Raw genomic sequence first — 72,089 nt, forward strand, 5'->3', positions numbered from 1 at the left:
GGCATTTGTGAATCTCAGGCATGTTCGTTAATTACCCACTCATTGCCAAGGCTCCACAGGGGACCAGTAAATGAACCTGTCACGCAGATTTGACTACTGATCTGCCCGCAAGTTTGCAGGGAAATTAAACAAGGAGAGATGGAGTCAGAGCCTATACCTGTGCTTCTCAATCCCCAGGTTTTAGAAATGGGTGGTTGCTATGGTGACCGTGTAATCCAAATGAACTAGTGCTCGGTGTCATTCGCACTCTGCATAACCTGCTTCTGGTTCAGATGGTGCCGCTGATCAGCATTCTGCTCTGAGAGGGAGAGGTGTAATCACTCTCACATCGGCAAAGCTCCCATTAACTTCAGAGAGAACTTCCCACGAGCAGCTCTCATTATGTGTGAGGTACAGGCTGGGCTAGTGTCAGGACCAACCTGGACCCAAACCTAGAGAAGGATCACCCAAACAGCACCCTCAATTGGCCCCCATATCCAATGGGTTGCAGGGAGCTCACCACTCCTCAGTCACTCTTCCGGAAGAACCCCTGAACTCAGAGGATCCACTACCCCACTTCCCCCAGTTCCTTCCTTGAGACCCTGTCTCCATTGCTTCTGGGACCCCAGGAACAGATGCAACACTGAACGAGGGCTAAGCTCCAGCACCAGAGGCAAAGTGATCACCTGGTTAATCAAGAAACCCCCCCCCCATTATATGTGGGGTTCTCTGCATTATATGTGGAGGGGGAACCCGACTCAGAACAGAGCTGGGCTCCAGGGTCCCATATAAGCTTTTCATTCAGGGCCTGATGTCCATTGCTACAACTGCTCCATACAGAGCTCCTCTTTGAAGCAGCTAGCTTACAGCTCCATAGCTGTGAGCCCCAAACCTCCCCTAGCTTTTGCTCCTCCTGGTTCCAGGCCCTTCCCACTTCTCAGCTTATGTCCCAGACTGGACTCCGATTCTGGGTCCTTAGTCACCCTTGTGTTCCAAAAACGGGCCCCCTTTTGGACCTGGTCACAGACTGCTACAGTTCTAGTGCTACACATCTGACCTTCCAGCATGATTTGCCAAAGACCACCTGGGCCAGCCCTACTCCTCGTCTCCTTTTAGGTTTCACAGTAAAATGTTGCCAGTTGTCTAGAGCAGCCCTCCTGTTGGTTTTGGACATTAACTCTCATCATCATGAACCGCATCGGCCATTGAGATAATCTGGAGAGGTCTGCCTGCATTGGCCACCAGTTTTTCTGGTGTCTACCCAGGAATGGGCCTTCTCCACTGCTGCCCCGAAGCTTTGGAATGCATTCCCTGCTGAAATAAGAGCTTCCCCATCTTTGACAATTTTTAAAAAATCTCTAAAGATGCATCTGTTCACCCAGGCCTTTAATTAAATACTGTTTTAATAGTTTTAACATTGTTTTAAAACATTTTAAAATTTTAAATTGTTGTAATGTTTTAACTTTTGTGTTGTCAATTATTTTAACTAATGTTTTTAATTTTTTCCTGTTGTCATTTATTTTGTTTTGTTGTAAACCACTCAGAGACATATGTTTTGGGCAGTATAACAATATGTTATTTTTAAAAAATGAAAGTAAAAGTAAAAATAAATCACCCCCAGCTACAAGGGCCAGGAGTCAGATATGATGGGAATTGTAGTTCAACATCTGCAGGAAGGCCCTGAGCCAGATATAGCAAAATTCTCCCCACCTTTAGAGGTCCGTGAGCTATTCTTGCTTAGCAAATCCAAGGATAAGAATAGCTGAGAAGAGTTTTTTTTAAGGTAGAAAAGACCCAGCAAGGTTGCACAGTTCCCTTCATAAAGCCAGGGAATGTTAAATTCCTCAGTTCTGCTTGTACCTTTGAAAACCATGCTCTTCATCATCACAGGTGTAAAAAGTGCACTTAACCAACACCTCGGGGGGAAATCGCCTTTTTCTCTTTAATGAGCTCTTTGAAAATGGGCTGATATTTTTGCTCGCTGTTGCCTTCCTGTCCCCAAAGCAGTAGGGCAAAGAACGGTACTTCATCATTAATGGCCTGAAAGACAAGCAGTAAATCAGTCAGGTGCAGAAATGGGACCAGCAGGTCCCTGTAGGTATTTGTTTAATGGCATACGACATATCAGCAAGCGTTAACGAACTTCATGGGAAATTTACAACCCCGGGAGGCCAAAAAGCAAGAGGAGAATCCTTAAGGATGGTCAGTTATTTTGTGTGCGTGCAGAGAAATGGGTTGCCCTCTGCACATCTGATTAACTCCCAGGCCATTCTGGGAGACAGAAAATAATGAATGCCCTGGCTCTTTAAAGAGAAGGGAACACATTTTAAAGTGACATAAAGATAAGCAGTAGTGACTGTGCAGACAGACAGAAGGGGCAGTGTTTATGCAACGAATATTGCATTTCACTGAGTGAGACAGCTCAGTCAATGGATGAGCTCAGTGTTTTCTGCTGAGTCACCACAAAAGAGCTGGAAGAATGGCAAGCCGTCACTTCAGCACTTGATTGTGGGAATATGCTGCTCGTAGTGATGCCGCCAACGTTTGCAACTACCTCGCTAGAGATACAAACTTGTCCCTCTGGGAATGTTGGGATGAATTTCAAGCCACCGGAGTTCTTCTCTGGCTCTGTCTTTGATCGGAGCCTCTCCCCATGAGCCCCCTTCCCTGACAGTGACATTGGGTGTGTGGTTCTTGCTGCAGCTCTGTAGTCCTATTCATACATTATATGTGCATACATTATGGAGAGGAGAGCTGGTCTTGTGGTAGCAAGCATGACTTGTCCCCTTAGCTAAGCAGGGTCCACCCTGGTTGCATATGAATGGGAGACTAGAAGTGTGAGCACTGTCAGATATTCCCCGCAGGGGATGGAGCCACTCTGGGAAAAGCAGAAAGTTCCAAGATCCCTCCCCGGCAGCATCTCCAAGATAGGACTGAGAGAGATTCCTGCCTGCAACCTTGGAGAAGCCGCCGCCAGTCTGTGAAGACAATACTGAGCTAGATGGACCAAGGGTCTGACTCAGTATATGGCAGCTTCCTATGTTCCTATGATCATTGAACTGTACCCACATACTTTTATTCACATGTCATGAGTATACCCATCCTGTTATTAATACTGTTATTAAACTGCCTAGAGATGTAAGTTTTGGGTGGTATTAAAATATGTTAATAAATACAAATAAATAAATGCACACATGGCTGATCCAATCTCACACTTGTAGAGTACTCCAGTAAACACCATTGATCTGTTGTCTCATTAATCAGCTGTCTAGAAAACATTTTTCCAGAGTTTCTATGCAAAGCTCTGTGATCTGTCATTGTACTGAAGGCAGGACAGATATGGGAGGGCCATTCTGAGTGCCTACTGGCTGGCCATGTCACAACACATTTCCACACACTGAGTTTCTCAATATTTAAAAGTTAAGTACTGAGATAATCTTGGAAGGCCCCACTCTTGGTTTCCCGGCTGTCTGAGACAGGGGTGGAGAGCTGGTCCTGTGGTAGCAAGCATGGATTGCCCCCTTTGCTAAGCAGAATTTGCCTTGGTTTGCCTTTGGATGGGTGACAGCATGCGGGCACTGTCTGCTGTAAGGTATTTGCCTTCGGGGACAGGGACGGAGTTCAGTGGTAGAGCATCTGCTTCCATGCAGAAAGTCCTACATTCATTCTCTGGCATCTCTAGGTAAAGCTGGGGAAGTCTCCTGCCTGGAACCTTGAAGAGCTGCTGCCAGTCAGTGTAGATAATACTGAGCTAGATGGACCAATGGCCTGACTCAGTATAAGGCAGCTTCCTATGTTCCTAAGGAGGCTGGTGTCTGATTACAGGTCATTCTCAGTCGGGCACCTTACAACTAGACATGACCTTGGAGGGGTGGGGGGAATGAGAGAAAGGGCTGCTATTTTCAGTGGCAGTTGTGTGACTCTTGTAACAGCTACCTATAGGTTTAATCTTGTGTTTTGTGAAGTTTTTAGTTCAAACATTCTAGGCAGCCTTATACTATTGTTTCCTGCGTGTATCAGATTTTGAGAGAATCTGTTTTAATTACCCTAGTACTCCAAAGAGGACTGGATACAAATCTAAATAAATGTAATTTCCCCTTTGGGTTCTGGTTTTGTACAGTGGCTGGCACTGCGAGTCATAAAAGCACATTAAATTCTGAAAGAATTTTTCCTCGAGTCAACATAATGAAAGAGCCAAGTTGGTCTCCCATCAGCCCCACCTCTTGCTCTTTTAAGATCTCCACCTTTCATCTTTTCACCTCTCGGATCTTTCTTCCACATATTTATCAGTGGAAGCAATTCATCTCTATCGCTCTCAGATCTTAACCTCTGCTCTTGGATTTAGCCCGTGGGGATGGATTCTGGGGCACAAAATACTGTGGAACATTGCAGGTTTTGTGTACTACTAGGCAAAAAAAAGGGAGAGAAAACAGTCCAGTAATTTGCTGAAGCATGTGCAGAAATATGATTAGCCGGTTCCTTTGGAAAATTACCGCTAATATAGATTTGCTGACTCGCACAGGCATAATGCAAAAATAGAGCCATCAAAGTTTAATGCATCCTTAGCGCCTTACACCCCTGACAGCACTCAGTGATGGCATTCTATAATCTCGTTGTTAATGATTTATCATCGTCGGTATGACACCATTGTGGTATAACTAAGTGCAACTCAATTATGCTTTCCACTAAGGTGATTTCCCCCCCTAGTTAATGCTGAGTTTTCTGTTGCTATCCTTTGGGAGCCTCTCTCCATAACGACACTAAGTTAACCACGCATGCTTATGCTCTGACCTATCAGAGACTTGGATAGTTGCATAGTATGGAGGTATTTGCTTTGCATGGCCCTTCACCTGGGTTCCTGACCTAAGAGTGAAACCTTATCTATTAGTGCCTGAAAAATAAGGGAGGGTAGCTGGTGGTGTGGTAGCAAGAATGAATTGTCCCCTTTGCTAAGCAGGGTCCACTCTGGTTTGCATTTGAATGTGTGAGCTACATGTGTGAGCACTACAAGATAGTCCCCTTAGGGTATGGAGTTGCTCTGGGAAGAGCATCTGCATGCTTACAGGCAGAAGGTTCTAGGTTCCCTCTCTGGAATCTCCAGATCAGGCTGGGAGATACTCCTGCCTGTAACTTTGGAGAAGCCTCTGCCAGTCCATGTAGACAATACTCAGCTAGATGGACCAAGGGTCTGACTCAGTATAAGGCAGCTTCCTATGTTCCTAAGAAGAGTACGGTATTGTAAAGAAGCTCCAGTTCTTTGGTTCTGGCTAGGAATGCATTGGCCTTAAGGCATTGTCTCCAACAGATGGTTCTTCTATATCTCTTCCATATTCATCTTCAGATGCTGTAACTCAGATGGTCCAACTATAACCAACCACTAGAAGTTAGAATAACGTTTCCTCGCGGCATTGTGTTCAACTTTGGAGGACTTCAAGCCTTGGTTAGGTATAATAAGCTGGCATCAGAAGTGGCTGGGGCTGGAACTGGGAAGCCAGAGATGCCCCAGAGGGTGAGCATCTTCCCAGGTAATGGAATGATTCTGGCTGCCCAGGTTGGCCACTGACCCACCTCAACATGAAGGGCTGTAATTATTTCCTGTTCAGAACAGAACTTTGCCTGGGAAATTGTAGGCATCCTGGCCCTTGGCTTCTTCACTACAACTGATCAAGGTGAAGCAGGAGCGAGGGGACAAATGTCTCTGGGCCTCTGCGGGAGGGGAGCCTGCCAGCTGGATGACAACTTGTACTCTGCTTCCCCCCGATTCCGAGGAGGAGGAGGGGCAACATTTATTTATTTTTAATCCCAGAGGCCACTCTAACCTTGCATCCCTGCCCCAATCTCCATCGTCAACTTTGACTCCTGGCTTGCCCCCTAATTTCCTACTTAGAATCTGTCAATAGCTCTTATCTGATGGTGCATTTAATAGAAAAATGAAAATAAAAAACTTAATTGCCAAAGCTGGAAGAACTCACTGAGAACCCTAAACATATACAGGGGTGTGTGTGTGTATGTGTGTGTGTGTGTGTGTGTGATGTACAGGTAGGTAGGTAGGTGTGTGTGTACACACACACTTACTAATATACACATTTTGTTTATTTCATAAATATAGCTCCAACCTTTCCATTTCCTAGAAACAATTACACACACATCTGGCATGTGTGCATGCGTGTGCATATACATATGTATAAATGTATATATTGTCCTTTATGTTCAAGAATATAACTTTTCAAGAAGTGTTTATAAAAGAATAATTAGAGTGGTGAAACAAAACAAAAGAATACAGAAGACGATAATACTTTGCATATCTTAATTCATTGTGATGCAGAACAGAACAACATGCATATCTATGTTGGACAGAAATAACAGAGTTGCATATCTGAATTGTCAAGTGACTATTCTGGATGGTCTCCAAATTGGAGTAGTCTATTATTCCTCATTAAATCAAATCTGCTGGCTTTTTAAAAAAAATATATACAAAATGCAAGCTGCATTATGAAGTCGAACTGAAATTTCATAAAAGGCAAAGAAAAAAACCCTTGGCTTCTCATATGAAAAATTTCATTTTACAAGATAACAGCATTTAATATTTTTTTAAAAAAATAGGTACATCAATCCTATGTTTTAAATTTCTGCTGGCTCCTAATTATGTGATTATGATATCGCTTTATTTATCAATGGTTTTTGTTTTTGTTTTTTAACTATATCAATGCTTGATGTTGTTAAGTTTCAGCTGTGTTTTACATTTGGGAAGCTGTGTTTTCAATTACATGCAAGGTACAAATATATTAAAAAACCAAAGTAAACAAAAGCAGTGCTTCCACAACAACGCAGCTACTTCCTATGCAAATGCAGCAATGACTAAATTAGCAAACTCCCATGGTCAGGCTCAGAAAGCCAGATTCTTCCCCCTCCCCTGTATTTGGACAGTAACTCAATCTATTTTGAGCCCAATCATATCATGTCACATTCCTGATGTCATCATCAAAAGCACAGATTCTTCCCCTAACCCCTTTTTGGGTCTTTAACCCCCCTCTATCCCAGTCACCTGGCTTATTGCTCTTTTGGCCAGAGAATAGAGGTCTCATTCTCTCTCTATCCCCAGGCAGTAGCTGGGAGGGAGAAACACCTTTTCCTCCCCTCCCAACCCTGCTGCTGGAGTAGAACATTAGCTATGTGGGAGAGTAACAGGGAGAGGAAAGGGATTTGGAAGGCAGATGGTGCATGTGTGGGAGGGAAGAGGGAGCATTTCACTCCTCTTTCTCCAGATCTGATTAAAATCCAAACCCGAGATGAACAATTGGAGCTGTAATGCTCACCTCTAATTTGAGGTGAGCATTACAAGCTACCAAAATTCATTTCTGAGTCACAATATATGAAAATACATAGGAATGTAGGAAGCTGCTTTGTATGGAGTTAACCACTGATTAATCAAGTTCAGTATGGTCAGCACTGATTAGAAGTGGCTCTCCGATGTTTCAGGCAGGAGTCTTCCCAGCCCTACCTGGAGACACTGCCAGGGATTGAACCTGGGGCATTCTTCATGAAAGTAGATGCTTGACCACTGAGCTTTGACCCCATCCCTTAAAGGGAATATCTTACAGCAGACAATGCTTACATGTAGTCACCCATTCAAATGCAAGCCAAGGCAAATTCTGCTTAGCAAAGGGGGTGATTCATGCTTGCTACCTCAAGACCAGTTCTCTACCTGGTCACAGCATGAATTGAGATGCAGAAGCTGAATGGAAGACATCATCCATTCAGCCTCCACTCACATGGCTCCTACGTCTAGACTTGCATGATTCTATGCTTGCCACCAATTGTGTTGCTCTGGCCGTATGCTACATTCATATCCTACATGTAAACTTTTTTAAAAGGAAGAAATCTGTTGCAAATATTTGAAGGAAAATGTGATTAGGCCTTCGCTATAATGCCTGTGCCTGTTCTGGGTGAACATAAAAGTTGCATGAAGGCTTTTAACCTTCCAATAGTTAGTAACATCAAACCCAGTGCAGCAGTTCATTAAGGGGGCTTCTGTGAACAGGAGGAGAATTGACTGCATGCATGGTAGGAAAATTGAGGGGGGAGAATTATTTTGCTCTCCTCCTCAATCAGCCGCTTTCATTGAATAAGAACAATCAGCATTCTCTTTCCACTATACTATCATCACAGCGCAGAGCGGTTTGTCTTCTTCCATATTCATTAGCAGAGGGAAAGGTGAATTTTGAGGAACATGCCATTAATTAGTGCCAGTGTTAAAAGCTTCTCGCTTTGAAGTTGGTGAGTGATGTACTTCTAACAGGGCACGCGGTGAGAATTGTAAACACAGGACACCAGCTTGGACTGACTCAACCGTACATTCCTTGCACACAGCTTCATGCAGAAGGAGAAAGAGAGCACCATTCAGCCAACTCAGGTAACTCAAGACTGGAGAAAGAGAGAGTTGGGATGAACCTCATGGGCCATCTCATCCCTTGCTGCAGAGAGAGAAAGGGAAATAGATGCTTTCAGGCAGCAAACACTGCCTGAAAAGCACAAGGGAGAGCTCTCTCAGGGCTCTTCTGGAGCCTGAGCCACATCCATCCTGTGGGCTTTGGCAGCCCTTTCCATTGGTGGCCCAGGTTCTTTGAACCCATTCGCACAATGGTGGCTCCACCTCAGACAGGAGTCTCTCTCAGCCTTATCTCGGAGATACCAGGGAGGGAAATAGGAACCTTCTGCATGCTAGCATACAGTTGCTCTTCCCAGAGTGGCCACAATATCTTACAGTACTCACGTGTAGTTTTCCATTCAAATGCAAACCAGGGTGGACCATGGCCTGCTTAGCAAATTGAAGCAACAATTTATGCTTGCTACCACAAGACCAGCTCTCCCCTTCTAGGCCCAGCATGTATGTGAATAAATGAGTATGGTCTCCAGAGTGCATAGGAAATCTAACATTAGATCCCGGATAGGGGAAACAGCACCTAAGTGGCATTTGTCACTCATAATTCAGAGACATATTTCACATGGTCATGCTTGGCCATAAATACAAGACAAGCATCTAGAAATGGAAGGAGCAGAATCCAAGGGACCTAAGAAGTTAAACGACACTCATCAAGCCTAGCTTCCAAATTAAGGTAGAATGCTTCATCTGTGCTAATTACAACCATGTGAACCTCCCTTTTGTCTTTTGACTGCATGAGTCCCCTCAGGAGAAGATGCTCCCAATGATGGACAGCAATTTTGGACAATCATGTAGGCCAACAAAGGTTAACATCATCTGACAATTTCACATTTGCAGCTTCCATTTAACTTCTCTGTATATAAATTTTGGACCGACAGCCTCCACTTGCCTCCACTAGGAGCCAAAGGCCAGCGTCATTCTTTCCAGCCGGGAATTTGCTCGCTAGCTCTCTTCTTGGAGCCTAGCACTTCACTGATCTACAGTGCAATACACCCAAGCATTTGGAAGTATAATAAATTGAATGGGTGGGCAGGGGAGATGAAATTTGTCTCGCTCATGAGATCAGACAGCCAGAATTTATTGCTAGTGCTGCCTCACTCAGAGAAGAAGTGCTTCATCTTGGCTGTAGATTCACTGGCACTGCAAGCAGCCTCCAGTTCCCCACCATCAGAGAGATGGGGTTACATTCAAGGGGTCTTCACATTAAGATCCCCAGTTCCTTTAATGGATGCTGCAAACCTCCCTGGACGTCAACACACCTTGATGGATGCTGCTCACTTGACACCAGCCTGTTTCTAGCTTTCCCCATCAATCACAGGAGCAGCAGCACTTCCCAAACATGCCCAAGCTGCAATCGCAAAGGCTTCTGATCTTAGCTCAGTGCTGCTGTCATGTACAAGAGATGCATGGAGATTTGTTTTCTTCTGCTCGCAAGTGCAACTGTGAGCAAGAGTAACCACTGCACCTTCATTAACATTTGATAGGTCCACATGAAGATGCTATTTTGGGGGAGGGTTAGAGCTGGCCAGTAGATTATCAATATCTGCAACCTGAGAGAGATACCACCAAAGTCATATTTTGCCAGTATTTTTTTCTAGCATGCTTTCTCTGCAAGAGGCCTCCAGCTGCCCATTGATAATTATGCGCTGCCTGTTACTGTCCCAGTGGAGTTTTCAGAATGCCTATTCTGAAGACTCATCCCTAAGAAGGGTGAGTCATAGAAACAGCAGCTAGGCAAGGGGGCACCAATATCTTCCTGCAGCAGGGTGCCTGCTACTTAATTGCTATTGCAATCCTTTCCCGCCTTCATTTCCTAGCCTGGGGGTAGTAGCAATGTGGCTAGCTTGGCCGAGTCAGATCAGGAGACCTGCTGGCCATTACTGTTTATTAACTGGATGAACCGTTGCTGCTGGCAGTTCCATTCCTGCCCACTAAGAAGCATCCTGCTGTTTGTGTTTTTACACAACCTGGCTGTGTAAACTGAAAGCAGATGCTCCATCCTTTTATGTACATTGTTTGTGGACTTCCATTGCCTAGGACAAGGCTTGTACTATGGAGAACTCTGTGTAGCTTTACTCCATAATTGCTGGTACCATCAGTCTGTGGGTTTCCACCTACCCAACTTTAACTGAACACAAAGTTCTAAAAGCTGCCTGCAGGCATTCAATTGGTTGGTTCATTGTGTGCCAGGTCCTAACCTCTCACCAAGGTATTCTGCAGTCCTCTAGTCTCTGAGTAGACTTGTAAAAGAATATCCTCATGTAATATTTAGAATAGGAGAGAATATTTCAGAGAATTATTCTACCAATTCTATTAAATTCATTGGAAAATATTCTTTTACTAGTCTAACTCCTAGGGTTCCCATCAAAAGTGTTATATCCATGTTCCTTATAGGCCAAGAGACAAAGCTACATCAGGTTATCCTCTCTTCTGGATCAAGCCAGTTCCTGTCACGTACGGCAACTTGTTCGATAGCAGCCTGAAAACAGAGGATAAGCCAAAGCTCCATCGTAGAGCTGCATGCAAAGCAGATGAAAGCCCCAGGTTCACTCCAAGGCATCTCCAGGTAGGGTTGGGATAGATGTCTGCTTGAAGCCTTGGAGAGCTACTACAAGTCAGTGTAGACAACATTGAGCTGGATGGACAAAGGATCTGCCTGTAACCTTGAGAGAAACCACAGCCAGCTTGTGTAGGCAATACTGAGCTAAATGGACCAATGGTCTGACCCTGTATAAGGCAGCTTCCTATGACTCAGCCCTACATTCCCAACTGCTTCTAGGAAGGCTAGAGAAAAGCCCTCCACAGTAACTGTGGAAGGAACTGGATATTCTGAACCTTGAGATCCTATAACTACCATGGCTAATATCCATTATATCCTCCATGAATTTTCTGACCTCAAAAAAAGTCTGTGACCCAAGTCTCATCTCTACCATGAACTCACTAAGACACACTAGAAGTTACTTTATTCTTCAACCCTGTCTCCCAGAATACACAGCACTTAACCCAGGTTTATAGCACGGTTCTGAATTCAAACCCTTTTGCATGTTCTAAAAGTGCACCAGAGGTACTGAGTGTTGTCTATACACAAGTGATGCACATGGTGACAAATTTTGCTCTTTCATGCTTTAGGGCAGAGTGCACTAGGAAGACCCTGTAAAAGTTTGCTGTCACCCATAGGATGGGACATTACCTCTGGAGCAATGAAAGCTTTAGAATATGGAATACCAAGGCCAAGAAGAGACCTTTGGCAGCTGCTAACATGGTGAGCCAACCAGAATGTTTTAAAAGTGTGTGCCAACTCTAGTCAAGAAAGTGGCAAGCCAATTTTGCCATTTCTCACAAGGATAAGCATCTGCTCTAGATGAGCAACATTATCTAGAGGGTTTCTGCACATTGCTAGATTTGGCTCCATACAAAAGTTGCTCCTTTTCTTTCAAATTCCCGTAGAATAAACTATTCTATTTTCAGGAGTACAAAAGGATGATTTACAACCTTTGTAGGATATTAAAACTTCCTATTCTCTTAGCTTCTTAATGCAGGCAATGCCTGCCTGCCCCCCCCCCAACAAGAATGTCAAAGTTCCTTAAGCTTATCTGTATTGAACCATTGCTTTGATTTGGCTTCAGAAATTCAGGCTATACACCCACTGCAACTTTCCTCAATAATCCCCAGGCAAGGCCAAAGCTCTGAAGTATGAATTGTTTTTCCCCTTAATTTAACAGAGAGTAAAGCAGATCAATACCATGGTAGGTTGCAGTAATAGTTTAAAAAGTTATTTATTGACAGATACAAATGCCAGGCAGTCATTTTATCCATTCAGGTTCACAATATAGATTTGAACCATTCCGTGGTTTTCATTCAGCACCACTCAGCTACTTAGAGAGAATCAGTTGTATTCTATGTTGCACTAAGTTCCAAGTACAAGGTGCTAAGTTCCGAGTACAAGGCGGCCAGTGGGCTTAGCACCAGGAAGTTCCCACCAAGAAAGCCTTTGAAGCACAAGTACTAAGTCAGAAGGAGATTACCAATAGATTAACAGTTAATGAGTTGGAGTCCAGAGGGGTAATACAAGACACAGCAACATCCATTTGAGTTAGATTGTTGAACACCCAATTTGTTTTCTTGGATAGAACTCTATTGGCAATGGAACAGCTTAGCAGCAGATACTTTTGGCAAATACTTAATACTCGTTAAATATTTCAGCAAATCCTCAAAGCGGCAAATACTTTCGGAGCACCATCATGCAGCAAGTGCCATGAACTGGTAGCAGCTACACTTTGTATATCCCCATCAGATTCCATGGGAAATCCCAGCTTGCAGTCCATTAGGACAATGGGATGCTTCATCCAGACTGAAGGTAAACACATTCCCAGTTAATCCCGATCAGTCATATAGAGTAACGAAGGTAGCCCCAAGTTCAAGTGAGCTATGGGAGCTTCATGTGCTCTGCCTACTTACAACCAGGAGGCAGGTTTGATGGTCAGGAGGGACTAGTGTCTGCTGAGATGTACATATCATGGTGAAGCTTAATGCTTCGGTGGTGGTGGTGGTGGTGGTGGTGGCGGCGGCGGTGTCACATGTGTTTTTTTCCTCAGGGGTTGTTGCCAGCGGTTTAAGACCACAGCTTGATTCTGGTGCTGCAGAGGCCTTGCACCCAGAAACGGGAGATGGCTTTTCTCCTGGCTGGTCTAACTGGGCATCCACATCAATTCGAGAGTCCACTTCCTCCACTTCAGAATTCTGTACAGCAGGGACCTGAGAGCCTGGAGCATTTCCTTTGTTTGCCCCTAGATTGCTCACCCCATTTTCTCCAGCAGGCTCTTCCATCTCTCTGCCTGCTCCATCTAGGTTCTGGTCCTTCAGGTTCTCCTCAGCAGTTGGTAGCCCTTTCTTTCCAAACATGCCTCCCATCGTGGTGTTCTGTGGGCTGGAGAATAGGGTTGTCATGTAAGCAGTCAAGACTTCAAGCATTAAGGAACAAGAACCAAGCTAGTGACAAGACATTAGCACAGTCCAGCACCACCCAGGTTCACAGAGCATCATATTAGGTCATATCCCCACCACCACCGGTATCCTCCCCAGAGCAAACCGTGGACTGCTGGAGTCCCAGCCTTTGGATGCTCATGACCCATATCACTGGCAAGTGCTTGCATGCAACACTTCTTGCTAAATTCTGTATTCCTGGCCTGAGATGCTGACAGATCACACCGCCTTTTGGAGAAGCTAGCTAAACTGGGAAGAAAGAGCAGAGGGTAACAGGATGGGGGGTGAACAGAATCCTCAGAGAAGGCCATGCCCACATGTTCTACTTTGTTTTGTCAAGGAGCAGTAGAGAAGGTTCCTCACTGAAGCAGGATTAAGAAGGAATTCCTTCTTTTTTATTAGCTCACAGGGTGAACTTTGCCAAGGAGGCACAGGCTGCCATTTGCAAATATTTATGCCCCACCTTTCCAGTGAACTACTACTTGGGGCAGCTCACAACATTTATAAAATAGATACCATGTAAAATGCAACTAATTAACCAAAGCTAAACAAGTTAAAAATCCAAGCTAAAACTATGATCACCTCAATACTTTATTACAGTCACAGACTAGTACAGAATAGCTACATACAGAATTCCAACAAAACCACAATCAGAATTACAGTTTAGGTTCCAAATTAAAGGTTTTTTTAAAAGCTCTGACTGAGTATTCTAAAAACTAAAGAACCTACCAGATATAAGCAACAGGTGAAACATTAGAGAGTCTCTTAAAAGTTGTGATTTGAGTTTAAACACACTGAGGGAGGGAGCATGGTGAAAGACAGCCTCAACTCTTAGAAAGTTTTACCTTCGCAAAACAGGCGATCAGTTTGCAGTATTTTGACAAAAATCTCCAGTTCTGTAGTAGATTGGAGAAAAGGACAGAGAATGTATCATGGGTCTGCAGAAACATTGCACCCTGGCATTAACCTGTTGAAGCATGCCACTCCCAAGGTCTCCAGGACCATGTAAGTTCTCAGAAGGGAACCGGCAGGTTATGCTATACAGCTACTACTAAGTAGGAAACAATATTTCCAACACTATGCAGAGGATGGAGGGGAACAGCTGGTCTTGTGGTAGCAAGCATTTGTTATCTCCTTTGCTAAGCAGGGAGAGTCTTGATTTTTAATTTATATCCCACTTTTTCTTCTGCAGAGCCCCCAGAGGGGTGTACATGGTTATGTTTATCCTCACAACAACCTTGTGAAGTAGGTGAGGCTGAGAGATAAGTAGTGGGCACAGAGTCACCCAGTGAATTCCATGGCTGAATGGGGATTAGGACCCAGGTCCCCAGTTCTAGTAGGACACTCTAACCAATACACCACACTGCATTTGGATGGATAACTACATGTGAGCACAACCCACTGTAAGATATTTCCCCTAGGAGATGGGGGGATAGTTTCATGGTAGAGCATCTGTTTGCATGCAGTACGTCCCAGGATCACTACTATCCCTGGCATCTCCAGGTAGGACTGGGAGAAAGACTCCTGCCTGAAGGCTTGGAGGACCACTGCCAGTCCATGTAGACCGGGCCTACTTTCGCACCCCCCAGCTGTTTTTGGACTACAACTCCCATAATCCCCAGCCACAGTGGTCAATAGCTAGGGATTATGGGTATTGTAGGTCAACATCTACAGGAGGACTGAAATTGAGCAGTCCTGATTTCTAGACAATACTGAGCTAAATGACCCATGTTTTGACTCAGTATAGAGGCAGCTTCCTATGTTCTAGAGGAGTAAGGAACTTACACTTCATACCACTAGACAGATTGAGAGTTGCATGCTGTGGTCACATATAGGCCATTGCCTAGGAAGATAAATTACCAACCCAAAATATAAGGCTACTCTTCTTGCCTGCACAAGTAAAGGTTTTTACCATAACAGTATTTAAACTCCAGCCTTGTTTACCAAGGGTTGAGATACCCAAAGGAAAACAGAAGACTGAACAACAAACTACCATCCAATACTGTCACCTATTGAAAAAGATACATCAAATCCTATGCATGCTATTGAGGAGAAAGCCCCACTGAATTCAATAGGGCTTCCTCCCCAATAAGCATGCATAGGCTCAAAATCAACTCACCAGTTGAGTTCTCTCCTAGGCAAGCTCTTCTGCAGTAGCTAGAACCCACTCCAGGCTTTCCTTAAATACAGCTGGGAGGCCACCCTCTCAATCTTCCCCAAATGTGACACATTAGTTTCACCTGAGGAGTGTTCTTTCCCCATTACAGGCTCAGCCATTCAGGTAGTGAGTGGCAGTGGCTCATTGGGCCCCAGTTGGTTGACACCACTCTCTGATTTATGCAGCTGCTTTGTGATGAATTACTTAGTGAGGTTAATTGGGTTTGAAGCTTTATGGCATATTGGAATAATTCTGAGAATTATTCAATATCCTGGAAGGTCCTGAAGAAACTTAGCACTGCAGAAGGCTGTGTAGCCATGTGCTCACTTCAAAGTTCGGTTGCATGGTGTGTGATCCTGCAATGTCGGCTTTGCTACCTCCTGGCCTTGAAAAAGGTTTCTTGTTTCCTTAAAAGCTGGATTGAAGGAGGAAGAGGAGGCCAATCAATGGCTACTCACCTTGATAGCTACTAGTCTTGATATCTGCAGGCTCAAAGGCAGGATGCCTCTGAATAGCAGCTGCAGGGGAGCAACAGCAGGAGAGGGTGTGTGTCCATCTCTTGCCTTTGAGCTTCCCAGAGGCATCAGGGAGGAGAGCTGGTCTTGTGGTAGCAAGCATGAATTGTCCCCTTTGCTAAGCAGGGTCTGCTTTGGTTTGGATCTGAATGGGAGATTACACGTGAGCACTGTAAGGTATTCCCTTTAGGGGATGGGGCTAATCCAGGAAGAGCATCTGCATGCGTGCATGCAGAAAGTTCCAAGTTCCCTCCCTGGCATCTCCAGATAGGGCTGAGAGAGACTCCTGTCTGAAAACTTGGAGAAGCCACTGTCAGTCAGTGTAGACCAGGGCTGCTAAAATTTGGCCCTCCTGCAGATCTGGGCCTACTACTCCCACAGTCCCTGGCTATTGGCCACTGTGGCTGGGGATTATGGGAGTTGTAGTCCAAAAACAGCTGGCAGGGGCTAAGTTGAGCAGGCCTGGTGTGTAGACCAGGTTTTCTCAACGTTTGGCCCCCAGATATTGTTGGATTTAAACTCCCATAATCCCCAGCCCCAGTGGCCTTTGACTGGGGATTATGGGAGTTGAAGTCCAATAACATCTGGGGACCTAACATTGAGAATCCCTGGTGTAGACAATACTGAGCTAGATGGATCAATGTCTGACTTGGTGTAAGGTAGCTGGGACCAGGGCAGTGGGGGGGCATTGTGAGAAACAGGATGCGGTACTAGATGGGACTTGGGCCTGATCCAGCAGGGCTTTTCTTATGAGACACTGTGCCAGTCAGAGGTCCTGGCATCTACGTGTGACACCCTTGGGCAGTTGCCAGGGCCCCATCAGGGTCCACTGCTCACATCTGCCCCAGCAGCTCCTGGGGATGATTGGGCCAGACCAACGTTTTTGCTGGCCAGCAGAATTTCTCTCCTTCATATGACCCCAGATGACATTTTATGTCGGGGCACTGCGGGAAAATTCTCAGCTCCACCCTACTAGCACCTGAGAGGAGAAGAAAAGACCCTCTGTTGTTGCTGTGTCAGTAACCTCCCCATGAGCTTTAGGTGGTGTGTCAAGGGACCCCTGAACCTAGAGGTAGCCCTACCAGCTCCTGGAGATGTGCCTGAAAGGAAGAAGTCCCCCGACAGTTCCCTGTAACAACTCTTGAAAATGGTTGAATTATGGATGTGGTTGACCAGACGAGGGTTCAAATTACATGGATGGTCCGGTGGTAGCAAGCAGGCCTTGTCCCCTTAACTAAGCAGGGTCCACTATGCAAAACAAAAAAGGAATATGTTCCAGTGCTCACACTTCTAGTCTCCCATATGCATCCCCCCACACCGTGTTTGTTTTGCACTCTCCAAAAGCACTATACAGTCAGTCCTCCGGCTCCCAAATCAATGACATCTCATCCAAATCCCTGTGTCCCATAGATCTGAACAGGATGCTGTTCTTATCAAATACCCTGACTGCCTGTGAGGAGGTTGTATTGTACTGGCCTCTGGACTCGTGTCTTGAGACCATAGCGGGCCTTGAGATGTAGGCAGTACAGAAATACCTACTACTCTCCAGGAACCAGTGTTCCCTCTAACAGGGAATCCCAGATATGGTTGACTACAACTCCCCTGCTAACTAAGCAGAGAGGTACCTTTTAAAAGTGGCGATTCTTTCTTTAGCAGGGGGAGAGTAACTGGCCCTCTCCATCCCCAGCACAGCATCCCTCCAGTAGCTGTTGCTGGTCTCTCTCTTATGTTTCTTTTCTAGATGGTGAGCCCTTTGGTGACAGGGAGCCATTTGGTTTATTTATATCTATGTCAACCACTTGGGGAACTTGTTGTTGAAAAGCAGTATATAAATATTCACCGTCGTCATTTCTAGCTGCAATGGCTTTTGGCTGGGGGTTATGGGAGCTGTAGTCAACAACATCCCAGTTACAGGGAACACTGCCTGGGACCCCTTAAACTTGAAACAATAGACATAGATCCCTGCCTGCTTTAGCCACTGCTGAACAGTAAGGAATTTATTTATTTATTTATACATATTTTTATACCGCCCAAAACTTGTGTCTCTAAATGTTTAATTTTGCTCAGAAGCTACTTTCTGTAATGATTGGGCCAGCTCAGGTTCTGGGCCAACCTCTGCCTTCATCCATCACCACCTATCATGCGAGTCGGCAGAATTGGTGAGCAATATTCAGGATTACCTACTCTGATGCCAACTGTTTATTTGTTCACACCAACAAGCCATTGGGCCAACCACTTCCCCCAGGGCCAAGATGCAGATGTTGGCAAGACAAGACTGTCCATCCGCTGCAACAGTAGACCGTAGACCAGATTCATTACTACGGAGCTGCTGACCTGAACTATGAACTATGGCCATTGCCGCAGGGCAGTGCTGAATACAGGTAGAACATTGGAAGCTGCCCTATACTGAGTCAGACCATAGGTCCATCTAGCGAAGTACTGTCTACACAAACTGGCAGCAGCTTCTCCAGGGTTGCAGGCAGTTATCGCTCTCAGCCCTATTGTGGAGATGCTGCTGAGTTCAGTAGGACTTCCCTCCCCCTGAAGGGGTGGGAAGGTTTTTAAGTTACAGTGAGGGTCTTGCAAGAATGTTCAAGTCTATAAGGGTGAAAGAGGAACCTTTTGGATCAGACCCAATGGGGTCCATGTAGTCCAACATCGCAACTCCCTCAGTAGCCACAGGATCAGTGTCAGGGGCTCCCAAATGTGGGTCCTCAGATGTTGGTGGACAACAAATCCTATCATCCCTGGACACAAAGGCCTTTCTGGAGGGAATCTGCAGAATCTTTAGCACAAATGCAAACAGCAGTGGCACTGGCATAGGCCAGTTATAAAGAGACCTAGATGCTACTGCCCCCATAGAGAACCTGCCTACCCTCATCATCTCCCTCCAGAGACAGGCTGGAGCACCAGCACAGGGTAATCTCATCAGTCCATGCTGGTCAGCCTAGGTCGAGCAAGGCTGCTGCCACACAGAACACAGAAAGAGCTTCTCCCGCAATCTCTAAACTTAATCTTTTCATTCCCAGTTTCTTTTGGAATGGCAGTGACCCAGCATTTTGTAGTTTTTGGAAACCATGCTCACATTTGTATTCTGTACCAAACCCATTTACAAATGTCCAGAGAGAAGATGTCTAAAATGCGTTTATTGAGAAATTTTTTTAAAGCTCCATTTCAAGTCAGTTCAGGCCGGTTACAAATACCAGATACTCAGCTGGATCTTGAACAAGACTGAATTCTCCTAGTGGTTATCAACATAAAAAAGTCATTTCATCCTACAGAGCAAGAACAGAAGTCTTCAAGGACACATCAGCGGTGAGCCAGAGGGAAGTTTCTTCCACAAAAGACAGGCAGAAGATCAATTAATGTTGTGCTTTTTGATGGGTTGTGCATTTAAAATTCTCATTGGCCCAATTCACTCTTGGATCTGCCCTGCCCCACAGTTAGGGTTGTGAGTACTCATGCCCTTCCACTTTCCCTGTATGCCATTGTTTCAAGTTTTCCATACTTTAAAGTAGTGAATGGAGGGGCAATTCAGATGACCCCCACTACAGACAGGTAGTGGTATCCCAGGAAGGAGGCAGAAAGGGCTCACATCCATTATTGTGTGGGATGAACTAGTCCAAGCGTGTCCTCCAAGCTGTCCGTGTATTAAGAATAAAATAGTCCAATTCAGCTTACAAAGAGGACAGCTAAATGTAGGGCTTGTTCTCAAAAGCTGGGTAGGAACATCCAGTCGGGATGTAAGCTGCATGCACACTTCTAAGAACTAGTCATGTGTCAGTAAGATTGAAGTAGGAGGGAGGTGAAGTGATCATGTGTTAGCTGCAATCTGGGTAGGACGGGGACAGCCAACAATTGTTTACCCAGAGTTGTATCAAGGGTGGAGGAAGAACATGATCTGCCCCTTCCTGCCCCAGATTACAGCTAGCACACAGTCACTTTCTGCACCTCGTATCTCAATTTGTGCCAGCACATGACTGGTTCTTGTGAAGAAACACAGGGCTCGAAGCTTGGCTGAACACCCCTCGTTGGGTCATGAGAACGGGATCTTCGTTTAGTACAGAAAGTTATAGTAATTCAGTTTAAAGCACCTGGTTTACCATTCCAGTTTAGTTCCCCTGGCTACCCTGATAAAAGTTAGACCATACTGAACAAACATCTTGTTAGGCTCTACAGATTGCAGAAGGCGGTAGTGTGTGCGGGGAGAATCTGTATACAAGTCAACTTCATCATCTTGATGTGCAACACAACAGATCCATATGCTGGATTTTAGGGCTCTGAAGAGAAGAGCACTTTGAGGTGGCTGCAGCTTTTCCTGAACCAGAGAGAAACAAAGTTAAGATTAGAAACAGAGTTCATGTCCATGTACTTCACCCCTCAGACCCTTGTGTCCGCTCCTGGAGTCCACCCTTTGCACCCAGCATGAAGGCAGGCATGGGTGAGCTTTGGCTGAAGGAAGAAGTCCATGCTCTACAAGGCAGAAATTGCAGTCAGACCTTCATGATGCAATCAGAAATGCAGTCAGCTGGAAGCTTCATGTAAAGTGACAGACATGGCATAAAAGGAGACATGTCAGGCTTTAAGCTGCAGCCATGGATGCCAAGAAAACCCACATTCCTTAGAAACAACAGGAAGTCAAAAAGAGAACCATGATGCCATTAAATGTGAACAGAGATGGAGTTATCAAAACTAGAATGTCACCAACAGAATTACTAGATTAGTACTGCCGTTCCTTCTGCAAGATGCTTTCAAGGAGACATTCCTTAAGTCCTTTTTCCATGGCCTGGTCTGCTACACTTTAGGAGGTTAGGAGTCTTCTTCAGCCTGGTATGTCCCTTGTGTCAGGAAGAACAATGGCAGTGGGGAGAGAAACAATCCTCAAGAGAAAACAAGTTGCACACAAAATCTGGAAGCCCTCATCAATTTACTCAACAAGGTACAGTGCTGAGTGAGAAGCTGGCAGTATAGAGTGGCAGAAGAGAGTTATTCCAATGAGACTTTGCACCCAAGAGGTCAGGGAAGGCTGCCAGATGTGTTTGGATTTAATCTTTTTTGCTGCTGTGAACTTCCTGCTTTGGGTGGGGTGCCTTTTAAACTCATTGTACCACAGTCTGGATCTCAGTCTTACATATATTTTACCTAGCAGTCTCACCACCACCAACCTCTGAGCTATCATTGTCCATCAGTTTTAAGGGAACTATCTTGTGTCATTTGTGCTAGATCATGGAAATGCTTTTGAAAGCAGGTTGGAGTTATTCGCATGAAGTCTATGCATCTTCCCTCTCTGCAGAAGGCTGGATATAGGCAGTATCTTTTGTGGTTTGGAGGTTCCCCTGGGCTTCCATTCTAGGATCATCCACATTTTCCCTTAGTTCAGACACTGGAGATTCCTCAGCGATCTGTGCCACCCAGTATGCCTTGATGGTTTCTTTGGGGGGTCTGGTTTTTTGACTTCCCTGCTCTGTGGAGCCTCAGCATTTTCTAAACCTTCTACAGCATTAAGTATTACATTCTTGGTCACTCTTTCCTCATACACAGCAGTGGTGTGCTTTTCCAGTTCTGTGGTGGTTTGCTCTTCCAGATTCCAGGTTGTCCGCTTTGCCATTTTGGTCTCTTCAGCTACATCTCCACTAGCACATTCTGCTGCCTGTAGAACAGACTGTTCACCTGGCTTTAAGAGCAACGTTTCTCCTTCCTGTAGGGACCTCTTTTTAGGCAGAGCCTTCATATCTTCTGCAGGAGATGACCATTCCAGATCTGGTGGCCCCTGTTCATCACTCCCTGCCTCAAGCATCTCTTGTGTCTCACCAGTTCTTTGTTCCATCCTAGCAGTAGAGAGGGTATCATCAAGTTCAGCTTCAGTGACTTGAGCAGGCAATGCCTCTGGAATCAGTAGGCTAGTCTGATCATCTGTGAACTGCCTGGTCACTTCTCCCACCAATATTACAGAATTGCTTTCACTAATCCACACTGAAGCATCTGATGACCTTCGCTCCCAAAGAGAACATTTGGATTCCATTACTTCTGTGTACTTCTCATGAGAAATGCAAAGATTTTTCTGCTTGGCATGTACTGACCACTTGCTGTGTCTGTGGCCCATGCTAAGAACTCTCCTACAGCAATGTCTGGAACACCCTTCCACTCTTCTAGTTGGTTTTACAGAGATGGCAGCAGCAGGATCTTTAGACAAGATAAGAGACCAGAAAAGTTAGTCTTCTAACAACTAATGCATCCCCTACAAGAGATGTCTTGTTGACTATGCAGCCACTATGGTAGATGTTATGTAGGCCAGACATGTGGCTGAGGCAATCTTTGGAAAGATTCTCCAACTGCCAACACACCAGCTATCTAGAATCTTAGAAACATTATCTTGGCTTACATGTAGAGAATACTGTGTTCTTCTCTGCAATTGACACTGGTGTGATGCAGCAGTAAGATCTCAAGCCTGAGCAGAAGTTCTATAATACATCTTATCTAGACGTGGAGGATCCAATATAAAGGGGAATTCCCAGATGAGAAAAGGGCTTACCAATGTTTGCTGCTACTTTTATAAGTCACCTTTCTTCCACCATGGAAGAAAATGCAGCATACCTGCGACTCTGCAGGCTCCAATTCAGGCACTGACCAGGTCCAGACCTATATAACTTCAGCAAGGCTATGTCTATGTCTGCCAACTTAAGCCAGGTGCTGCAACTATGCCTTTAGGAGCAGCATGGTAACAGACAGTCACCACTATTATCACTCTGCAAAGATCTTCACCTGCTAGTTTCTGCACACCAGATTGCATTAGAGGTTCGACAACAACGCTAGCTCGTTTTCTGCTTGCTAACAGATTGCCTTCAGTTTGTCATCTTCTCAAGAATAATCTCTCCCTACCATTAGTTCTTGTACACCTGGGACTGGGAAGTCAGAGAAGATACATCTTCCCACAGGAAGGTATCTTCTGGGTTGTGCTTAACCTGAACTATCATTGTTTTACAGTCTATTTAATTAGCATAGGCATTCCTTAGTCCAGGAAGCCATTCTGTGGAAGGACTAGGTCCCTTAAAGAACAAGGTAACAGCTGCCTGCAGAACCAAGGCAAATATTATTTGCTATCAAACCATAGTAAGCTAAACTCTGAACTAAAGAGGAATTCAATAGTTCAAGTGTTGGATTTTTGGGGCAACTGAATATCACCAGTGTCCTCAGTACCAGATAAGCTAAACTGTTTACTCTGCCTTAGCTTTGCCCAGGACATGTTAGTAGCTGAAACCAAGCAACTAACATCTTGGTGGTACCTGCTCATACAAGCAAGCTTTTTCTACATGCCAGTTTTCTCAAGACCATGTTGCATTTTATCCCCTTTCCCAGGTGCTCAGACTGTTAAAGGGCATCAAAATGAAGAGTAAAATAAAAGGTTTTGCATAAAAGTAAAGACAGCAGTACTTACCAAGGTGGAGAAGACAAAAAAATTGACCCTCCTATTGGAAAACAGAACCTTCTACAAGCACTTCCTCTAAAATGAGGTCTGCCTTTAAATAGGTGTGGGTGGTTATAGAAAATTGCTTCCCCAGAAACCCATGAAAAACAGTTCCTTGTCATTAACTGCTGATTCCTTTTGTTGCTTCTTTAAAAGTTGCTGTATGGAGCTATGCCCATTTTATTGTACTCTTTCTGGGTTTTTGTTTTGTTTTGCCACTGTGTTATTTTCTGTTTATGGCTTGGATTGGCATTTGGTGGCTTGGAATGGTTGAACTCTTATTTTTATTGTTAATAAACAACAGTAATGTTGATTTCTTGGATAAGAAAGCTAGATCTGAGGTTCCCTGTCTTGAGTCCCCAAATATCATTGGACTACAACTCTCATCATCTTCAACCTTCAGCCAATGTGGATGGAAATTATCAGAGTTGTAGTCCAAGCATATGTTGACCCATGGTTGGGAATACCTGATCTGGCACCTGCGCTCCCAAATCCAAGGCTGCCCCACGCTATACTGTTGAGAGCTCTTTGGGCCTACTGACTAAACTAAATAGTCAGTATCATGCAGTGCAGACTGGATGTATGAGGACAACAGCCTCCAGAAGACTGACATTCTCTTTTGAAATGTATCTTCTCTTTGGAGGAACCCTAATGCTCTCTTTCAAAGTTCACTGTGGAGAGATCTTGATTCCAACCCTACCTATGGCAGCAACGTTCCTGGGCGAGACTCCAGGCATTTGTCACAGAAAGCTCTTGCCCTTCAAACCTTCTTCCACAATAAATGTGTTAATCTTTCAGGTGCCACAAGGCTCTTTGGTTGCGAGGACACAATGGACATCCAAAATTTCAGAGAATCTCCTCCAAACCATTACTAATTCTGAAGTGTTCCATCTAGCAACCTTATTCCCTTCTCCAGACCTTTTCTCACAGGGAATAGAGGGTGTTACAAGCCACTGTGGTGGGATTGGGTTGACTCCTAATAAAAGAGTAAAGATGATATGTCTTCATCTGCCTTCATCATCTGCTTTTGCTCTGTGTATTCTTTTCCAGTGAACCCTGGGGTTTGCTGGAAATGTATTGGTGTTCATCAATGAGATCAATAATACTGGATTAGTTCCTCAAAAGACAGCTTGACTACCACCCATTCTCCCCATTATTTTTCAGTGGGTGTTGGCATTGCATTTTGGTGAGACAACATAAGCTGCCAACTCTATGGCATCAACTTGCATTAGTAGTGAAATCTAATACAAACATCATTTTTAAAAGGTAGTAGGCACTTCCTTAGAAGAGGGGTTCTCCCTTCTTATACATACAGGAGCGAATGCCTCTACCAAGATGGCTGCCTGCTGTGATAGATACTTTTTTTAACTTAGCATTTTATTTATTTTCCAGTAATAATGTTGCAACAGTCAATAATATACATAAAGCTTAAATGTATGCTACATGATAACTTTTATGTGGCTATGATGGTCCATTGGGAGAAAGGAAAGGAAGCTGGAAGAATTAGAAGGGGAAAGGCAATCCATTTGTTTATTTACTTATTTCCCCTTATAATTGCTTACCAAGTATATATTGCATTTATTTTACATAGGAGATCTCAGTGATCCTTTTCTTTTTCCAGATATTATATGAATCGTTGCCACTGTATGAAAAATAATCATTTTGATTGGGCATGTAATAAGGCCTTCAGTAAAAAGATATCTTATCCATAACCATTACATTCCAACCTCTCAAAAATCAAGTCATAACTGACAAATGACTGGATTTTCCCCCAGTTTCTTCAGTATGATCAGTTCTTTTTGTATGCTGATTTAATCAACCAGCCCTGATACTATCAATCAACTAGGATTTATTTAATCAGGCAGCAGCCCTACTTGGAGCAGAAAGTTCGAAAATCATCCTTGCAAAGTGTCTGTGTGACGCTGCTGCCAGCTTCAATTGCTTTGGAGTACCTTCAGAGATTCACATTACGGTCTTGCCAATTTCATCTGAACATCCCCGGCATGATGAGAAATCAGAAAGGCCACCAGAAACACAAGCATTATTACAATTACTGATGACTTTTGGACGGGTTGCAGCAGAGGGATGAAATAACTGAGCAGGTTAGGTTTGTGTGCACCTAACACCAAAATGCTGTCAATTGCAATGATGGTTATATCACGCCCTGCTTTGCCACCCAGATTGGCAAGAGCAGTATTCTCTACCCCTGTGTTCCTCATTGTAAGGCCCAGGGGCAGCTCCCATCAACCCTAATTGCAGCTCCCTGTCTAATTGTCTATTGGGCCTGTGTGAAGCTTTGGTCAACGAATATGACGAATATATACCACTTTTCAACAAAAAGTCCCCAATGTGGTTTACATAGATATAAATAGATAAATAAAATGGCTCCCTGTCCCCAAACGGCTCACAATCTAAAAAAGAAAAATAAGATAGACCCCCAGCAACAGCCACTGGAGGGATGCTGTGCTGGGGATGGATAGGGCCAGTTGCTCTCCCCCTGCTAAATCAAGAGAATCACCACTTTTAAAAAGTACCTCTTCGCTCAGTTAGCAGGCCAAAACAGAATACTCTGCACAGTCCCCTGGGCACCAAGAGGAGGCAACTATTCTCACTGTTCAGTGCTGTGCTTTAAGGGAAACAGAGCCCTCCCGAGCCCCTGCACCCTCTTGGAAGGGGTGCACAGAGTGCTGGGCAGGGTAGCCCTTCCTGCCACTTTCCCCACAGAGCTCCTAAAGCAAGGCTCCATCTCTCTTAAAGGGCCCTCCCAGAGAAAAGTGCAGTACTGTGCAGAATTCAGCGCAGTGGGAAATGACCCTCGCATTGAAGGTTTCAAAGTGGCCCCCACTTGACCAATATTGAAGATCACTGCTCTACTCTATCCTGTTTTGGACAGGGATGTTCAGTGCCTACATACTCCCCGTTCATTTTTTCTATTTCACCATTTCTTTATTTAGATTTTTATTCTGCTTTTGAACTGCAGTTCTCAGAACAGATTACAGTATCAATTTAAAAAAAAAACAGAACACAGATAACATTAAGACATCCATCAACATCTCTGATGAAGGGCACCCTGCACGTTGCAGATGGAAGGGCTGTGCATAGAACCGGTTCTTAGAGGGGAGGAGCCAGATAGTCTCAGCCACACCATGGAGGGCCTCTGCTGCAGACAGGTGGAATAAATGAGATCCAGAAGCTGTAGGACTTGAGTGGAGTGAAGACTATAATTCACTGGAAGAAGCTCTGGATGAACCCTGAGACCAGCTCTTCGCCCTGGACATCAGCAAGTATGCAGGTACTGTTGGTTTCCAAATAAGAGTCAAAGGAGGAGAAGGCACCTGTATCTCTAATAGGTACACAGAAGAGCAAGTATAGCATTTCTCATTCCTCCATGAGAAGTAGCACCAGCTAAAGTTCTCTCTGTTCAACATGTCCTTTCAGAATCTAAATGGAAGTTACAATAGGTGTCAAAATCATATTTAAAGCTACCCAAAGTCTCCCTGATACAACAAGGAGGACTCCAGGTGGGCCATCAATCAACTAAGGGAGCAGCGTGGACACCTGTATTTCCTCTAACAGGGATTCCCAGATGTTGTTGACTACAACTCCCATAACCCCCAGCCAAAGGCCATTGCAGCTGGTGATGCTGGGAGTTGTAGTGAATAACATCTGGGAATCTCTGTTAGAGGGGGAAACTGGTGGACACCAGGACTCCACTCCTTTCATTAGCCCATTTAAAGTACTGCACAGTTCTCCTGGTTGTAAACCTGCAGACCCTATCATTACCCAGACATATATTCCAAGACTCCAGCCATGTGATCATACTTCTTTCCCTGACCTTACATAAGAAAACTACTAGAGGGGCACTGAGTAAGCTGTAACCACCATCTGGCAAGAGGTCTTTTCCCACCGGTTCACTTTATGCAAGACAGAATAGCTGTAATGGTTCGGAACATCTCTCCTCCTCATTGCTCCCAGACCCCTTTGTGCCTTTGCTTAAGAGCATTTAGGAGCCATGTTCACATTTGTATTCTGCACCAAGCCCATTTAGGAACATCTAGAGAAAAAGATTTCTAAAATAGCGTTTATTGAGAGATTTTTAAAAGCTCCATCTCAAATCAGTCCATGATCAGTTCAAGGGGTTGCATAAACCAGCAATTTTAACAACTAAACATCCAGCCAAGTGCAATTGCACTCTTTGGTTACCAACACATCATATGTACAGCTTTTCTGCCCTATAAAGCAGGTAACAGAAGCCTGGTCCAGCTTTGTTTTCAAGGGTATATCAGTAGTGAGCAGAGTGAAGTTGCTTAAACATGGAGCCAATAGAGGACCAGTGTTGTGCCGTTCAATACTCTCAGATTAATAACAAAGATCTGATTTAGTCTACAAAGTCAGACAGACATGGTTAAGAGACTCTCACTGGTTCAATACAGAAGTTACAGAAGATAGAGTTACCCATCCAGGGGCAGAGCCGCCATTGAGTGGTAGGGTTCAAAGAACCCAGGCCGCCAATGAAAAGGGCCACCATAGCCCTCCTTGTACATGAAATCACGTGCAAAGGCGGCATGGCCCAGGCTCAGAGAGCCCAAGCACGCTTCCCAGAACTCATTTCCAGCCAGCGCTTGCTGCTTGGCTGCGTTTATTTCCCTTCCTCTCCCTCCAGTGAGGGAGGAAAAGGAAAATAAATGCACCCAGCCAGCAAACTGGAAATGTGACTGGAGAGCTGGGGCGGGCCCTCCAGAGATCGGGCCATGCCCCCTTGGCATGTGACATCATGCACATGGACAGCGGGGCCACCATTCTGCTGGCTACACCACTGTACCCATCTCCCCCTCCATTCTGTCCTCATCATAGAACTTTTCATTGGCTCTATGGAGTGCTGAAGGGAAGAGAAGTGATTTCATATGAAGTAATATGCGTAGTTAGTGTGATACCAGAAACTATAGAAGACAGAAGGGCTGTTTACGTGACCCTCATCAGGGCAGGATGAGCACCCAGCCATGCATGTTCCTAACTGGTAGTCTTGTGAATCTGAAGATCAAGGTAGGAATAGGGGAGAGTGACCACATTTGAGTTGGGTAGGATGGGCATAGCCAACCCACATTCCATCCCCAGCATTTTACTGTAGGTGGATCAAAAGCCATTCTACCCAGTTCTCGGCTCCTGCACAATCACTCACTCCTCATCCTGCCTTGCAAACATACAGCCATGATTGTGAGCACGCAGGCAGAGATGCTCTTACCCCTGGACTTTGGGGCCAAATTCCAGGGCCTCCACACCCTCTGGGGGCCCCCAAATCCTCTTTAGTCTGTCCTCGGTGGTGTGGTTTGTACCCTCAAGAACCTAAGTGTTAAAAAAATGATGCTTAACTTGCAGCGGGGGGGGGGGGGGTGCTCCAAAGGCCTTTAGGTCCAGGCTCCAAAATTAACTAGGTGCACCACTGCACACATGACTCTCCTACCCTGGCTGGATGCTCCTCCTACCCTGATGAGGGCCATGTGAACAGCCTGCTAACAATTATCCAGCAGTTGCTCAGCAGTTTTTCCTGTAGCTTCTAGTTGTTGAGGATAATCTTGTATAGGTTTGGCTATAGCACAGGTGGCCATGTATTCTGTGCTTGATATAGCAGGTTGAAGCTCATTGGCACTTCCACATCCTCTGGAGTCTGGGCCATAACTCCATGATCTCCACAACCCAGAGAAGATATGACCCATCTACTGTGTCTGGGGGTTCATCTGAGTTTCCATTCTAGGCTCATTTCCATTTTCTTTTAGTCCAGACAGTGGAAGTTCCTCAATTATTGGTGAGAGACAACACTTCCCAGTGGCTTGATGGATGCCTGGCTTCTTTGCCAGCCCATTCCACTGGGTTTCAGCTTTAAGCTCTGCAGTAATAAACATCTTTTTCTTGGTGGCCCTTTCCTTGAAGAGCCACTGCCTGTCAGTGTAGGCCAGGGCTACTCAACTTTGGCCCTCCTCAAGATGTTGGCCTACAACTCCCATAATCCTGGCTATGGACCACTGTGGCTGGCAAATATGGGAGCTGTAGTTCAAAAACAGCTGGAGGGTCAGAGCTGAGTAGCCCTGGTGTAGACAATACTGTGCTAGAGGGACCAATGGTTTGACTCTATATAAGGCAGCTTCCAGTGTTCTTAATCTTCTTCTCCAAGAATTGCAACTGCAGCTGCACCTGTTTATCCTTCAGGACAGGCTGTATGCCGAATTCTGGATCAGCTTTCCTACTGACCAACAGCTAGATCAAATAGACATTGCAATTTCAGCAGCAGCACTCTTCAAGGTCTACAGTCATTCTTAACCTGCTCCACTACCAGTTCCTGGGGAGAGGCACAGAATCAGGAGCCTACCCAAGTGACTGGTTTCAGCACTATTGTTTGAAGCAATAGGACTCATACTTGCTTAATTCCGTCCAGGATTGCATCCTTCATTTTCTGGATTGGCAGAGGCCATGGAGGTCAGTTTGCTACTCTGGATAAAAGGGAAATAAAAACTCTGTGATTTTTATGACAAGTCTGACAGTTTTAGCATTCTAGCCACTCCTAGGATCAAGGCTTCCCCTAGAAACCAATCATAGCTGCCATACAGTTCTTCTGTTACAGAGAATGTTTGGCCTGTTATTTGGTCTGTCGAGATAAGAGTGTTTTAGGACAGAACTGAAGTTTGAGACATAAGCAGAAGTTAGTTCAAGATGAGATATGACCTCACTTAATGTATTTCCCAAAAGTACAGGACAGACAGCTTTTATTAAAGAGATCATAACTTTACATATCTAGAGTCTTATCTGCTTCCTTCAGAAGGGAATGAGATTGCTTTCAGCTCTTTTAGCCCTGTTGAGTCAATACGGGTGAAAGAGTTCCCTTCTTAACAAATGCAAAAAGAAAAAAAGAAAAAAGAACTGAGACTCTTGGGGAAGATTCAAACCTCACAGAAATCATTTGAAAGACTTTCATTAATGTTTAGGTCAGGTCCCTAGTCTCCCACTAGAGAAGTAGGTTCTGTCCCTTAGCTGCACCTGCGCTAGGCAATTTGCAAGACTTACCAAGTCAACTTTACCCTCCAACGTTTAAATTATCCCACGCTCTCTACAAAGAACCCAGGACACGAGATGTGGGTTTCCCCTCCTCCTAACCTCCCATTCTATCCTCAGAACAAACATGTATGGACACACAGACAGCAAGGCAATCTTATAAGGGTACTTGCCATGTGGAATGCCAACTAAAAACAATCATTTTAATCCGGGGAAGCTTCTTAGAATATTATCAGAAACTGGAAACATGTGTGGCTCCCGAGCTTCAGAAGGAGAAGCCTTCTACCCAAGTTCTGAGCATGACTGAGAATGACCCTAAGATGTTTTAAGGCCAAACTAGATAATGGACTCCAGCACACGATCAGAAGGAAGTGGTCTAGGGCTGGGTAGCTGAACAGAGCCCCTGTTTGGCTTTGCATTGAAAGCCCAGTGGACAGATGAGAGCCACAGTGGTGAGCTTGGATTAGGGAAGTCTGCTGAGAATCGGGAGCACCTACCCACAGTACACTGCACTGCCAGCAGAAGGGAAAACCTCATTACATCATAGCCACCTTATGAATGGCCATGAGGGGGAAGTGGGGGGGGGGAAGTCCCATTCATGCCATTTTGACCAAGTGATCACGGAGTGGGGGCTGTGCAGAGTGGCACATTCGCATGAATTGTCCCCTTGGCTAAGCAGGGTATGCCCTGGTTTGCATTTGCATGGGAGACTACATGGGAGCATTGTAAGAAATGCCTTAGGGCAGGGCTGCTCAATTTCAGCTCTCCTGCAAATGTTGGCCTACAGCTCCCATAAACCCTGGCTATTGGCCACTGTGGCTGAGGATTATGGGAGTTGTCATCTAAAAACAGCTGGGGCGGGGGGGGTTGAGCAGGCCTGCCTTAGAGGATGGGGCTGCTCTGGAAAGTGCATCTGCATGTTGCATGCAGGAGGTTCCAAGTTCCCTCCCTGGCATCCCCAAGATAGGGCTGAGAGAGACCCCTGCCTGCAGCCTTGGATAATTCACTGTCTATTTCGACAATACTGAGCTAGATGGACCAATGATCTGACTCAGTATAAGCCAGCTTCCTATGTTCCACAGCCCCTCCAGCCACAGCACTCTCAAACAAACATGGTGGCTGGCTGTCAGGACCTGAAAACAAAATGGAAAGCTGACACACAGTCCCCAACCACAGCTACCGGGGCTCCTGCTAACTAACCTGGGTTAAGATTGAGGTTTAGAAGCAGGGTTACCCAGATTTGGATGTCCAGGGATTGGGGAGATTGCTCTGATTCACGTAAGCATGCAGTCCTGAGTTAGAGGCAGATAACCCAGGTTTAGCTGGTCATGTGAAGAGGCTTATTAAACTATAGAATGCTGTGCTTAGAATTCCACGTTCTTCATCTCTTTAGGGAAAGCAACTGAAGGGGCCCTCTTGCCTCCTGGGACTGTGGCATGCCATGGAGGGCACTTAAATTTTCCCCCTGTGCCATTTTCCTGCTGGAAATCATATGCCCTCCAAGTTGCTATCAGTGATACTTATTTGCTCTCGAGTTGTTACATCGGGAGGCTATCAAAGACTGATTCAGAGAACTTGCGTTTTTGGGCGGTATAGAAATGTATCCAATAAATAAATAATAAATAAATTTCTAGATCTGTAAAAGAAATAGAGCCATGTGTGTTTTTATTTTGCTATCTTATTCCATTCTATAGTTTATGTAATAGTTCTTAATTGTATATTTTATGTGTATGTTCATATAGTTAGTTAGTTGCTTATTTACGATCTTAGACCAAACCGCAAATGTTCATATATATATATATATAAGCGCATGCACTGTTATTGGTGTTCACTTTGGGGGACTCTTGTATCTGGATTTGATCTGTGTGCTGATCTTTGATCGTAATAAACTGTATTGAATATAGCCATATGCTCTGCTACGGAGCTCCCCAAAGTAGCACAGCCTGATTCTATGTCTGTTTACTCAGAAGGTAATTCCAATGAATCAGTGGGAACTTATCAGAATGCAAAAGATCACCTCTCCAGCTACAACAGCAGAACACTTTGAAAAGAGGTGTACAGGCTGTTAACTGCAGTCCTGACTTGCTGCTTGTTTCTTACAGAGCTGTAAGAAACAAGCAGGAAGCGTGTTGTTTTTTTAACCAACAGCCAGCTACGTGTGTCGTGAAATCCTATTAAAATCCAACTCATGATAAGCAATGGCTCATGATGCCGGCAGGCCCATTGCAAACAGAGCAGGATAGTTAATTCATACCAGTGTTTCTTCTTCAGGGCAGGTTGTTACATATGCTTAGAATGAGAAGGAGCCTCAAGGGGGATTAGAGACCAAGGCATAGGAACATAGGAAGCTGCTTTATACGGAGTCAGACCATTGGTTCATCTAGCTCAGTAATCTCTACTCAGACAGGCAGCAGCTTTCCAAGGTTTCAGGCAGGAGTCTCCCCTGATGATGTCAGGGACTGAACCTGGTGCCTTCTCCATGAAAGCAGATGCTCTACCACTGAGCTATGGCCCCATATCTGACAGCAGACAGCACTTACATGTAGAGGCAATTCTCACGATTGCCCAAAAGCGGGCTAAGGGAGCCTAGCCCGCTTTGTGGCGATCATGTGCTGTAACGGGAGCCGCGTTGCTCCCGGCAGCTAACTACCCTAAATACCCCTCCCCTAAGATGAGGTTAACGGAGCGAGTACTCCGTTAACCTCCTCTTTTTGCTCGTGTGTTGCTGCGGCGTGCGGCAGCACACGAGTAAGCAGCCTCCCCAGCTCGGGAGGTCTCTCCAGAATGCCCCGCGCAGTCACGCGGGGCATTCTGGAACTTCCGGGGGCCGCACGCAGCAGTCATGTGGGCGGCCAATCCAGCTGCCCAGGGCTGCCAGCTTGATCGTCTGTGGGGAGAGCGGGCTAAGCCTACTCTCCCTGCAAACCCCCTTCTGGCGAGTCTCACTGATCATGAGACTCGCCTCATAGGCCCCCTATCCAAATGCAAACCAGGATGGATCTTGCTTAGCAAAGGGGATTATTCATGCTCACCACTACAAGCCCAGCTATCCTCTCACAAGACAGTATAACCTCTGACAAAGGAAAGGGGTTTCTCCCCTCCAAAACCCTTTACGTTATGTAGTCGTGACAATACAAACCAGCTGAAAAACCCCATCTTTGTTTGACACTCCCCCTTAAATATTGATTTAAGTTTCCATCTCGAGATTTGTGTCTACTACCAATATTGATAAGATCAACTCTTCAGTCCCTGCACCACCCCAACTTTGAATTCCTAGCAAGTGTATCAATAAGGAAGATAAAAATCTTACTATCTGGTGTTTTGCAGTTTTAAAAGTCTTTTAATGACGTTTAAAAAAAAGAAACATTTGATTCAGTTGGCAATTACAACTTAAAGCCAAGTCTATTGCTTTGTTGCATGGTTACGATCGCTTCGGCACATTCATTTCAGAAGGGTAAATTTGGAGTGTTCGCAGATGCAGCTTAAGGAGCAGATCATTAACACAGCTAGTATTACTTAACTCAAGCCTAGTGCTACCTACCAAGGACCTTTAGCAGAATACTTCTTTTCCTCCAGAGAAGAGGTGGTGTAAGTGTTCAATGGCTTGTTTCCATTGAAGAATTAGTATTTGAAAGCATTCATCCAATAGATGAGTTACAAAGGACACAAAGACTGGCATTTAAGGAGATGATTAAACCCACCACTCAAGTGTATTGAATTATGTACTCAGCAGTAGTTCACAGGGCTAATCCATCCTGAATATGTTTTCCACAGTATTCTTTCCTATTGTACCCCAACTTGCCCATCATCTCTGTTCTTTATCCACAACAATGGTGAAGATTTCTAGGTGAGGAGGAGTTAATTAAAAGTTTAAAGGGTTTTTTTTATTTTTTTAAAAAAAGTAGCTGCAAGAGCCACAATTAAAGTGTCAAGGCCTGATTCTAAGGCTTTAAATTACTAGAAGCTTTATAAGTTGTAACTAGGGATTGAATCACCCCTGATTTGTTTTGTGTCTGTATCTGTCCCCCTGAATCACTCCAGATTTGATTTTGATTTGGTTTGGTTTGGATTAGGATTGATTTGAACCACTTATAAAGGATCTAGGGGCACCGAATTTGGGTGGCGGGTAGGTCCCCATGATAGCCACCTACCACCTAGGTTCAAAGGCAGTGGGGTACTTGGTTGATTTTTAATGTTGTTTATTTCAGTTTTTACTGATTTTGTATATTTTTGCCATAGGAAATAATGGTGATTCGAAGTCGCCTTTTCCTAACCCACAATGAATCCCTATGAGGATTCATTGCACACCTTCATTTCTTATGTTCAGTTTGGCTGTCATCGGACAGTGCCAACAGTCAACTGCCATGTGTCAACTACACCACACACATGCTGGGGTACTCAGTTTATTTATTTATTTATTTTTGAAGTGTTTAGATTCTTTGGTGTCTTCATTACACACCTTCATTTCTTCTGTTCATTTTGACCCCACTGCTTTGCGGGTGGGGGTGGGGAATTAGTGGCATCCCATGTGCCAACTACCACCCCCCGGCAAGCCACTGGGTACTCAGTTTATAGTTTAGGAATTTTTGAAGTGTTTAGATTAATTGTGTGTAATGAAGCCTCATGGGGATTCATTATGAGGAAAGGTTATTAGACACCAAAGATTCTAAGCACTTGAAAAAATTCTTAGAACATAAACTGAGTGGGAGAGCTGGTCTTGTGGTGGCAAGCATTATTTGTCACCTTAGCTAAGCAGGGTCCACCCTGGTTGCATATAAATGGGAGACTTGATGTGTGAGCACTGCAAGATATTCCCCTCAGGGAGTGGAGCCGCTCTGGGAAGAGCAAAAGGTTCCAGGTTCCCTCCCTGGTGGCTTCTCCAAGATAGGACTGAGAGAGACTCCTGCCTGCAGCCTTGGAGAAGCTGCTGCCAGTCTGTGAAGACAATACTGAGCTAGATAGACCAATGGTCTGACTCAGTATATGGCAGTTTCCTATGTTCCTATGTTCCAATGTACCTCCTGAAAGCACACAAACAACACACCACTCCATGGCAGAGAGCACATCAGTCAATTTTATGGACTAGGTCTAGGTGAGGGCTGCACAACTTTGCCCCTTCATCTGTTTTTGGACTACAACGCCCATCATCTGCAGCCACAGGGGTCAATAGTGAAGGAAGATGGGAGTTGTCAGCCAACCACAGATTTGCGTTTTGGGCAGTATACAAATGTGTTAAATAAAATAAATAAACAAACATCTGCAGGAGGGCCAAAGTTGTGTAGCTCTGGTCCAGGTGGTAGCCTAGAAATACCTCCCTACAATTCCCTAAACAATTTGAACATTTCATTCTTGTCTAAGTCAGCACTGCAGAATTCACAGAAGAGTTCTCTCCATGGTTTATTTTTAAAGCATACCTTTGACATCTTCAATATTAAGTAGTAACTGCCACATTGTTTTGAGCAAATGTAAATAAATGATCAAGCCACCATCTGTCTTTGTGTATTTATACATAGTCCTATGTGTTGTTTACTGATTTGCCTTTTTAATGTATGGAACATATGCTATAAGATGCTGTGCAAACACTGTCAATCCCCCGCCCCTTAGGAACTGCATCATGCTTGAATGTACCAGGAGGCAGGATCTGACCTACTTAGTTTGACATGGTTTTGGTTTTTTACACCATGGAACTCTATCTCTTCCACTGAGCTACATCCCCATTCCCTCAGGGGATATCTTACAGTGCTCACCATGTAATTTCCCATTCAAATGCAAACCAGGGTGGATGCTGCTTAGCTAAGGGGGCAATTCATGCTTGCTACCATGAGACTAGCTCTTCTCCCTAGACCAGATTTCCTCCAATCCTAGGCATGCTTACTCAGAAGTAAGCCCTGCAGAGTTTGATGGGGCTAACTCCCAAGTAAAGTTAGAACAAGACATTTGAAGAGATACATTTATGCACATGGTGCCTGCCTAGATGGGGTTGCTAGCTTGTTCTCTGATAAGACTCCCGTCTCAGAACACAAGTCTTCTGGCAAGTCTTTGGCAAAATCCCAACTGAAACTAAAGGTAAGTACATGTAGCTGAATGTAACATATAGGGTAAGTTCACATATAATGTGGAACCTACCTACGAATTCAGTAACCAACTTGACTGCAACTGTCTGAACCCATGCCAAGGAACAGGAGGCTCACTCAGAGCCTTAAACCCAGATCAGTCAATGTGCACTCAGTTGTCTAAGGCACTCAACGTACTGTTGGGCTTGGATCGGAAAACTCCATTCAGGAATGTACCGGAGCAGTAGACCTGCAAGGCGGTGGATGTTTCCCCCGATTCTTGTCCCTGGATCTGGCTGTCCTCTCCATACTCTGAGGGGCATTGCTGGATAGTGAGACTGGATGTCACGTTACTCTGTGTAGTCAGGCTATCTGGGGCAATCAACGCTAAAAGATTGCCAAAGTGGGGGTCACCAGCAAAAGGCAATCATGGTCCGGGCTCCAGCACGGCAATGCCCCTCGGGGAGAGAAGCATTGTGAACTCCTTCTGAGCCTGGAGCATGGTGGTGCTGGGGAACTGGGGCAGTGGATGTTCTCCTGGGGCAGCTTGCATTCACCATGTAGAGTATGCCGGGGTTAGTACACACGTGCCCTCCCTGGTAGTATGTACATCCATGTCTAGCGGGGGGTGGCTGACAATGAGAGGCCCATCCCCAGAGTGGGCTTAAACCTGGATGTGTAAACGAGATTTGACGTTCACTTGCCAAACAAAGTGGTACTAACTCCAAGGTACAAACTCTGTCTGAACCCATGCCCTTCATGAGTTCCTGGTTCATTCCAGGTGCATCAGCCTCCTTTGCATTCATAGCTGATGGTCATGAAGCCAATGATGTAAGGCAGACCTGTCAGTTAAAGGGGCAGCACAAGGCAGACTGAGATTGCATGCAGGGCCTCATGGGGAGGTCTGGAAAGAGGGCACAATCTCTGGCTCAGTTCAGCTATTTCTAACAAACGGAGATATGTGATCGTCTGCAGCACTAACTTCAAGTTCCCATCCCTCCATATCTTGGGCTGGCGAAAACCTCTGGTCCTGCATTATTGTCTGAACCCATCCATATTCTTTGGCACATTGCTTCCCCTCCTCTTTTTATTGCTTTCCTCTGTTACACTGCACAGGAATCATGACACAAAAGTCATCCAAATTGTTCCACTGTTAAAAAAATAGGGAGGAACGGGGAGGAACAGAGCTGATCAGCACAAGACTGGTCTGGCTGTTCTATTGATTTGCTTCCCTTGTCTATGTTTAGTAACAAGTGGCTGCAAACCTTCCCAGAGGTCTGTTTTCCCCTGTACTTTGCTAATGGCAGAAACGAGTCCCAAGCACAAATCTGTCAGGCATTCGTCTATTTGCGGCGATCATAAAAAGATATTTATTGGCATGTTCCAACATTAAAGCATGGCATGTTTAAATTCAAATTGCAGCACAAGCTTCGATAAACTCCAGGGCCCCATTAGTGTAGGAGTGTGCGCTGGTCGTGCTGAAGACACCCTACCCGCTTGTATGGCGCTTATCTCTGCTGTTAAATTAATGCCCTTGCAAATCTATCGTCAGTTAATTGGGGAACTAGCTGATGTCTGGGGGGGGGGAGAATTAATAGCAGAGGGAGACCTTGAACAACAGATCAGAAGCAAGTATAGCTCTGCATTAAACTCAGCAAGTGTGGAGCAAAAGTAATTTATATGGTACTTAGGACAGCACAAGAACAGGGACCGGGTATAACTGTCACCCCTTAACACACATCCCTCTCTCTCCTTTTCAAAATATTGCCTGTGCTTTTTCAAAGGTGCCCACAGAATGCAGCAGATTGCACAGCAGTGCGTCCCAAAAGAGGCGTTTTTGTACGACAAAATACAACAATCCCTCTTTTGGCATCACGCCTGCTAACTAAGCAAAGGGGCATCTTTTATAGTGGTGATTCTCTTACATCTAGCAAGAGCGCAACAGTCCCTATCCAATCTCAGCACAGTTTCCCTCCAGTGGTCATTGCTAGTGATGTTTCTTTTTTGCCTGTGAGCCCTTTCAGGACAGGAAACAATCTTATTTGTGTAATATTTTCTGTGTAAAATAGAACATGAAACTCACTGAATCCCTCATGAGAACTTTTGTTCAAAAACGGCATAGAAATGTTTGTTGTAGCAGCAGCTGTTCACAGCCTCAGCTGAAAACTACCTCAGAGCAGGCAGCCAAAGCAGATGCAAAGGTCTCGCCTTTGTGTTCTGAGGAGAATTCTGGTGGCTATTCCTGTTCCCCACCACCACACACACACACACAAAGAAAAAAGGGAAAGAAAGAAAAGTAGCTGAGCAGAATTTGCAGAGTTTTATGTGGCAGTGACACTATGTCTAAACCCCTCATGTGCACGTCATTTTATATTTGGACTGAGAAAGGATGAGGGAAGAGAACGTGTGAGGAGGCTCGGTGGCCCTTCAGGGAACTGGAAGGAATCACCTAGAAGCTTCGACACATGGTCAGTTTCCCACCCATGGAGGGAAATGTAGCTCCTCTGACAGACATTTTTGGATCAGAGCTTGTGGAGAACTCCCTGAAATGAGACTTAGTTTGCACCAGGCCCTGGTGGGAAGGGTGAAGAGAAACAGCCCTCCCACTCCCTAGTCCTAGGCTGGTCTGCCATTTTGTAGAATTGCATTTGCTTAATTGTCTTCATTCAGTTCCTAGAAAGCTCTTCCCTAAATTATTTTATGAAAAGGTTTATATCCTTTCCTTCAGTTTCCTAGTTTGTATTCAAGAAACATGTATCCAGAGAGGGCGGCGGACGGACCACACCAAACCCCTCTTCCTAATTTCTTCCCTGCGAAGAAAGAGCTTTCCACAGAAACCGAGTGATAAAGCATATATTAGATGGTGATAAGGTACTATATTAAGAACTCTCCAAACCTAACAAGCCACGAGATGGGCGGATCAGTCTTATTAGAAAATAGGCCATGTCAGGGAAGAACAAGAGTAACAGAGAAAAACCCGAACTTGTCACAATTTGTTTATTTAGCTGTAAATTTAATATTCCATGCCACACAAAAACATGGGGGATAGCTAAAGCTGGCTATTGGCCATGTATTTATTTATTTTCAGGAAGTTTAGACTGCTCTTTATCAGCCAGAGTGAGGAACAACAAAATTCAACCAAATCCACCAACCAAACAAAAACAAATCATGGGACAGAACAAACGCTTTAAAAAAAAAACCTGTAGAAGGATAAGAGATCAGCTGTTAAAATCAGCAGATTAACATGGTAAAAGGCCTGGCGGGGTGGGTCGGTTGCCATGTTATAAACTGCCCAGAGACATAAGTTTTGTGCGGTATGAAAATATGTAAAATATTTTTTTTAAAATAAAATAAAATAAAATAAATAGACCCTCTAGATCCAGATGCAGTATCTCTCTGAATCTCAGGTGTTGTGGATAATAAAACAATAAGAGAGAGCTGTTGCCTTCGTGCCTGTTTGTGATCTGGCTGGCCATTGCAGAAGGTAGCATGCTGGATTAGACAGATTGTCTTAATTCATCAGGGCTCTTATATTCACCTTTCTGCCCATGAAGAGATCTTATGAGGATGCTGCCATAGTTCAGTAGCATAGAAACTGTTTTGCATGCAGAAGAGCCCAGGTTCACTCACTGCTGGCACCTGCACATACGGCCAGGGAAAACCCTGAAATTCTGGAGAGCCACTGCCGGTCAGAGTTGGCAACACTGAGCTAGACGGATCAATGGTCAGACTCAGTATAAGGCAGCTTGCTGTGTTCCTATTAACACCTCCAACGTCTGATAATGGATTTGGTCTCGTATGTCTTCCTCATGTATGACCATAAAACACAGACAAAATCAGGCAGGGTTTGAGAACAAATCCATTGGTCAGACAGGAGGGCAAAAGATGAAGGCATTTTCCTTGGTCCAAGCTTTTGAAAATGCCAAGCATTACCCCTGTCCAGTAAAAAAATACGTTTGTTGATTTTAAATGAGCTGTTTACGAAGACCAAGCATAATCAGGAGCTCAGTACTTCTAGCATATACAACCCATTTTGAAGAATTAATTTCAGCTCATCTGAGAAATGAAAATGAGCAATTGAATATGTTAAGTGGAGATAGGCCGTGAGATATTTTGTTGGCTGTTTCCCTTGTGCTTTCAATGATACTTAATTTGCTTCTTGATTTGATTATGTGTGGAATGCTCAGTGACTTTGGAAGGTCTGTGAATTCAGTGGAGGAAGCAAAACTATTCCTAAGAACATCACTTCTTCACCTTTACCAGGGAAAGGGCCATTATGGGGTGGCCTTAATAAAAACTATAGCATACTTGGAGACTGAAGACCTGATGAGTCATTAATGGCCCTGTGTGTCACGGACATGCATTTTAACAGGGTTGGAGATGGTCTTGTAATTATGAGCGAAACAGTGCTCTGGAGGGCAATTACAAACATGTAACAATATATTCGTAACATGAAGCATTATATACTTGCACACTCCTTAATTTGATAGGGGAATATAACTCTTCCTGCCATGCCGATTATAAATGAGCCCTTTTCATATTATTAAGAACAGTTTCCTTCTCTCTCCACTGCACAACGCATTTACTCAGAAAAAAGGCCCACCAAGTTCAGAGCTTACTCCCAAGTAAGTGCTCTGGGTGCTTTCCAGATTACAGGCGACGAAATACCTGCTAAGTGTGCGTCCGTACTGGCTGTGTTTTGACATCGCAGCCCCTGTGTTGGCAGCAAGGTCCTGTTCACATTTCCGATGCCTCTGTGTGTGGGGGCGGGGGCAGGGGGGGCGAGTTATCTTTGTGTTTCAGTGCTACAATGTTGCATGTGTGTTGTTAAAACGGAACAATGCCGCTATTTTCCTGCAAGACGTCACACTTGACACTACTTTCTATAGGCGTAAAGCTTGCGATCTGGAAAGCGCCCTAGGGAGACCAAGGTTCAAATCCCCATTCAGCCACAAAACTCAATGGTCCAGGACCTTTCAGTCTAGCCTGCCCCACGGCACTGTTGTGAAGATAAACGTAACCCTGTACACCGCTCTGGGCTCCTTGCAGGAAGAGCAGGATATAAATGTAAATAAATACGTCAATGTGAATAGAGCAGGTTCAAAACATTTCCTCCAAATTCTCACACAGCAAAGGGGGGAGTTATTTCTCAGCCCAGTGGCAGCTGCCGTTTTGTCTTCAGAAATGTCACTATACCATAGCCCGATTCAGTCATTATGAAAAAGCTGCCCTGTAGACATGTACAGTGGGGGAAAGGGAGAAGTAGTACCACCACCACCGCACGACTCACCCATGTGCCCCATCACTCATGGTTAGGGGTGCGCACCGGCCCGGTTCAAGCTTGAACCGGTTCGGGATGCTTATAAAGGGGCATCCACTAAAGATTCCCCTTTACATGCATCAGGGGATGCCTAGCAAGTTGAATCATGTTGAAAAGAGTGGCGGGGGGGGGGAGAGAAGAGGTCACCTTGGGCACTGAGACTCTGCCACAGCAGTGGGGGAGAGGCAGCAGCAGCAGGCTAGTGGTGGCTCCTCTAGAACTCCCCACCACCACATCAGCACTGTTAGGGCTTGAGAATGTAGCTTATTTGGATTAGCATGTCATGAGCCCAATTCAGACGTTTTGAAAGAGCCCCACTGTAGCCGTGTACAGCAAGCCAAAGGGGGAGGCAGTGCCAATCCCACCGTGCAGGCACATCTGTGACGGTGAAGGTGGACCGCTCTACCATCATGGATATGCTTGTCATTTTAGCTTGTGGTACCATGGGCAACGGCAGCAGCCACAGTCATGTCTGCAACCCTTATTTGCCATTCCTCCCTCCCCCTAGAAGTCTCTTCAGAATGATGCTATATCATGACATGCATCATTCAAGGTATTCCGCCAGGGAGGCCAGATGGAGCCATCCACCAGGAAGATTTTAGCACTTCCAGTGCTGCCGCCTGCAGAGGCATCGTGTTAATTAGAAAAACAATTCAACATTGCTGCCACCACCAGGCACCAGAAAGCTTTCCAACTGGGAACTTTATGAAAGTTTCTTGCACCCCCGGCCCCACTTTCAGTACCTTTTTTGAAAAAAGGAGAATATTAGCATTTCACCTGTAGCCCCCTCCCAACCTGAATGTACCTGCTGTGCATTGCCAAGATATGCGGACATCTCTCTTGCAATAAAATGAACTGTCCCCACCTATTTCCTGCTCATCTTACCGAAGGGGATGATTACTGCTACTCTGTTTCAGAGTTTGATATACCATGAGATATGCTCAGTTTACATGCATGCAGTAGGAAACCCCATTTCTATTATGAAGTAGTGAATTCATCTATTGATATGAACTTTTTATTCAAGTATTAAGCAAGTTATAGCTATGAGAAATGGCCATATGAAGGGGTGTGAACATGTGTTTGTTGGTGTTCTCCATTGCAAGTGGAATAAAATGCTATCACCACAGGGCAGGGAGAAATCTAGTGGTGGGCTGCTCTTACTTACACGTTACGTTACATACCCCATGACTAATACATTTATCCTTCCTACAGGTACTTAAACAGAAAATTTATTAGAATGCTGCTAGGGTCCAGCAGCAGCTCCCTCTTGGGAGGGGGGATAGCTTCATCCCCTAAAAGCAATAGTTAGATGCAGATTGTGTTATATGGTGTTTTTGACTGTCTTTTATAGAAGTGTTAAGTCTCAAACTATTTTTATACTGCCTTTCTAAATTAAGAGAATTGGTTGTTCAGGCTAGGCCACTGTGTGAACAGCAATTACAGAGGTAATAATACAACCTCCACTTTATTGACAGACATTACAAAAAAAATCTGTCAAAGTAGTCAAGTAATTTCTCTACACAAGTAATTTGGAAGAAGACTACTAATAGAGTCCAAGTTGGAAAATACTATTTCAACTGGGAGTTTTGTTAGCCAGATAGCTATGGATCAACAAGAGTCACCCTTTAGTGTAGGAGCTCCAGATGTACAATTGTACCATCCATAGTATTTTATTTAAAGAGACAATCACAAGTTTAAGACTGCTAGGAGCTACAGATTTTCCAGGTTCCCATACTCCTATAACGCAACAGATGGATAGCAAGTCCATCTTGAAGATATTCCAGTAATGTTCAGAAATACAGGTTGAGATATTGGCTTAGCCTGCTGTCCATTTTAGGAGTTTTAATTATCAGACCTTGGGACCAAAAAGAAAAGAAAAAAGAAAAGACCAGCTTCCATCAGCAAATGATGCAGGATCAGAAGTAGAGATGCAGTCCATGTCATCAGGCCATCTTCATTAGAAAAATCTGACTCTCTGCAGAGAGGTAATTTCTCAGGAGTCTCTTTAGCAAGTGTTCAACTAGTCTTCTGTAGGTGCTATGGTACCTTACTCTGTAATTCCTTACTGCAGAGGAACTACTGCTCCCCTCTCACCTGCCATTGTCAGGTGAGAGGAGAGATTCTTCTTCTGGGCTCACACCTTGCAACTCTGTTTCAGGCTTAAGGTACCTTACCTCACCCATTCCAGGCTCTTCTGCCTCTTTGCCTCTCTTTTGTGCAAATGCTTGAGGGTCCAGGTAGGACTTTTGCCAAGACTCTAAATGAAGAGGTTGAAGTTCCTCTTTTGCTTCAGGATCCTCTGCTGTAGCTTCTTCCATCACAGCTTGTCTGTCATAGACCACACCAAACCGTTTCTTGCTTTGAGCATCTCCCATCTTGGAGTAACAGCAGAAACAGTACCAGGCCAGAGAACTGGTACAGCCCTGTAAGGTTACAGGCAGCTAGAGTATCCAGGAGTAATCTGCAAAAACAACATCATGATACATTGATTTCAGAGTTCAATGTAGGTTAAAGCAGGGGTTCTCAACATGGTTTGGAAGGAGAGAAAGGAGTTTTTCCCAGCAAGCTTTAAGGGCCCAGCACTCAAAGTTAAGCTGCAAAAATACAACAACATTTTTACTGCTTCCTCTAAACACCTCTAGCAATGTTTTTATACTCTATGTTAAGCAGAGGCATTTATGCAATTAGCATGCAAACCCAATACCTAAACATCATGTTGATAAGGATCAACAAGTGCAGAACCAATAAAGTGGTCACAAATTTAGGCTCTCTGTATGGGGAAGCACAATAGCTCACACCCTCCTTAAATGGCACTCTAGCTTGCCATATCAGTCTGTTTAATTACACTAATAAATGGCAGTTTTAAAGCTAAATTCAAGCATGGCAGTATAACAACCGCACAACTAATCCAAGGCTTTTACCATTAGTTTTATAGAACACTTGCTATTGACTGTACATGTTAATAGCATATTTGCATACCATAAGCTCAAAGGAACAACATTTATTGATAGTTACATACCTACCAGCCATAATCAATATCTTGAGAAGACATAATCTCTATCCCCAGACTCCTCAATCTTATTATTCATTTTATCACCTTTAACTCTTGACTGGATATTAAAATGTGTTAGCATTATTTCCCTCTCACTAAATATATACAAGCCTTGACTACACCACCATTACAAACAGAGCACTTACCACTAATCACTTGATTAAGCAACACTTCCCCCTTTCAACCCTAGGAAGGTGTTTATATATTACTAGATGGTAACAGTAAAAGGCTTCCTTCCCTGCAAGTCCCTGAACTTTAGTTCCATGGACTCACTATTCCTCTCCTCATATGATTTTTCCTACTAAAACATCTGGCAAGTTGAACCTTTGTAACATTTTACATCTCCTTTCCAATTTCAGGGTTGCTGTTTTTCTTAAATGAAAAGTAAAATCAAAGTTAAAAGCTGAAATAAAATGCCCACATTTTTTTCTTGAGTAATATCTATGTCCCAGATCTCATCCTTACACTGTTTTATTTTCCTTTTTGCACATGCAGGTATCATCAAAAGCCAGGCTCCTACAGAGATTAACATGATAATCTGCGGACAACATGAAACCTCATTACTCACCTCTTCAATGGAAGGTGATGACTTGGTGGTGGAAGCCCATTTTATTTGGAGGTGTTGAGTGTCTGTTGCTTATTTTTACTCAATCTCAGATTGAGATTGTTGTCTTTCTCAGGCTGGAGAAAAGACCTATGCTTCACAGATGCTGAGTGGAAGAAACATGGTATTAGGATTGGTAAACTATTGATCTGGGATTATAAAGCAGCTTCTTACACCATAAGTTTATATATGCTTAAATAGAAGTAAAGCTGCAGCCCCTAAGCACATATGCAGCCTGAGCTTTTCTGCATGTTTACTCAGAAGTAAGCCCCATTGGTGAATCTTGTTGACAATAAGTGTGCATATATCTGCAGTTTTGTTAGGGAGTAAGATAAAGGGTATGTTGCTACAATTCTGGCCTGGAGCATATCAGACTGCAGATGGGAGGTAATCTGTTAGAATTCTGTTTGAATGACTTGGTGATTGTTTAGTGAATCTGCAGTCAGGTTCCACTCTATCGGAATATGTCGAATCTGCCCAGCTGTTGTATCTGTTATCTTTACTTAGTGTGTTTGTTATTCAGTGAAAATGCTCTCTGTCTGCCTAGGCTTATTCTGTGTAAATACTACACAAGATCTTACATATTCTTCCAGCGTTTCCCCATGTAAATAAAATCAAATACTTTATTACATGCTTTGCCACTTTTGAATATCTCAGATCATGGTTATTGTAAAATAAAATGGAATGCACGTATGATAAGGAGTAGACTCCCCAGGCACGCTCAACAAAGGTTGACCTGACATTGTTATATAGTACACAACAAGGGATCACATACTCTTAACGTTTCTACCTGATTAGCATCAGAAGGACAGAGGCATAGAGGGTATGCAAGTTTTTTATATCTCCCCTCAACTAAAGCAGAAGGAAGGGTGTTAAATCGTGCCAAAGAAAATGCTCTGTGGTGGTGAGGGAGCTGAAGGTGGAAGAGATAGGCTGCAGGGTTTACAAGGTATCTGATTTAAGTCTTTATATTGCTCATCAGGTTGCTAAATTCTGTGCAGCAGCATTAAAAATAAGGCGGGCCACAGTCAAAATATTTGCTAACTGCTAATTCCAAGTAAGTATTACTGTCAGTAAGTTTGTTTTTCTTTTTTCTTTTAAAATTCTTTTTTATTACATATACTGTACTTCAATGTATAAGTCAATGTTTTATGCTGGTTTAAGACCGCAATAAAACATTTAATTTGATTTCTATATTACAGTCACAGACCAGTACAAGAATGATACTTACATACATAAGCCCAGCCATAACCAAGTAAACAAAAACAAGGCCTCCTTCCCTGTGTTTAGTAAAACAATATTATTTGAGTGCTTCCCCATTTAAACAAAATAAGCTTCCCTTCCTTGCATATAGTAAAACAGTGAGGGGAATATATTTCTCCTTGATCAGCTAGTTTAATATATGAAGGGAGTTTTAAAAAAAAACACTAGAGAAGCAAACTTTTTATTGGTCCATTGACCATATCCACAGCCTCAAAAACATGGTCTCAAAACAGATACTAATCAGCTCCCACTAGTACAGGTGTAGTTTTGATCACAGAATTTCAAAATGTTGCCACCAACAGTGAAACAGGCGAGGAAGCCCAATTTATACAGAGAGCAAGTAAACACTTGTCAGCTCTTCCAGGCAGTGCTCTAATCAGGAGGAACACCGAATTCTCCCCTGCACTTGAATAAAAGCTACAGTTTAAAATAATAATAATAATAAGAAGAACCAGGGATTCGCTGCAGTGCCTTTGGCATGACCTTCGAGATACTTGGATGCCATCACATCAAGCTTTGCCAAAGAAAAAGCCCTTCTGTGTGAATCGCTTGGAAGAAATTTAAATAGGATGCACATTCACTTGGGTTAGGAAAGCGGGGCCCAAAAACGAATGGTGAGGAAACTTGATCGGCTAAGACTAACATATCCTGTCTATCATCTAAAATCCTTTGTTCAGTTGTCACTCTGGCATGGAAACGATTCATGGAAATGGTTTACTCTGTGTAAACCACCCTGAGCCATTTTTGGAGGGGCGGTATAGAAATCAAATCAAATCAAATCAAACAAACAAATAAATAAATCCCAAGGTACAGGGCAAGGGGAGAAACCCAGAGTAAAACCTTTCTGGCCTTCTTCCAAGACAACACAAAAAGGCCAGCTAGCATCAAGGAAGCATCCCAAAATCTTACCTCTTACCCACAGTCTGAAGCAGTTCAGTCTTCCACCCGATTCAATAAAATGTGTAGATTGACTCTACAACCCAATGAATCGAAGGGAGCAGATGTGCTTAGATTGAAATTTCAAAGATATCCTATCAGCCCACAAAATGTGGCAAACGAGGTTGGTGTGTTTGTGGGCGTGTTATCAAGACTAGGGATGTGTTTGTTGCCGGAGGATTTTTTTTTCTTCTTCAGAGGGATAGTTGCAAAGATTGCCCTGGAATATCTGTCTCCATTTTTGTGCATTGTTCGTTCAGACATCAGCAAGGAGTCGTGGCAAAAGTTTGTGTGTTCATCACTAAAGAGTAGAATCTGGCCTGAGCTGGGTAAACCTCCAGTTGTTGTTTGCCCACCCCTGAGCTCGGCCCTTGAGGTTTGCCCACCCCTGAGCTGGGTCCTTGAGGTCTGATCTATTTCAAAGAGAGCCAGGAAATAAATTAACCCAAGAAACCCAGAATGGTGCCCTGTTCAGACTACCTTAATTTGGATACCGTTTTTCTTTTCACCCAGAGTATAGATATCGCTGAGCAGCCAACACAGCTGCCAGTCTTTCTTCGCCTCCCCAAAGACCTCTTTCAATTACTGAATGTTTCTCTGGGATTTTTGGTGGGCTAAGATAAGGAACAGCCTATGCTAATATGCTTCTAACAATGCATGGCTACCTCAATGACATTGCCTGCATTTGCTTGCTGCTTTTCTCATGCTTTTGTTCCAAAGCTCTCTTCAACATCTATTTGCATACGAGGTGAAGTGCATTTGGTCATGATACAAAGCATGTCCTCCCATTGTACATGATGTTTTGGGTAGCAGAATGAGCATCTGGACAGGCTGTGGAATGCGGGGGGAGCCTTTTAAGGTGGTTCTTCTTAAACGTGTGAAGAGCTGCCTTCTACTAAGCAAGCCATTGCCATGGGTATTGTCCATCAACTCGTCATCCCTCCCTGAGATGGTGCCATGGAAGCAGCCTCACCACCAACTCCTTAACTCAGCAGTTCTCAACCTTGGCTCCCCAGATGTTATTGGACTACAACTCCCATCCTTTGGCCATTGTGGCTGGGGAGGATGGGAGTTGCAGTCCAACAACATCTGGGGAACCAAGTTTGGGAACCCCTGCCCTAACTAGACAGTCTAAATCTTCATAGATATAGAAAATGATAATATTTGTGTCCTTCAACTGTGGGTCACTTTAGTATGGTTCCAAAACCTATGTTAGGGAATGAAGAGGCTTGCTTTATTCCTACAGAACTCAAGAATGACTTGAGGAAAGATCAGTGCATCAGATGAGAAAACACCCAAGAAGATTCTGCAAAACTTCTCCTTGGAAGGGACCATGACATTCTTTTCAAATTTTCTGTCTTCGTGGAGAAGCCTGTTGAATGTGGCTCACCATCCAGAATGTTACCCACTGCTGGTGTCTAAGCAGGTATGCTTTCATACTCTCCTTGGAAAGTCTTAGAGTTAAGGGAAGCAGGATACTGGACTCACTAGGGCTCATGTTCATAAGTTTCCATGTGTGTGTTCCATGAGTGAAGCTTTCCCCACAACTGTTCCCATGGCAAGGGAAGCTCTACCTGAAGAATTTCTGTATGTCAGCTGGAACTGAAGCTTAAGAACAGAGAGAGTGAATAGCTGACAAAACTTTATCAGCGCACAACTACCTTTGCAAGCAGATATCCTTGCACATCCTATTGGGCTGTCCTGATTTCCAGCTTCCTACATTCCAGTTAATATTTCATCTGTTCATTCACTGTGTTGTCCTCAAGGCAATTTTCAGTAATGAAACCATCATGCAAACAATGCCACTATTAAAACAAGATATAATAATCAAGCTTGTGCTGAAGTTCCCAGCATGGTAATGATATACTTAGGAACTGGCTGCATGGCTGCGATGACATCCTTACCTGGGGAGCAAGCACAGGTATCACAGAGGGGCTACTCTCCAAGTAGCTACTCTTAGGCTGGGGCTGCATGTTTCTTAGAATAAACATTCAAGCAGCAACAACTATTCATAATGGAACTTTAATTCCAAGCAAAGGCCTGGATGGGACCTGCCCAAATCAAGCCTCTGCTTTGAAAAAGTCCCATCTCCCTGAAATGAGAAAAATTCCTGCCCGATGACTTATGGACACTTCAAAAGAACAGCAAAGACCCAAGTTTCATGTAGGATCCTGGGATCTCCTGCTTCATGGATGGGAATCTGTCCAAGATTGCCAGTGGCAGCAGAGGTGGGAGGTTTGTTAAAGGATTCCATACTCTGTATCTCTAGAAGCAGCTTTAGACTGGGAGATTGATTTTTCACTTCACATGCTTTGTGATGCCTTCTTCCAAGTCAGCTGGTGACAAGGTTATTCCCATGCTGCTATGACCCCTCTTTGGGGGGTACTGACGAAGCCAGGGTTCAAATCTCTGCATGAATACCACAGCAGATATTCATGCTTCATGCTTGCTTACATGAAATAGTGTGAGCCCATAAATGCCATGTTTAAATTCTGCCTCCACCAGAATTCTCTCAGCCTTGATCTCTTGGCTTCCATCTATCCCCAACCACCATATGGAGAAAACCATACTTATCCATCATATAGAGCTGTTGTAAGGCTTACTGAATATCTGAAGTGATTTGGTCTGAAGAAATATAATGCAGCAACCTTGCTGATGCTAAGCAGCTCTGGGTCTGATCAATGTAAGCATGGGAGAGACCACCCGAGAACCCCTTGTGTTTTCAGTCCTGAGTTCCAGAGTAGAAAGGCAGTAAATAAAGGTGAAAATAACACTCTAAGGTGCTATAGAAATGGCGGGCATTATTATTTCAGACGCTTGTTTATGAAAACTGGAAAAGGCCAGGTCTGCACTAAAGTGAAAAGAAAGCTGATATGCGAGGTAAGGAACGTGGATCATCTCACAGAAACAATATTTCAGCTCTTGGCCAGATTAAAGAAAGGTCACACAAGAAAAGCAATCATTACAATTACCAAAATAAAAGATTACAGAATAAGAGTTCCTTAATCACTGTCAAGTGCTTTGCTGGCATCACAGCATGGAGAGGTTTTAATTAGAGGTGAGAATGTAATTATCAAGAAGTGGTCACCCTTTTTCAGATGAAAATTGAGAGGAGAAAATGATTCTGTGCTGTCAGCTAACATGTGAGCATGAAATCCAATGGGTATAATCTGAATGATGTAGAATAGGTATAGACCCATGTGGACTCTACATTGATCGTCTGGGATGATTACAGCTCCTAAGTCCATCCCGCTAAGACGGAGCTGCTGCACAATTTCAGTGCTCCAACTGCTGCTGGGTCTACAACTCCCATCATACCCAGCCACAATGGCCAATAGGAATGATGGAATTTGTGGCCCAACAGCAGCTAGAGCTCTGAAGCTGTGCAAACTTGCTAAAAACTGGATCCATATGTCGCTATTCCACCAGTCAAAGAGCTGGGCCATCAAAGAGTTCCTCTTCTTGCTTCATTTACAAAGATCTGACGTGAGATCACAGCCCTGTTTCCTGTGCTTTCCCATGGCTTTGTATTCTTAGCAGAGTTCACAAAGCACCTTTGAGGCTTTGTTTGTCTGAAAATAGCTTTCAACTGCTAACATGCATTTTGGCTTGGTTCAAGGCCAGAGGGTTTGGAAACAACCTCCCGAAGCTCTCCCCACAGGGAGTGTTTTCTACCGTAAGAGAAAGCTGCTGTGATCAAGTCTAGTTGCAGAGAAGAGCTCTAAGGCTTAAGTAATTGTGAAGAGAGAGAAATTTAGCAGGTAGACCTTCTTTCACCTCTCCTAAAGTTATTTTGCTTCTTCATATCTGGTGACCTTGTTAGAATACTGGACTTCAGCTCCCTTTAGAAAGACTGAAATCTCCTGGTTTGCCTATAACAGAAGGTTCCCAATCTTGGCTCCCCGGATCGTGTTGGACTACGATTCCCATGGGAGCCAGAGTCCAACAACTTCTGGGGACTCAAGTTTGGAACCCCCTAGCCTATAAGAATCGGATCTAGGCCTGCCAGAGGCTGCAGAAAAGGATTGTCAAAGGACTCCACATTTAGCTGCTCTGAAAGCCGCAGTTAAAGCTGTGAGATTGCTTTTTTATTTCACATTTCTGTGATCAAGTGGCCAGAATCAATGGCTATTTTATTTATATACACGTCATTTCACAAAGCCATTGTGCAGGTACTCACCCCAGCCACAAAAACAGGGTGGTATTCTCCAACTCTGTGCTTAAAGCAACATGAAATGTGAGGTTCATCTTGGGGTGAACAGATCTCTGAGAAGGCTACAGATACATACAATAGATGACAGGACCTTTCTCACCTCTACAGCACCATGACAAGTAATGGGACACCTGCCAGAATTCCCTGTTTGTGCCCAGTAGAGCTTCCCAATCCGCTTGTTCAGGGAATGAAGGGAGGGATTTGACTTCAACCCCCTTACAGGAATGAGGCATGCAGGTACACCAGGCTGACTGTATCCAAGGCCCATGTAGCCAGACAATCAGGGTCAGGCATGGCAACACCAATTCAATATGACCTCCCCTAAGCTGTAGTCTATGGTGCACTGGATATTTGCTCCACTCTCTCCAACTTTTGACAGTCCAAGACTGGTCACCAGGGAAGCCAAGCAGAAGTGTCTTGCTTCCCATTCCTAAACTGAATTCAGGAGAGGAGTCCCCCCACCCCGCATCTACCTCTGTTTTGTCAAACCATATGAATGCAAGAATTTGATATATTGGGTTGTGCATCTTTCCCCGTCAAATAAGACACAATGGGAAGATCTAGTGCAGGGAAAGAGAGGCATAGAGGATGCTGGTGAGCAACTGCATCAGAGTGAACACCGAGTAAACACAGGAACACAAGAAGTTGCCTTATATGTAGATAGATAATTGGTCCATCTAGCTCAGGATTGTCTCTACTGACTGGCAACAACTATCCAAGGTTTGAGACAGGAGTCTTTCCCAGCCCTGTCTGGAGATACTGAGAACCAGGAACCTCCAGCATGCAAAACAGCTGCTCCACCACTGAACATGCTTACTAGCCCGAGGGATCTGAAACAGGGCCCTGACAGTTTCTTTGACCCCAGTGCTCATGTGGAAGAAACGATTGACATTTTTAGCCTACTTTCCAGTAGGCTTATGAGATCACCCGGCATTTCAGGTGTCCGTGAGACCCCTCTATCAACTTCGCAACTCCTGGACCAATATGAACCAAATTGGGTACAGCTGTAGGGACACATAGTGACACCTCAACAGCATAGTTTGTGATGATGTCATCCACCCCGATTCAAGATGGTGGATACATAAACATTTGAGGTGCAAGTGGGCTATCCACTTAACTGCCTTATCGATCTGAACCAAATTTGCTATAGCTGTAGGGACACATAGGGATGCCCCAACGGCGTAGTTTGTGATGATGTAATCCACCCCAATTCAAGATTGTAGATGTGTGAACATTTGAGGTGCAAGTGGGCTAACTTGTGGAACATCTAACCAATTTGAACCAAATTAGGTACAGTTGTAGTGGGTGACACACAGGGACACTTCAATGGCATAGTATGTCTTGATGTCATCCTCCTCGATTAAGATGGAGGACACATAAACTTTTGATGTGCAAGTGGGCTAATTTATGAACCAGCTAACCAATTTGAACCAAATTTGCTACAGCTGTAGGGGCACATAGGGACACCTCAGTGGTGTAGTTTGTGGTGATGTCATCCATCCCAATTCAAGATGGCAGTCACATAAACATTTGAGGTGCAAGTGGACTAACTTGTAGAGCGTCTAACTGATTTGAACCAAATTAGGTACAGTTGTAGTGAGTGACACACAAGGACACCTCAATGGTGTAGTTTGTAATGATGTCATCCTCCCTGATCCAAGATGGTGGACACGTGAACATTTGAGGTGCAGGAGGTCTAACTTGTGGACTTCGATTTCAACCAAATTTAGTCCAGTTGTATGGATAGTGAAAGGAAAGTAGGCAGATTAGTTCTTACTAGAACAACTAGTTTAATAATCTAGTAAGCAGAAGAAAAACAGACCAAGTTTGCAGCTGGGTGGCAAGAAACAGCCTTCCATCTCCCAGAGCATGCTTTTGGGGAACTGAGGCTGTTTTAAAGTCTAGTGCCACTTCTTTGGGTTCAGGTCAGTAGCCTAACCTACTTCACAGGGTTGTTGTGAAGAGAAACTTAAGTATGTAGTACACCGCTCTCGGCTCCTTGGAGGAAGAGCAGGATATAAAAATGTAAAAAAAGAGAAAAAAGAAAAAAGAAAAGAAAAAAAGGTCTGCTCCCCGCTCTTTAACATGTGTATTTTCAAACAGAGAGTACAAAAACACTGTACCTCTCCAGTAGCCTTGTCTCATAAGGAAATGGCCCTTTTAAAAGGCTACCCCTGGAATTTCCTACTGCTCAGGCAAACTGGCATGGAACAGTACCTTATCCACACTTCTGTTCACGTAAGTGGTGCAAAGATGATTGAGATGGAGTTAATTCATTTGCATGCTGCACGTCATTCTCTCTAGGATATGTTGTATGAAAGTAAAAGTAATTTCAAACATTTTCCCCCTCCTGCTTTATTGCCAGAGGACTATCGTTATAAAATATAACCATCTGACGACATCATAACCTTGAGATACGACTTCCTTCGCTCGCTTGGCGCTTGGCAGTTGTTAGTGGAAGCCAATAAATTAGTGTAGCTACAGACCAAAGGAAGCAACACCACCCCCACCCCCACCCCCTTTGCAAACATCTGGGTATATTCTAAGCAGAATTGCAGCCTGGTGGCACCTGTCCACGAGCTGTAATTAAGCTGACTATATGCTTTGGGTCTAAAAGGCTTTTTAATAAGTGTGCAGCAGCGAGCATCCTGGGTAACCATCCTGCAATAAGAGATCTATGTTTCATGCTGATTAGATGCAGCAACTTTGCAAATAAAAAAAGATGCAGCCGCTCCAAATGTACAATGCAGATAACAGGAACAGGGAGTTTTATTGCCATAGATACCATGTTTCCTCACCTCTTTTTCTTGTAAGATAGCAACTAACAGGTCAGATAGGAGGCCAGATTTGGCCCAGGGCATTCCTATTGTCATCTCCTAACATTAATTCAGGGGAAAGAAATTAAGGAAACAGACTGTTTTCTGTCCAAACTCTGTAAGGGAAGAGAATGGTGTAACCCTGCTGGACTTAGATCATCGTTTAGAACAGGAGTTCCCAGATATCCCAGCAGTTCCCAACCTTGGGTCCCAAAATGCCAGTGTTCTTGGGAATGATGGGAGTTGTAGTCCACAGCTGCAAACCCAAGGTTGGGAATCCCTGGGATGGAGGAAGTGAAGAGGGAACAGGTGTGTTTGCGGGGGCCGGAGACGGTGGGGCAGGAATACATAGGAAAGTATCATTGCTAAGTCTAGATGTTTTAAAATCCATTTTTAATTATCAGTGCAAAGACTCATAAAATATACATATATACAAAAGTAGAACATTCATGTTTATAATGAATGAAACAACATAATCAGGGTATATGTTACCCTGAATTACTCCAATTAATTGCACCAATAATTAATTAATTAATCAATCAGTCAACAAACGAGGTCTGATCGGGCGGTTGTATAGAAATTGCACAAAAGGGGAACCAATTGTACAGAAGGGAAATTTGTCAAATTTAGCTTCTATTGCTATTGCAGTATTGCGACCTGGCAATATTAAGAGATCAATGAGTTAGGGACTGAATTTTACATATTTATATAAGGAAGCCCAATGAATCTGCGGCAGCAGACTTCCGTAACACTTCAATATAATTCCCCTTTGCACAACTATGTCACCCACCCAAAGCCCAAATAATATGGTGGGCTATAAATACAATTAATATAAACCAATGAGGTCATCAAGAGAAAGCTGGCTTAGGAATGTCATTCCCTTTGACATTCAAAGGAAGCCCTGTGGCTTCCCTGTGGAGCTACTGCTGTGCTGTTTGTGTACACAAATATCCCCAAATATCATTGACAATCAGGCTGTGGACATCGAAGACACAGCTTTGGCATCTGTGCTCAAGGGTTCCAAGTTAATCAAGCTGGGCTCGGTGGAGAAAGAAAACAGAGCTAGCAGAGTGGGAGAGAATTATTTTCAGATCTAATTTGGAGGACAGATAGAATGCAAACGGAGTTGAACGGAGGATAAAAACCCCGCAGGGCACTTTAACGTGTCACAGTGCATCAGGCTTCACCGAGCAGTTGAAGCATTTGCTCCATCATGCAGTGAGATTTGCAGCCCTGATGCTTCCATCTCCTGTAGCAATTAATAGCAATTACCACCAGAACCTCAAGGTAAAAGCTGCCACGATAGGCAACGGTTAAAATGTGTCATTTGAATCTTGGAAAGCAATCAACCGAACACACAGCCTCCCAATCCTTGTTGTAGTCTAAGTTGGGAAATGAACTAATGGCTCAGGGTGGGGGAAGTTGCAGAAAACTTGGCAGGCCAATCCTATGCATGCCTACAAAGAACTCTTACTGTATGCAGGCGGCGTGCACCGGTCCAAAGTAGTTGGCAGTTCATTTCTGGATCCAGTGTGGGATAAGAGAGAGTGTGTCAAACTCGGGAGCCCTCCTACTTTTGGTTCTTATGGAGGGACTCCTTCCCTAGCCCTTGGCTGTCATGCTGCAAATGGGTCTATCTCCTTCTGAAATTCTACTTATGGGAATTGAGAAGGTAAAGGACATACTCTTACAACGTCTCCATGACACTGAACACCAGAATCTTGTTTCCTGGGGAAATAGGACCTGTTCTCCTTTATTTTTGGGGATCATGCCCCCTTGGGGGATTACAGGTGCCAGTTATCTAGCTTCCCTACACTTTTTAAAGTTTAGGATAGCATTTACTAGGGCCCGTATGAATGTGCTGCCCTCAGCCCTTTTGGAAAAAAGATTTGATAAGGGATTGCCAGACTCTGGCTTATGCCCTTGTGGTGCAGGCCTCCCTGAAACGGTTTCACATATGTTGTTATATTGCTCTCTTTACGGTGATACCAGGAAAGAACTTATATCCCCTTTGCTAGAGCAATTTCCAGGAACAGCCGACCCCTTTTACTTGAACTTCTGCCTTGAGGACCAAAATCATGAAGTCACTAAAGTGGTGGCAAAATTCTTCTATGTTGCTATTAGATTAAGAGCTTGTTTAAGGTCAAATTTATAGGAGCCTACTGTTTTATTCTGTTTTATTCTGTTTACTATGTATAATGTTTTGTTTTAATGCTTTTTTATGTCTTTTGTATGGCCTATGGCTGTAATATAATTGATTGAATATGGATTGAGAGCATCAAACTTGGATCAGAGACCTGGGCTCAAGACTGTTCAGCTATAAGCCCCATACTTGGACCAGTCACTATCACTTAGCCTAACCTACCCTGTGTTGTCGTGAGGCTCAACGAAGGAAGAGGGGAATACACACCCTTACTTTCAGGCGCTGGGAGGTGAGGGTGGTCCAGGGGTTGCTGCAGCCAGAGCCATTCACAGAAACAATAGTTAGGGACTGAATCACCATCACACCTATGCTGACATGACTCTCCAGTCAGAAGCCTTCTGCTTGCATAGTACTGGCTGAAGCACTCTCTGGCCTGCTTCTGCCTGCTGGATCCTGACGGTAAGGGCAGGAATTCCTTCCCCCTCAATCAATATCCAGGGGCTGGTGCCAGTTTTGCCTAGTGAACCATCTTACTAGTCATCACTGCAGTAAAGGAATGGAATGGGGATAATCTGTGCATTCCTAGTTTAAAATTGGGTAGATCAATGGGGGACCCGATGAAGTACCTTGGTGGCCAAGGTCAGCCCATCTGCCTACAGTTGGTGATGTAAATATCATCATCGTCATCACCACCATCATCTACTAGTTTGCAACAAAAACTCCTCAAAGATGTTTACACTGAAAAAAAACTGTAAATGGGGAGGGACTGTAGCTCGGTGATGGATCGTATGCTTCGCATGCATAAGGTTCAGTTCTTTGCACCGTCTTCAGGCAGGGCTGGGAAATAAAAGTAAAGTAAAGTGTGCCATCAAGTTGGTGTCGAGTCGACTTCTGGTGACCACCACAGAGCTCTTTGGTTGTCTTTGGTAGAATATAGGAGGGGTTTACCATTGACTGATTGATTGATTGTTAAATTTATATACCACCTTTCATTAAAATAATCCCAAGGCGGTTTACAGCAAAATTCAAAAAACCAGATGGTAAAAAAGACACAATTAAAATATTAAGTGAAAAATATTAAACAAATCTGATTAAAAATTTAAAACAAAAGCATAAAAGCAATACAGAGTACAAAGAGCAGCAGCAGAGAATCAAATAAATGCCTGGGCAAAAAGCCAAGATTTTACACTCTTTCTAAAAGCTGTGATGGAGACCGAGGAGTGAATAGCCACCGGGAGAGCATTCCAGAGTCTGGGGGCAGCAACAGAGAAGGCCCTATCCTGCGTGCACGACAACCGAGCCTCCCTCATTTTCTGCACCTGGAGCAGAGCCCCCTCAGATGACCTCGTCAAGTGGGCAGTAACCCTTGGGAGCAGGCAGTCCCTCAGGTATCCTAGGCCCAAACTGTTAAGGGCTTTAAAGGTCAAAACCAGCACCTTGAATTGAGCCTGGGAACAAACTGGTAGCCAGTGCAGCTCTTTCAAAATGGGTATGATGTGCTCCCACCGGGCAGCTCTAGAGAAAACCCTAGCTGCCTCCTCCCGTGCAGTCTGAGATGATGCCTTTCAGCATCTTCCTTATTCGCTGCTGCCCGATATAGGTGTTTCCCATAGTCTGGGAAACATACCAGCGGGGATTCGAACCGGCAACCTCTGGCTTGCTAATCAAGTCATTTCCCTGCTGTGCCTTTAGGTGGCACAGTGGAATCCCTTCTTGGGAAATACCTTGCTGAAATTCTGGAGAGTGGCTGCTAGTCAGTATAGACAATACTGAGCTAGGTGGACCAGTGGTCTTGCTCAATATAAAGCTGTGTAACCTATGTATAGGTTATGTAGCCTATGTAAAAAGGAATAAGATGGTTTCCTGCCCCCAAAGGGCTCACAATCTAAACTGAAGAATGGGTGACACCAGTAATACTCACTGGAGCAGTGCTGTTTTGGATAGAGACAGTTGCTCTCCCCACTGACAAACATAACAAAGCCACCGCTTTAAGAGATGCCACATTGACCAGGGAGTAGGCATAAACCCAATAAATAGCTTCTCAGCTTTAGTGAGTGAACTTCTGTGACCTGGAAATGACCCAAGACTGTCAACCAGGATAGGTTGTAGAATCTCTTCTTTATCCAGACAGGGAGTTGTTTGCATAGGAATACAGCCACTGGGTCTTGTCAAGCTTACGTCTTAGTATAACCAGGCAGATTTTGCATCCATCTTTCACCACCCTATAAGGGGTTTTTGTTTACAAATAAATATGTCCTGCTTGTGCAGATTACACCACTCTGACAGGGCGCCTGCTTCCACCATTGGATTTATGGCCTGCTTTTCAATTGGCAGAGAGATCTATTGCTGCTAGAGCATCCAATCCCAAAAATGGATTTCTGATGTCGAACCCAGCTCAGCGCTGATGTTTGCAACAGTCTTATGGCTCGAGTGACATATTACTCTGAGTTGGCAACTTCCAGAGCAGGCCAATCAGCTCCAGAGTGAACAGCAATGTCATCAAATTACTTCCCTACTGATGTGCTTCACAAATTGGATTGCTGAAACATCCCCCTTGGTAATTTTATGAAATCAGTTCAACTTCTCTCCATTCAGCCCATAGCCCTGGGACTTTAATATACGCCCCCCGGCTGCTCAGCTATAAATGTGTAAGTGTGATTGGGAGGAATACTCCAGGAGAAACAAAGTGAATTTTCCCCTGGAAAACCCACCTGCTAAGGACTGTTTCACAAATGCAAGCACATCCCATGATCTTAAAATATGATTCCTCAGTGCTTGATAACTTACCAGTGATATTGTGCACTGGCTCCAAGCAATTGCATTGTGTCTGGGGAAATGTTAGATTATATGAAAGTTCTGACTGTGAGTGTTTGATCTTTGATTCACATGACTAACATGCAGTGGTGGACCAGCCTTAACTGTGGGAAGCCAGCTATACAGACTAAACAATGTTTTTCTGCAGAATAAGCTAGCTGTGTGGACCTACAAAGATGTGTGTGAATTGACTACAGGGACTAGGAGCACTGAAACAGCGGTATACACGCTCAGAATAATATGAACTCAAAATCATATCAAGCTTAGAATCAGTTTCACTTCTTAATCTCCAGCTCTGTTCCTATTGACAGTCCTACTGATTATCTCAGGACTCAACTCCAATTTCTACCTCCAGTTTGACTATATTTTTGCCCTGGAAGCATTGTGTAAAGGCCAAACGCATTATGGATGGGGTCGTCCTTTCATGAGGCAAGGTGAAGAAAGTCAGGTCAGGAGGTGGGTTATTGAGACACCAGCCCACCTGCTGCTGCCTTTGGAGCCACTTTTCAGAACCAGTTGGGCCTTGGCAAGATTTCCAAGAACTACCTCTCCTTACACTCCTTGCAAAGCTTGCAAGCACGAGGACGGAAGAGCAGAGGTGCATCTAGGTAATTTTGGAGCCTGGACCTAAAGCCCTTTGAAAGCCCCACCCACCCCCACTGCAAGTTAAGCATCACCCCCCTACACACACACACATCATGACACAAAGAGTATTTTTAACACATGGGTTCTTGAGGGCACAACCAGCAACTGGACTCACAAGAATGTAAGGATATAAAACAGGTCTATTGATGCAAATATGCATTAGCAGAAACGTTTCAACACGCAACTTAACAGAGTCCCATCCCACATGTTTCTTTCCCCACTCCCCGCTCTGTCTCTAAAGCAGAGGTCAAGCTCAGCTACCCGCTGCAGAGCCGGCCAGCAGCACAGCACGGTGACCACACCACCCGGGACAGACTAAATTGGATTTGGGGGCCCCCAAGGCGGCCCTGGACTTCCGCCCAGAAGTCCAGGGGGTAAGTGTGCCTCTAGGGAAGAGGAGGCTGCTGGCAATGCCTTGCCATATTAAAAGTTCACACGGGTCACTTTTGGAAGGGAGCTGACCCCCACCAAGGGGGTGGGGCAAGGCCACATTTGGAAACTCACCTCAGGAGCCACAATACCTTGGGCTGCCCTGGTCATGAAAAACACGAGCATGTTGGACTCATGCACATGGCTTCATTCCATGTGACTCCCTCTATAAAGTGATTTCCCAAATTGCAGTTTGTTGGAAGAAAAGCTTTCCTTCTTTGTCTGATGAGTGCCCACTGGGATGGAATTCTTACGACAAGCAATCCTTGTCCAGGTGGAGAATGACTTTGAAATTTGGCCTATTGTTAACCATGCTCCTTTCCAGTTGAAAAGGAGGTCTCCCTCCATCATAGGACTTCCATACATCCACAGAAGTGCACCGGCACATGCTCAATCGAGTGTGCGATAAGCTACAAGCGTTCTAGCAAATGTTTCGTCATCCACATCGCGTCACACCGCATGCAAACACAACACATCAAATCAGGCATTAACAAGCTGCTGCCACATACAGGAACAATGTTCACATGAAGCAAGGTTTAAAAATTGTGTAATTAATTTCTGCTTGGAGCCAAGAAGCAGGAAAGTAGTACTGAACTGGAACAACGTTGGAAGACATGGCTGGCATAAGGCAGAGCTTTCCCTCAAAGTGGGGCCACCTTAAAAGGATATGAAGAATGTTGACAATAGAGCAGTACCTTGAGTGAACCACTTGTTTTATTTATTGTTCATGCAACAGGCCTTATTTGATGTCATCCTTGTGACAACTCTAAAGCAGCTCTCGGTTTGCTTTATACAGAAGGAGGAACTAAAACCAAGAGAGTGACTGTCGGACCCAGCTCCTTCTAAGAGAGGAGCAGTAAGCAAGGGCAAGGGCAAGGTAAGGAGGTGCAGAATCGCCCTGAGAAATATCATTTGTCTTTTAGAAACCAATTTGACTTCTGTCGAGACTTCTCAGATGTTTCTTCTTGGGAGGAACTCTGACCTTTGCTTTGAATTTCACGTTTTTGATATTTCAGTCCCAACTGTAGAGTAAGAAGAACTAGTCTATTGTGAGGAAGAGGACAGCTGATTCCCCCTACTGCTCATACCAGAGAGCAGCCCTGACCTGGAAGCTTTTGCATGGGTCAAGGAATATCCTATAGCTCACTCTGGCCTATTGCTGCTAAGAGGCACCCTTGTTGGTCTGGCTAGATTCCCAGTCATTCCTTCCTTTGGCCAAACCAGACATCCTGTTACAGGCAAGGGTTGATGACTAAGCCATGGTCTCTGCTCAGACCGGGATATGGGTACTGGCAACCGTCCTGGAAGGGACACAGACCTTACACAGCTCCAAGGGAAGCCCATCAGAAAAAGGGGCCAGGACCTCAGATCACTCCAAGCAGGAGCAAAGGAGATGGCTAAATATACAAAGTAGCACAGATTTTGCTCCAGCAAGTGTCTGGAGCTGAATGCTGCCCACGTAGAGTGGCCCCACCCTTTCCTTGGAGAAGACTCTGTAGCTTAAAGGGGCCCTTCCAGATTTTGGAGGTGCTGACTGGTGGCATAGGGGGACTTCTTCTTCAGCTGGCAGATTCTTAGGGGATAATTCCAAATGAGAAAATGAAGGCAGGGCTGTATTCTCACATCATGGTAGAGAGGGCTGGGCCCGGTTCTCCTGATTCCCTTGGTCCAGGGAGTTCTGGTGGAGTAAGTTCATCCAGGGCATTCCCCCCACTTTCTCATCTCCTAAAATATTCACCTTGACCCCCAGCTGCAGGGTGGGGTTCAGATATGGGATGATGACACCTGAGAGTGAATCCTCACTCGACTAGATCCAGCTTTGGGACCCACTGCATGCTCAGCTCCCAAGCGATCCCCCCAACTTCAAACTTCCCCCACACAGTTCCGTGCACATCCCTAGTAGAGGCAGGGCTAACAAACAGCCAGCAGCAAGAGTCCTGAAGGCGGACTGCACTCGCCTCTCTGCAAATAATATCTGTCTCATTAAACCATTAATATTCCTGATTCAACTCCACTCTCTTGTCCTTGCAAACCACAACGCTTTCCTCTGGACTCTACACTGTCCTGTGACTTTGAGCTGAGCTCTGAACAGGCCTCCCTACTGCAAGGGCCATGCTGTATGTTCATGCTGCACTGGCAACTGGAGTACTTGCCAAGCAAGCACCTCACACAGCTTGCTTTGCAAGAGTTGACTCAACCATCAGTGTCTGATGCCAGATTTCTATGCGCATGCATAGTCCTAGCTCCTTGTCAGTGATACTGTATGATACATCACACCTGCGCCAGTAGAGATGTTTAATGGGCACCACAGTTCAGATGTCCTCCAAGCATATGACCAGAGAGATTCTAGAAAGGGACTATTGTATTTCCAAGGTGTGTAAAGGACACTGGGACTTACATTGTACAAGCACTTGGTTCAGTTCGGTCATCGTAGCCACTGGGTCTGCACCCGGGATGAATGTGAGTCAGTGTTTTTTATCTCTGCAGAACTGCATGCATCACAGTCTCACTTTCTCTGGCAAGGAATTGTTTAGCCCACAGCACACTCCACAGCCAGTATTTGATTATCTTTGATTTACGGGTTCAAGCCCTTTGAAGCTCATTGCTAAGGAGATAAAGCATGCTGTGTCGTCTTTCCCTGGGAAAAGCAGGGTTTTTTGATTTGAGCAATAATCTTTGTGCCACATCTGAAACAGTAAGGTCAAGGGGAAGGAAAAAAGAAAGGAAAAAGCAACTTTCGGGATTTACCGTTTGAAAAAAGCAAAAGAAGTTTTTATTTGTTGCTTTAAAGTCTCTCCAGTCAAGTTCTCCCCAGGGGTGACAGGATAAAAATCTTTTGCCAGCAAGACTAGACCCTATTAGTGTCTCTGGGTGCAGGTGCAATTAGGCAGGACCTCAGCAAAGCACTCTTGCCACCTGCTGAGGGAGTCTTTTTCTCCAGGTTGTGCTGGAGATCAAGAGCCCTTGCTGTTCGGATGCTTATTGGGCTATCAATTGTTGGCCAGCTTATATCTAGTGATTGTCAAATTGGCTGAGAGAAAATAACCAGCCGCAAACCCTCACTCAGAGCTAGAATTGAAGGTTTGCAGCCATGCTCACAATAGCTAGGATGACTTCTTTGTCCTTTTGTTTTTTCAGACTCGGATGTGTGTAAAGCTTCAGGTCTGGCTCCCCTATTGTGCAAATTAGAGAAAGAGCATGGGATCTGAAGGTCAGAAGTGGCACAAATGAAGCCCTGTTCAGACAATAAGGTCATTCACATGACCGGCCCTACCTGAGTAGGACGGGTCTAGCTCAGGTAGGGTTGGTCATGTGAAGTGGTCCTGCTGCTTCTCCCCTGGGTAGCCCTGAATTTAAACCCAGGCTAAAACTGAGGTAGGAGGGTGAGCACATGCCTCCGACCTCACTCCCTGGACATGTGGGCCACCGTGCTGCTGGCAGTTGCTCCTGGGCTGCTGGCAGCCCTCTTGATCAGAGATCCTGGGTGGTGGAGCATCCAGGCAGCAGAGAGCCTGCCCAGCACACTGCACTCCTCACCCAGGATACCTGGCAGCCGGGCTCCTTTCCTCCCCGTTCCCAATTGTCGCTTGTCCGTCTGTTTGTTTGTTTGTTTGACATATTTCTATACTGCCTAAGACTGATACAAAGCATGTCCTCTCATTGTACATGATGTTTTGGGTAGCAGAATGAGCATCTGGACAGGCTGTGGAATAGGGAGGGGAAGCCTTTTAAGGTGGTTCTTGCTAAACGTGTGAAGAGCTGCCTTCACAGGCATAGTACAGTGTACTGCTGTGCCTGTGTGCAACATCATGTGTGAATGCCTACCTGTGTACACATCTTTACCTGTATATACGATGCATGCATTGCAACATGTGTGAATTGGGCTTGAGGTCATCTCAGATACATCTGACCCTGTCCTGGCACCAGGGATGTCTCCAGATTTTAGCAGCCACTTAGCAAGCTGCTCTTTATGGGCCCTCTCTTACCTGGGTGCCCCCCAAAGGTTTGTGGTGGGTCTTGCCTTGGGGTGGCAGAAAGGGGTTGATGATGGAGCAAATCCTAGCCAAGAGAATTATTCCGCTATCACCTCAGGAAGGCCACATACATCCTTAGAGGTGTGCTTAAATATATGTATTGCCTGCCTCTTGATTTTCAAAGCAACTTGCAACATCATTAAAATACAAAATTAAAATACAACCACAACATACATAAAAGCTATTAAAACTAAAAACCATATTATAAAAAATGAAAAACAGGCAGCGGTGGCGGCAGCAGCAACAAAATTAAAATAGTCATCAACAGCATACAAGTACGTTTAAAAGCAGTAACAGAGAATATAAAGGGTTACTAAATCCTGCTGAAAGTCTGCATAAGCAACAGTATTTTGACTAGGGTTGGCACCAAAGTTTCAAAAAAAGTGAAATTTGAAGGGGATGTCAGCATTCCTCCCAAAAGGAACTTATGAGAATTTTCAAGGGCAAGCAAACAATTTCTGTTCTATAAGGCAGAATGGAAATTCTCAAGGGGCTTCTGTACACCCCTCATTTTAATCATCACCTACAAACTGTCAAGGAGGTTACTGAGCAAACTGATGGCATTACAGAAGTAAGGTGTCACAACCAAGAAAGCCCCTTCCACCATCATCATTGGGTCTGGGCTGCCTTAGAGAGTGCCTTCTTTGGTATGATCCCCATCGCTCGTTGAGGTCATCTGTAGAGGTCCGTCTCCACTTACCACCGGTACGTCTGGTGGCGACTCAGAACCGGGCCTTTTCTGTAGCTGCTCCTGGCCTATGGAATGCACTCCCAGCTGATATCCGCAGTTTATTTATTTATCTATCATATTTTTACACCACCCAAAACTTACGTCTCTGGGCAGTTTACAACAAGATTAAAAGTAAAACATTAATTAAAAACAAAAACAAAAAATTTAAAAGCAAAGAAATTTAAAGCAGCCCATCCCAGGCTGATTTCCGGGCCTGTTTGGGCCTGCAAAGATCAGCATGGTGGCCATTTTGGAGGCCACCATGCATGCTCAAATGTCCTCTGTGTGGCCTGGCAAGGCCTACAGTCTCTCAGGGACCATTTGAGCATGTGCATTGGCCATTAATTTTTTAAAAAAATGGCAGCTGAAAACAAAATGGCTGATGCACATGCTCAAATGGCCTCTGCGAGGCCTGGCGTGGCCTAGGGCCTCGCAGAGGCCATTTGAGCATGCATGGTGGCCATTTTGTTTTCGGCAGCCATTATTTTTTAAATTCCTTCATTGGTGCCCCCTTCAAGTGGCGCCTGGGGCATGTGCCCTACCTGCCTTACCCTAGATACGCCCCTGGTCTCCAGGTTTACGGTATAAACCATTAGGAGATTCCCTTGTGGTGGTACCACTGATATGCAAGTCTGGTAGTAGCAGCTGTAGTTAAATGGAACCTCTCTGTTCATAGGCAGTGTGCCTGTAAGTACTGGATGCAGGATGGGGACAGGCACCGCAGGATATCTCTGACTGCTGAGCTTCCTTGCAAAGAAATGTTCCCTCTGGCAAAAAAACCACATTCAGATTTGCTACACTTTGGGAAAATGTTAGATGCATTTCATTAAATGCTTCAAACTTAAATTTACTCCAGAGTTTCAAAATCTGAATGTCATTTTGTTTATTCTGTGCTTTATACTGCCTGTATAAAAGCGGTGATTGTTATTAATGCAAACTGAAAAATAAATATTAATTTGATTTGGGGCAAGTTTCAAACTAGATGTTAATTATTTCTTAATTGTATATTGTCGGGTAATCACAAGTTCCATTAAAATAAGTTATATAAGAATGAACAAATAAACCCCAAGGATTAGGTTGTTAATTAGCTATTTAATGTTAATATGGGACTTTGAATATTTTGGTATCGATAAAAGTATTATGCTTGGCAGTTACAAAGTGCTACAAACAATTGCCAAGTTATTAGAGATTATGGTGATAATGATTATAAAACATGAAACGAAGAAAAAACATCTTTTTGATATTTTCCAGTGCATTGGGGTAATTAATGTGTAGCTTTGATAACTTTCAGTAATGTCTCTTCCAGAAACATAACTGGGGAAAAGACCAGAAAGGAGCAATTAGAGAACGACCAGGAAAATAAATTAGCCAGTGAAATTCACTAGTCTCAGGCCCAAAAGGAAGATTCAGATAAAGGACAAGAGTTTCTTTCACATGAAAAAGCCTAAATCAGTACCAAGGATGATGTCTACTCCAAAACAGAGGAAGCAAAACCATTCACCTTGCTTCTAGAGTGCATGCTTTGTATACAGAAGGTCCCATATGCAATTCCCAGCATCTCCAGGTAGGGATGGGGGAGACCCTGGTCTTGTGGTAGTAAGCATGACTTGTCCCCTTAAGCTAAGCGGGATCTGCCCTGGTTGCATATGAAAGGGAGACTAGAAGTGTGAGTGCTGTAAGATATTCCCCGCAGGGAATGGAGCCGCTCTGGGAAAAGCAGAAGGTTCCAAGTTCCCTTCCTGGCTTCTCCAAGATAGGGCTGAGAGAGATTCCTGCCTGCAACCTTGGAGAAGCTGCTGCCAGTCTGTGTAGACAATACTGAGCGAGGGTCGGACCAAGGGTCGGACTTAGTATATGGCAGCTTCCTATGTTCCTATGTTCCTAATGTCTAGAGAGCTAATGCCAGTTGGTGTAAGCAAAACTGAGCTAGGTGGACCTATGGTCTGACTCCATTGGTCCTGTTTCCAGTTCTTAAAGCAAACACAGAGATACAGCCCATCACTTGGGCTTGTTATAAGAATAAAGAATATGTTCTCCCAGTGTTTTATAGTGGACAGAATATTGAACTTGGACCAGAGAGATCTGGGTTCAAACCCTTACTCAACTCAATACCTTTGGTTCAAGTGGCTGCCTCTTAACTTAGCTCACTTCACGGCTTGTTGTTTTTACTTAACATTTATACACGGTTTTTCTTATTGCTGCTACTCTTTGTTTTTATGGGAAAATAATAAATAAAGAGTTTACCCAAAACAAGAAATCCCATATCCACTACTATGGGCTCTTTGGAGAAAGGACAGATGTGATAAAAGGACCATAATCCCTTATCTAGGAAGGCCAAGTGGCAGCATGTTGTTCTAGACCTCTCTGCAGATGCTCCACCTTGATTAACATTCGCACAGGCCTGCCTTTCCGTCTGCTCAGCATTTAATGGTTCAGTAAGCAGGACCGCAGCATCCAAGAAAGCAAGTGCAGCCATCCCCGAATCCCATTCTTTACCCTCTATTGAAGTGTTTCTAATAATAGCCAGGACAGAGGCTCCTGTCCCAGCTTCTCATTAGCACGCCTTTAGTTTTTTCAGCCGACGTGTTCATTGGACCTTGAAGGGTTTTCGTTTGCCTCCATATCAGCATGTGGCACCAGGAAGATGTACACAAGGACACGTGCCGGAGAAGCAGCTTCCAAAGGAAAAAGCCCTCCCACTGAGAGGATGAAGGCAAAGGGTGGCTTGCGAACAACACACAGACTAATGAGTGACAGTACAGTGCAGTGGGCAGTGCATTTCTCTTAGCAATGGGTGATCAGGGTTTAATTTCCTTTCCTGCCATATACCTGCTAGGATATCACCTTGAGCAAGTGAGTTATGTGTATCTCAGTTCCCTGTTGGTTAAAAAAAGAAATGATAATAGCAGGGCTGAGGGGTTAGAAGGATGCCACAAACAAAGCTACCCCAGATGTTTTCTCTTTCCCTGAACTGATATTGCATGGGGCGTGGCAGGGGGAGGTTCTGATTCCAGGATTAACTTCTGTAAACCACTAGGGACCTTGGATTAGGGACTTTAGCACTGCATAACCTCCTTCAGGAGTCTCAGAGGCAATCGTGGGGGCTCCAGGGACAGAGCCGAATTCTTGCTAGGGGCTCCAGATCTCCAGAGCTGCAAGGATGCCATTTTGACTTTAATGAAAAAAAATTGGGTTCCTACAACTGGGAATTGGGAGCGCAGATGCCGCATTAATCCCTGATTTCGCTGGCATTGTGGGGATTTTGAAAACCTGTCCTCTCAGAAAGGTTAAATCAGTAGGGGACTTACGGGGTTCTTTAGCGTGGGTACCGGAGAGGAAGTGCAGCAATATATAGTTAGAAATGGTAACAAGCAAAAACTAAATTATGTTTAGTGATAAGAATTCTGTTAATTGGAAAAGAAAGTTAGGTTGAAGATCAGAAGGTTTCTATTATCTATTGGATGGATCGAAATCAGGAACAGCCTTTTTAAAAACAGTTGTCAGGGCAAAGAAACGCATTGGTTTCAAAACAGAGTTTGTTTCATTGTCGAAGGATATCTAATTCTTAATGTCGTGACTCAGTCTGATTTCAGGTTGAGAGTCAACCTAATTATTTGAAAGGCACACATGTCATTCGTAGGGAAATGCATGAAGCTGCAGCCAGTGGCATAATCAGAACAGAGTTCTCAGGACGTCTGTGAAAAGAAACATTTGTACTGACTGATCTCCTGAAAATGGGGTCACAAGAATCTCTCAGTACCTTTGAAAGTTTCCTTTTAATGTGTCTGGCCCAAGGTCACCCAGCAATTGCACTCTCCCATGCTTGTCCATGCTTCATTTCCATGCTGTGGGTGATAACAAAATGTGATTCAGCAGTGGAATAATTAGACAGGGCATCAGGCTGAATGCTTTCATGCTGAATCTGTCAAGACTGTGGAGCAGTCACCCAAGGAATGTACTGGAGAGTCCATAGTGCCATATTTTTTAAATGGACTAGGATATTTTTTTCAAAAGTGCTAGGAACTGTGAAGTGCTGGATCTTTCTCCTTTGCTCCATATTTGGACCAGACAGTCTAATACATCCTTTCCATCACCCTGATTGATTTATCTAAGGATGCCAAACTTAGGAAGCTTTACAGAACTCATTGCCAGGAAGAACACACAAGGTAGAGGGTTACTAAACATACCAAAAAGTGAATGTTCACATGCTAGGCTATCAAGATTCCTCAGTGTCAGGTGTCCTCTAAAACAGGGATTCTCAACCTTGGGTCCCCAGATGTTATTGGACTTCAACTCCCATAATCCCCAACCAAAGGCCACTGGGGCTGGGGATTATGGGAGCTGAAGTCCAATCACATCTGGGGACCCAACGTTGAGAATCTCTGCTCTCAAGAAGACTGAGTCCTCTTTTGAGAACTCTATGGGGGAAATGGTGGGAAGGGCTACACTTCCCAGCATTCTGTGCATGCCTTACAAGATGCTGCAAGAGGGTTTAGTTTCCCTTAAGGGAGCCTCCGCCTGGCACTGAGCAAAGCAAATCTCTGCAAGTTAAGAAAGGTTGCCTTCGAATGGTGCCAGGGAGCTGTGCAGAGTATTCGGCTTTGGCCAAAGCTTCCCACAAGCTCAATAAATAATTAGTCGGAGAGCCACACTAAGGATTGATGGTAACTGCCACTGGCTCCCGGACCTTACACTGAAGGACATCTGCATGGGATCCTCTCTAAAGACTAGGAATGGGGCACAAAAGGTGCATTTCGGAGCTGTGTTTAGAAACTGTTGTTTAAATTTCACAGCTGTGTGGTTTTAATCTGGCCAGTCACCTTGAGCTTGTGGAAAGACAGGCTAGAAATGAGCGAAACAAAACAAATCAAGATATCTTGTGTACACAGTTCTCATATTTTTACCTGTTAGGGCTTTGCTCCGTCTTTCTGCCATTTTCGGAGCCCTGGCTTCTTTACACCTCTCTAATCAAATCCCTTTGCCGTGTTTATCTTCCAATTGCTGTGTAAGTATGTAAACAGGCGCGTGCAGTGGGGGAAGCAAAGGACTCACTGGAGCCAAAATGTCGGTTTAAAATGAATGCGGTGCTAAAAAAATCGGCGTCTTGAGCCACGTTAGGAGCAACACGACATAAATTACTTTAAGGGATGTACTCTTTCCTGCCACCACCTCTATTAACTGGTTTAGGTTTTATGGGAAATAGCAATTGTAACACAGCTTGATGGAGAATGGAACACACTCCAGCTTCCATAGCATGGGGTGTGTGTGTGTGTGTGTGTGTGTGTGTGTGTGTGTGTGTGTGTGTGTGTATACCTAACAGCTCCAAAAGGTATTCTAAAGGAGGCGATTAGGATGCTGCAGATTATAAAGTCCTTTTCTGTCAAACTGAAAATAACTGTAATTTGGGGCAAACGTTTATTTCCAATTGACACTTCTGCAGAAACGCAGGAAATTGTGGTTGCCCTCCCCCTCCAGTGATTTCAGAATAATCACCTGGAAAGGTTTCTGAGGCCATAATGAATGGTGTGACATGGTTTTCTTCCCTTTATCGCCCAGGTTGTGACTCCGTGGCCCTGAATCTAGAATAAGCAGCCCATCTGCCATGAAACCATTTGCGGAGGGAGGCCATGTGTTCTCTGCTTTGCCAAAGGTAACAGTCGTGTCTACTTCCCATCTGCTTCCAGCAGAGATGGACAACAAGCAGTGAGTTGTTGAGTATTAAGATGGTTTTTAAAAAATAATAATAATAATCTGGACTCGTCTTTGCTTTTCTTGCATTCCCCATCCTCCCTCCCCTGCTCCACTTTTCTTTACAAGGAGGATATTGATTTCTTGCAGAATAAACTGGGGCTGTGAACACTTCTTGCCCCCTCTTTGGTATATGAAGCAGCCCCTTAGAATACAGAATTTGATCCTTCCTGGCTTACACAGTCACTTAGACCAGAGTACATACATTTTGGGAAATATCTGTACTGTGTTTTATCCTGAATTTTATAAAATTATACTGCTCTTGCTCCATGGAGCACATGGTACCTTCCCATTTTATCTCTCAAGCAACCCGGTGAAGTAGGTTAAGCTGAGATAATGACTGACTCAAGTTGGCCCAGTGGGCTGAATGGCTGAAGGCGTTCCCAACTTTCAGTCCAACTAGATATGGTTGAACTACAACTTCCATCATCCCCAGCCACAATGGCCCAGCCATTGTAGTGCAAATCAGAAAATAGCTCCACTTGTTCCCGACAAATCCAAATGTGGCCCCTAACCCCACCCATCCAGTCATTTGCAAACAGGAATTGTGGGAGTTTGCAAGGCTCCAAGTGCTGCAGGTGATAAATCTGGTGCAAAGGAGAAAACTGGCTGGGGAAACATCTCACCCCCCCACAGAAAACCCTTGGCTCAAGTGAAACTTTGGTGGTGGGCTGCTCTTTGCTCCCCATGGACTGCAGACCC

The 72,089-nt window shown here is 44.4% G+C and overlaps 4 long non-coding RNA genes across 5 annotated transcripts; 1 reads left to right on the forward strand and 3 right to left on the reverse strand.

The window, feature by feature from the left end:
* Window positions 1–12,182: 12,182 nt before the first annotated feature.
* On the reverse strand, window positions 12,183–15,751 carry LOC128333550 (uncharacterized). Of its 2 annotated transcripts, XR_008310966.1 has the most exons (3): window positions 15,525–15,695; window positions 14,251–14,301; window positions 12,183–13,349 (listed from the first exon to the last, which is right to left on the reverse strand). It is a non-coding gene; the product is annotated as an uncharacterized LOC128333550 (long non-coding RNA). The 2 variants fall into 2 exon arrangements; XR_008310965.1 differs by lacking the exon at window positions 14,251–14,301 and having other exon boundaries at window positions 15,525–15,751.
* Window positions 15,752–19,204: 3,453 nt separating this feature from the next.
* On the reverse strand, window positions 19,205–23,635 carry LOC128333506 (uncharacterized). The gene is made up of 2 exons (XR_008310954.1): window positions 23,514–23,635; window positions 19,205–22,261 (listed from the first exon to the last, which is right to left on the reverse strand). It is a non-coding gene; the product is annotated as an uncharacterized LOC128333506 (long non-coding RNA).
* A 19,971-nt stretch (window positions 23,636–43,606) lies between these two features.
* LOC128333876 (uncharacterized) lies at window positions 43,607–45,261 on the reverse strand. Its single transcript, XR_008311102.1, has 2 exons — window positions 45,159–45,261; window positions 43,607–44,421 (listed from the first exon to the last, which is right to left on the reverse strand). It is a non-coding gene; the product is annotated as an uncharacterized LOC128333876 (long non-coding RNA).
* A 245-nt stretch (window positions 45,262–45,506) lies between these two features.
* LOC128333877 (uncharacterized) lies at window positions 45,507–49,555 on the forward strand. Its single transcript, XR_008311103.1, has 3 exons — window positions 45,507–45,594; window positions 46,599–46,673; window positions 49,062–49,555. It is a non-coding gene; the product is annotated as an uncharacterized LOC128333877 (long non-coding RNA).
* Window positions 49,556–72,089: the final 22,534 nt, after the last annotated feature.

The sequence above is a fragment of the Hemicordylus capensis genome, chromosome 8 (assembly GCF_027244095.1).
Source record: "Hemicordylus capensis ecotype Gifberg chromosome 8, rHemCap1.1.pri, whole genome shotgun sequence".
Taxonomy (NCBI): Eukaryota; Metazoa; Chordata; class Lepidosauria; order Squamata; family Cordylidae; genus Hemicordylus; species Hemicordylus capensis.